At 47.4% G+C, this 72,089-nt stretch overlaps 2 pseudogenes; both read right to left on the bottom strand.

Annotated features, from left to right (window-relative positions):
• Positions 1–22,119: 22,119 nt before the first annotated feature.
• On the bottom strand, positions 22,120–25,854 carry LOC143767581 (interferon-induced protein with tetratricopeptide repeats 5 pseudogene; annotated as a pseudogene).
• Positions 25,855–29,133: 3,279 nt separating this feature from the next.
• Positions 29,134–31,525, bottom strand: LOC143767580 (interferon-induced protein with tetratricopeptide repeats 5 pseudogene; annotated as a pseudogene).
• Positions 31,526–72,089: the final 40,564 nt, after the last annotated feature.

The following is a 72,089-nucleotide window of genomic DNA, read 5'->3' as shown; positions in this document are numbered from 1 at the left end:
ACAGGTTCCCTTCAATTTCAGTTCTTGTGTCTGCGTGGCTTTTGCAGGACACGTTGCCGGCTGCACAGCAGGGGAACAGCTGGCGGTGCTGGACCCCACTGACACATTGGCTGGTGTTTTTCTCTGTGCAGCTAGCACATCTGGGCAAAAACTGGCGGTGTGTTAGAGCCCAGGGACAGCAGGAGGAGGAGCAGGAGGAGGAGGAGCAGGGGGAGGGGAGTGTAGGCCGAAGCCTGCACAGGCGGCAGCTTTGGGTGTGTTGTGTCTGCGTGGCTTTTGCAGGACACGTTGCCGGCTACACAGCAGGGGAACAGCTGGCGGTGCTGGACCCCACTGACACATTGGCGAGGTGTTTGGCTCTGTGCAGCCAGCACTTCCGGACAGCAACTAGCGTTGTTGGAGCCCGGGCTCTGCAGGTGGAGCAGAGTGTAGGCCGAAGCCTAATTGAACCGATTTCAAAAGTCACCTTTAACCCCCCCTCAGGGGTTACAAAGTAGAAGAGCCACAGCTTATGCAGCAGCAGTGCTGCGCAAGTCAAAGGTTGCTCTTGTAATTTTTCTCCTTGCACACGCTGAATGGAACACGTATAACATTTAGCCCTTTATACAGTCAAACTGTGTAATGGAGGCGAGAGTTCCCTTTGTAATGAGACGCAGCACAGGTGTCAAGAATCCCACCTTGGTGCTGGGTGCAGCCTCCCGAGCGTTGTTATTTGCTGTACAGGAGTCTGCGCTGTCGTGTTATCCCCTGGCCTAGCGCCGTTAGCGCTGCCCATCTTCTGGCATCATGTAATGTCGGCCGGTGCGGTTCGCGATGCCCATGAATCCCAGCCCCGCAGTGTCTTAACATTGTTAAAACACTGCGGGGCTGGGATTCAGGGCCTGGCGCAGCACATATGTTCGCCTCTCACACTCGGGTCCTTACACCCGCTTCAGACTGTGCGGCGTCATCTGATCCCTTATCGCATGCCACGGCCATGAAGCCGCACAGTCCGAAGAAGGCGGAAGGAGAGGAGGGACAGGCGAACTGATGCACTGATCCTGCCCATCAATCACACCCTCGCAGTCCCAATAAATAAGACACCGAGGGGCGTTGTGTGGGTCAGGGCGGCCGCAGAGGCGCAGGCAGCCAAACAATGATGCCAGAAGACGGGCAGCGCTACCAAGGGGGTTGCAGCGTGTCATTACAAAGGAAAGTCACACCACCGGGACGGTTAAATGGTCACACAGAGGACACATTGCAGACGTGTTTTCAGTTCCACATGTGCGAGGAGAATACGTTTCTGAGCCACCTTGCACACATGCAGCATTACCGCTGTACAAGGTGGCTGGATAACGTAAAAACGCCTGGGGGAGGGGGGACAGGTTCCCTTCAATTTCAGTTCTTGTGTCTGCGTGGCTTTTGCAGGACACGTTGCCGGCTGCACAGCAGGGGAACAGCTGGCGGTGCTGGACCCCACTGACACATTGGCTGGTGTTTTTCTCTGTGCAGCTAGCACATCTGGGCAAAAACTGGCGGTGTGTTAGAGCCCAGGGACAGCAGGAGGAGGAGCAGGAGGAGGAGGAGCAGGGGGAGGGGAGTGTAGGCCGAAGCCTGCACAGGCGGCAGCTTTGGGTGTGTTGTGTCTGCGTGGCTTTTGCAGGACACGTTGCCGGCTACACAGCAGGGGAACAGCTGGCGGTGCTGGACCCCACTGACACATTGGCGAGGTGTTTGGCTCTGTGCAGCCAGCACTTCCGGACAGCAACTAGCGTTGTTGGAGCCCGGGCTCTGCAGGTGGAGCAGAGTGTAGGCCGAAGCCTAATTGAACCGATTTCAAAAGTCACCTTTAACCCCCCCTCAGGGGTTACAAAGTAGAAGAGCCACAGCTTATGCAGCAGCAGTGCTGCGCAAGTCAAAGGTTGCTCTTGTAATTTTTCTCCTTGCACACGCTGAATGGAACACGTATAACATTTAGCCCTTTATACAGTCAAACTGTGTAATGGAGGCGAGAGTTCCCTTTGTAATGAGACGCAGCACAGGTGTCAAGAATCCCACCTTGGTGCTGGGTGCAGCCTCCCGAGCGTTGTTATTTGCTGTACAGGAGTCTGCGCTGTCGTGTTATCCCCTGGCCTAGCGCCGTTAGCGCTGCCCATCTTCTGGCATCATGTAATGTCGGCCGGTGCGGTTCGCGATGCCCATGAATCCCAGCCCCGCAGTGTCTTAACATTGTTAAAACACTGCGGGGCTGGGATTCAGGGCCTGGCGCAGCACATATGTTCGCCTCTCACACTCGGGTCCTTACACCCGCTTCAGACTGTGCGGCGTCATCTGATCCCTTATCGCATGCCACGGCCATGAAGCCGCACAGTCCGAAGAAGGCGGAAGGAGAGGAGGGACAGGCGAACTGATGCACTGATCCTGCCCATCAATCACACCCTCGCAGTCCCAATAAATAAGACACCGAGGGGCGTTGTGTGGGTCAGGGCGGCCGCAGAGGCGCAGGCAGCCAAACAATGATGCCAGAAGACGGGCAGCGCTACCAAGGGGGTTGCAGCGTGTCATTACAAAGGAAAGTCACACCACCGGGACGGTTAAATGGTCACACAGAGGACACATTGCAGACGTGTTTTCAGTTCCACATGTGCGAGGAGAATACGTTTCTGAGCCACCTTGCACACATGCAGCATTACCGCTGTACAAGGTGGCTGGATAACGTAAAAACGCCTGGGGGAGGGGGGACAGGTTCCCTTCAATTTCAGTTCTTGTGTCTGCGTGGCTTTTGCAGGACACGTTGCCGGCTGCACAGCAGGGGAACAGCTGGCGGTGCTGGACCCCACTGACACATTGGCTGGTGTTTTTCTCTGTGCAGCTAGCACATCTGGGCAAAAACTGGCGGTGTGTTAGAGCCCAGGGACAGCAGGAGGAGGAGCAGGAGGAGGAGGAGCAGGGGGAGGGGAGTGTAGGCCGAAGCCTGCACAGGCGGCAGCTTTGGGTGTGTTGTGTCTGCGTGGCTTTTGCAGGACACGTTGCCGGCTACACAGCAGGGGAACAGCTGGCGGTGCTGGACCCCACTGACACATTGGCGAGGTGTTTGGCTCTGTGCAGCCAGCACTTCCGGACAGCAACTAGCGTTGTTGGAGCCCGGGCTCTGCAGGTGGAGCAGAGTGTAGGCCGAAGCCTAATTGAACCGATTTCAAAAGTCACCTTTAACCCCCCCTCAGGGGTTACAAAGTAGAAGAGCCACAGCTTATGCAGCAGCAGTGCTGCGCAAGTCAAAGGTTGCTCTTGTAATTTTTCTCCTTGCACACGCTGAATGGAACACGTATAACATTTAGCCCTTTATACAGTCAAACTGTGTAATGGAGGCGAGAGTTCCCTTTGTAATGAGACGCAGCACAGGTGTCAAGAATCCCACCTTGGTGCTGGGTGCAGCCTCCCGAGCGTTGTTATTTGCTGTACAGGAGTCTGCGCTGTCGTGTTATCCCCTGGCCTAGCGCCGTTAGCGCTGCCCATCTTCTGGCATCATGTAATGTCGGCCGGTGCGGTTCGCGATGCCCATGAATCCCAGCCCCGCAGTGTCTTAACATTGTTAAAACACTGCGGGGCTGGGATTCAGGGCCTGGCGCAGCACATATGTTCGCCTCTCACACTCGGGTCCTTACACCCGCTTCAGACTGTGCGGCGTCATCTGATCCCTTATCGCATGCCACGGCCATGAAGCCGCACAGTCCGAAGAAGGCGGAAGGAGAGGAGGGACAGGCGAACTGATGCACTGATCCTGCCCATCAATCACACCCTCGCAGTCCCAATAAATAAGACACCGAGGGGCGTTGTGTGGGTCAGGGCGGCCGCAGAGGCGCAGGCAGCCAAACAATGATGCCAGAAGACGGGCAGCGCTACCAAGGGGGTTGCAGCGTGTCATTACAAAGGAAAGTCACACCACCGGGACGGTTAAATGGTCACACAGAGGACACATTGCAGACGTGTTTTCAGTTCCACATGTGCGAGGAGAATACGTTTCTGAGCCACCTTGCACACATGCAGCATTACCGCTGTACAAGGTGGCTGGATAACGTAAAAACCCCTGGGGGAGGGGGGACAGGTTCCCTTCAATTTCAGTTCTTGTGTCTGCGTGGCTTTTGCAGGACACGTTGCCGGCTGCACAGCAGGGGAACAGCTGGCGGTGCTGGACCCCACTGACACATTGGCTGGTGTTTTTCTCTGTGCAGCTAGCACATCTGGGCAAAAACTGGCGGTGTGTTAGAGCCCAGGGACAGCAGGAGGAGGAGCAGGAGGAGGAGGAGCAGGGGGAGGGGAGTGTAGGCCGAAGCCTGCACAGGCGGCAGCTTTGGGTGTGTTGTGTCTGCGTGGCTTTTGCAGGACACGTTGCCGGCTACACAGCAGGGGAACAGCTGGCGGTGCTGGACCCCACTGACACATTGGCGAGGTGTTTGGCTCTGTGCAGCCAGCACTTCCGGACAGCAACTAGCGTTGTTGGAGCCCGGGCTCTGCAGGTGGAGCAGAGTGTAGGCCGAAGCCTAATTGAACCGATTTCAAAAGTCACCTTTAACCCCCCCTCAGGGGTTACAAAGTAGAAGAGCCACAGCTTATGCAGCAGCAGTGCTGCGCAAGTCAAAGGTTGCTCTTGTAATTTTTCTCCTTGCACACGCTGAATGGAACACGTATAACATTTAGCCCTTTATACAGTCAAACTGTGTAATGGAGGCGAGAGTTCCCTTTGTAATGAGACGCAGCACAGGTGTCAAGAATCCCACCTTGGTGCTGGGTGCAGCCTCCCGAGCGTTGTTATTTGCTGTACAGGAGTCTGCGCTGTCGTGTTATCCCCTGGCCTAGCGCCGTTAGCGCTGCCCATCTTCTGGCATCATGTAATGTCGGCCGGTGCGGTTCGCGATGCCCATGAATCCCAGCCCCGCAGTGTCTTAACATTGTTAAAACACTGCGGGGCTGGGATTCAGGGCCTGGCGCAGCACATATGTTCGCCTCTCACACTCGGGTCCTTACACCCGCTTCAGACTGTGCGGCGTCATCTGATCCCTTATCGCATGCCACGGCCATGAAGCCGCACAGTCCGAAGAAGGCGGAAGGAGAGGAGGGACAGGCGAACTGATGCACTGATCCTGCCCATCAATCACACCCTCGCAGTCCCAATAAATAAGACACCGAGGGGCGTTGTGTGGGTCAGGGCGGCCGCAGAGGCGCAGGCAGCCAAACAATGATGCCAGAAGACGGGCAGCGCTACCAAGGGGGTTGCAGCGTGTCATTACAAAGGAAAGTCACACCACCGGGACGGTTAAATGGTCACACAGAGGACACATTGCAGACGTGTTTTCAGTTCCACATGTGCGAGGAGAATACGTTTCTGAGCCACCTTGCACACATGCAGCATTACCGCTGTACAAGGTGGCTGGATAACGTAAAAACGCCTGGGGGAGGGGGGACAGGTTCCCTTCAATTTCAGTTCTTGTGTCTGCGTGGCTTTTGCAGGACACGTTGCCGGCTGCACAGCAGGGGAACAGCTGGCGGTGCTGGACCCCACTGACACATTGGCTGGTGTTTTTCTCTGTGCAGCTAGCACATCTGGGCAAAAACTGGCGGTGTGTTAGAGCCCAGGGACAGCAGGAGGAGGAGCAGGAGGAGGAGGAGCAGGGGGAGGGGAGTGTAGGCCGAAGCCTGCACAGGCGGCAGCTTTGGGTGTGTTGTGTCTGCGTGGCTTTTGCAGGACACGTTGCCGGCTACACAGCAGGGGAACAGCTGGCGGTGCTGGACCCCACTGACACATTGGCGAGGTGTTTGGCTCTGTGCAGCCAGCACTTCCGGACAGCAACTAGCGTTGTTGGAGCCCGGGCTCTGCAGGTGGAGCAGAGTGTAGGCCGAAGCCTAATTGAACCGATTTCAAAAGTCACCTTTAACCCCCCCTCAGGGGTTACAAAGTAGAAGAGCCACAGCTTATGCAGCAGCAGTGCTGCGCAAGTCAAAGGTTGCTCTTGTAATTTTTCTCCTTGCACACGCTGAATGGAACACGTATAACATTTAGCCCTTTATACAGTCAAACTGTGTAATGGAGGCGAGAGTTCCCTTTGTAATGAGACGCAGCACAGGTGTCAAGAATCCCACCTTGGTGCTGGGTGCAGCCTCCCGAGCGTTGTTATTTGCTGTACAGGAGTCTGCGCTGTCGTGTTATCCCCTGGCCTAGCGCCGTTAGCGCTGCCCATCTTCTGGCATCATGTAATGTCGGCCGGTGCGGTTCGCGATGCCCATGAATCCCAGCCCCGCAGTGTCTTAACATTGTTAAAACACTGCGGGGCTGGGATTCAGGGCCTGGCGCAGCACATATGTTCGCCTCTCACACTCGGGTCCTTACACCCGCTTCAGACTGTGCGGCGTCATCTGATCCCTTATCGCATGCCACGGCCATGAAGCCGCACAGTCCGAAGAAGGCGGAAGGAGAGGAGGGACAGGCGAACTGATGCACTGATCCTGCCCATCAATCACACCCTCGCAGTCCCAATAAATAAGACACCGAGGGGCGTTGTGTGGGTCAGGGCGGCCGCAGAGGCGCAGGCAGCCAAACAATGATGCCAGAAGACGGGCAGCGCTACCAAGGGGGTTGCAGCGTGTCATTACAAAGGAAAGTCACACCACCGGGACGGTTAAATGGTCACACAGAGGACACATTGCAGACGTGTTTTCAGTTCCACATGTGCGAGGAGAATACGTTTCTGAGCCACCTTGCACACATGCAGCATTACCGCTGTACAAGGTGGCTGGATAACGTAAAAACGCCTGGGGGAGGGGGGACAGGTTCCCTTCAATTTCAGTTCTTGTGTCTGCGTGGCTTTTGCAGGACACGTTGCCGGCTGCACAGCAGGGGAACAGCTGGCGGTGCTGGACCCCACTGACACATTGGCTGGTGTTTTTCTCTGTGCAGCTAGCACATCTGGGCAAAAACTGGCGGTGTGTTAGAGCCCAGGGACAGCAGGAGGAGGAGCAGGAGGAGGAGGAGCAGGGGGAGGGGAGTGTAGGCCGAAGCCTGCACAGGCGGCAGCTTTGGGTGTGTTGTGTCTGCGTGGCTTTTGCAGGACACGTTGCCGGCTACACAGCAGGGGAACAGCTGGCGGTGCTGGACCCCACTGACACATTGGCGAGGTGTTTGGCTCTGTGCAGCCAGCACTTCCGGACAGCAACTAGCGTTGTTGGAGCCCGGGCTCTGCAGGTGGAGCAGAGTGTAGGCCGAAGCCTAATTGAACCGATTTCAAAAGTCACCTTTAACCCCCCCTCAGGGGTTACAAAGTAGAAGAGCCACAGCTTATGCAGCAGCAGTGCTGCGCAAGTCAAAGGTTGCTCTTGTAATTTTTCTCCTTGCACACGCTGAATGGAACACGTATAACATTTAGCCCTTTATACAGTCAAACTGTGTAATGGAGGCGAGAGTTCCCTTTGTAATGAGACGCAGCACAGGTGTCAAGAATCCCACCTTGGTGCTGGGTGCAGCCTCCCGAGCGTTGTTATTTGCTGTACAGGAGTCTGCGCTGTCGTGTTATCCCCTGGCCTAGCGCCGTTAGCGCTGCCCATCTTCTGGCATCATGTAATGTCGGCCGGTGCGGTTCGCGATGCCCATGAATCCCAGCCCCGCAGTGTCTTAACATTGTTAAAACACTGCGGGGCTGGGATTCAGGGCCTGGCGCAGCACATATGTTCGCCTCTCACACTCGGGTCCTTACACCCGCTTCAGACTGTGCGGCGTCATCTGATCCCTTATCGCATGCCACGGCCATGAAGCCGCACAGTCCGAAGAAGGCGGAAGGAGAGGAGGGACAGGCGAACTGATGCACTGATCCTGCCCATCAATCACACCCTCGCAGTCCCATTAAATAAGACAACGAGGGCTGTTGTGTGGGTCAGGGCGGCCGCAGAAGCGCAGCCAGCCAAACAATGATGCCAGAAGACGGGCAGCGTTACCAAGGAGCTTGTTGCGTGTGTCAATACAAAGTCAAATCACACCTGAGGGACGTTTTAATGGTCACAGAGGACACATTTTAGACGTGTTCACTTCAACATGGGCAAGGAGAATAAGTTTCTGAGCCACCTTGAACACATGCAGCATTACTGCTGTACAAGGTGGCTGTAAAACATAGAAACACCTGGGGGAGGGGGGACAGGTTCCCTTCAATTTCAGTTCTTGTGTCTGCGTGGCGGTCGCAGGACACGTTGCCGGCTACACAGCAGGGGAACAGCTGGCGGTGCTGGACCCCACTGACACATTGGCTGGTGTTTTTCTCTGTGCAGCTAGCACATCTGGGCAAAAACTGGCGGTGTTAGAGCCCAGGGTCAGCAGGAGGAGCAGGGGGAGCGGAGTGTAGGCCGAAGCCTGCACTCGAGCAAGTTGAAAGGAAACCTTTAACCCCCCCCCCCCAGGCGTTTGTAGCTGAAAGAGCCATTGTGTACAGCACTAATGCTGGAAAAGGTAAACTTAGCTCTTTTAATTATGGTCCTTGTACATGCGGAACCTAACATTTATGAAATGTGTCCCCACACAGCGTTAAACCGTCCGGTAGGTGGAACTTTCCTTTGTCGTGTGACGCAGCACAGCCATCATTTTTACCCCCTTGTCGCCGTTCGCCCCCTCCTCAGCGTTGCTTGAATCTGTCCCGGAGCCTGCGCTGTTAGGTTAGCCCATGGCCATGCACACATGTTGCGCTGCCCGTCTTCTGACCTCATTTGGTGTCAGGCTGGCTGCGCCTGTGCGGGTGCGCTGGCCGAGATCCCGCCTCGCAGTGTCGTCTAATGTAATCCCACCGCGGGCCTGTGATCCGTGCCCGTGCGCAGTGCATATCCTCTCCTCTCACTCCCCTCCCTACGGCTTTTTCAGACTGTGCGGTGTCACGGCCGTGGCATGCTATTAGGGACCAGCTGACATCGCACAGTCTGAAGAAGCCGTAGGGAGGGGAGTGAGAGGAGAGGATATGCACTGCGCACGGGCACGGATCACAGGCCCGCGGTGGGATTACATTAGACGACACTGCGAGGCGGGATCTCGGCCAGCGCACCCGCACAGGCGCAGCCAGCCTGACACCAAATGAGGTCAGAAGACGGGCAGCGCAACATGTGTGCATGGCCAAGGGCTAACCTAACAGCGCAGGCACCGGGACAGATTCAAACAACGCTGAGGAGGGGGCGCACGGCGCCAAGGGGGTAAAAATGATGGCTGTGCTGCGTCACACGACAAAGGAAAGTTCCACCTACCGGACGGTTTAACGCTGTGTGGGGACACATTTCATAAGTGTTTGGTTCAGCATGTGCAAGGAGCATCACGAAAAGAGGCACTTTTTCCCTTTGCATCATTACTGCTGCACAAGGTGGCTCCTTCAGTAACAAACGCCTGGGGGGGGGGGGGGTCAGGTTCCCTTACATTTAACTTGTTGTGCCTGCGTGGCGGTCGCAGTACACGTTGCCGTATACACAGCAGGGGAACAGCTGACGTTACTGAACCCCAATAACAGAGGAGGGACTGTTGACTGTGCGTACAGCACTTCTGGACGGCAACTGGCGGTGTTGGAGCCCAGGGACGGGTGGAGGAGGAGGAGGTTGGAGGAGGTTGGAGGAGGTAGGAGGGATTGCCACACACACAGCAGGGGAACAGCTGACGTTACTGAACCCCAATAACAGAGGAGGGACTGTTGACTGTGCGTACAGCACTTCTGGACGGCAACTGGCGGTGTTGGAGCCCAGGGACGGGTGGAGGAGGAGGAGGTTGGAGGAGGTAGGAGGAGGTAGGAGGGATTGCCACACACACAGCAGGGGAACAGCTGACGTTACTGAACCCCAATAACAGAGGAGGGACTGTTGACTGTGCGTACAGCACTTCTGGACGGCAACTGGCGGTGTTGGAGCCCAGGGACGGGTGGAGGAGGAGGAGGTTGGAGGAGGTTGGAGGAGGTAGGAGGGATTGCCACACACACAGCAGGGGAACAGCTGACGTTACTGAACCCCAATAACAGAGGAGGGACTGTTGACTGTGCGTACAGCACTTCTGGACGGCAACTGGCGGTGTTGGAGCCCAGGGACGGGTGGAGGAGGAGGAGGTTGGAGGAGGTAGGAGGGATTGCCACACACACAGCAGGGGAACAGCTGACGTTACTGAACCCCAATAACAGAGGAGGGACTGTTGACTGTGCGTACAGCACTTCTGGACGGCAACTGGCGGTGTTGGAGCCCAGGGACGGGTGGAGGAGGAGGAGGTTGGAGGAGGTTGGAGGAGGTAGGAGGGATTGCCACACACACAGCAGGGGAACAGCTGACGTTACTGAACCCCAATAACAGAGGAGGGACTGTTGACTGTGCGTACAGCACTTCTGGACGGCAACTGGCGGTGTTGGAGCCCAGGGACAGGTGGAGGAGGAGGAGGTTGGAGGAGGTAGGAGGGATTGCCACACACACAGCAGGGGAACAGCTGACGTTACTGAACCCCAATAACAGAGGAGGGACTGTTGACTGTGCGTACAGCACTTCTGGACGGCAACTGGCGGTGTTGGAGCCCAGGGACGGGTGGAGGAGGAGGAGGTTGGAGGAGGTAGGAGGAGGTAGGAGGGATTGCCACACACACAGCAGGGGAACAGCTGACGTTACTGAACCCCAATAACAGAGGAGGGACTGTTGACTGTGCGTACAGCACTTCTGGACGGCAACTGGCGGTGTTGGAGCCCAGGGACGGGTGGAGGAGGAGGAGGTTGGAGGAGGTAGGAGGAGGTAGGAGGGATTGCCACACACACAGCAGGGGAACAGCTGACGTTACTGAACCCCAATAACAGAGGAGGGACTGTTGACTGTGCGTACAGCACTTCTGGACGGCAACTGGCGGTGTTGGAGCCCAGGGACGGGTGGAGGAGGAGGAGGTTGGAGGAGGTTGGAGGAGGTAGGAGGGATTGCCACACACACAGCAGGGGAACAGCTGACGTTACTGAACCCCAATAACAGAGGAGGGACTGTTGACTGTGCGTACAGCACTTCTGGACGGCAACTGGCGGTGTTGGAGCCCAGGGACGGGTGGAGGAGGAGGAGGTTGGAGGAGGTAGGAGGGATTGCCACACACACAGCAGGGGAACAGCTGATGTTACTGAACCCCAATAACAGAGGAGCGACTGTTGACTGTGCGTACAGCACTTCTGGACGGCAACTGGCGGTGTTGGAGCCCAGGGACAGGTGGAGGAGGAGGAGGTTGGAGGAGGTAGGAGGGATTGCCACACACACAGCAGGGGAACAGCTGACGTTACTGAACCCCAATAACAGAGGAGGGACTGTTGACTGTGCGTACAGCACTTCTGGACGGCAACTGGCGGTGTTGGAGCCCAGGGACGGGTGGAGGAGGAGGAGGTTGGAGGAGGTAGGAGGAGGTAGGAGGGATTGCCACACACACAGCAGGGGAACAGCTGACGTTACTGAACCCCAATAACAGAGGAGGGACTGTTGACTGTGCGTACAGCACTTCTGGACGGCAACTGGCGGTGTTGGAGCCCAGGGACGGGTGGAGGAGGAGGAGGTTGGAGGAGGTAGGAGGGATTGCCACACACACAGCAGGGGAACAGCTGATGTTACTGAACCCCAATAACAGAGGAGCGACTGTTGACTGTGCGTACAGCACTTCTGGACGGCAACTGGCGGTGTTGGAGCCCAGGGACAGGTGGAGGAGGAGGAGGTTGGAGGAGGTAGGAGGGATTGCCACACACACAGCAGGGGAACAGCTGACGTTACTGAACCCCAATAACAGAGGAGGGACTGTTGACTGTGCGTACAGCACTTCTGGACGGCAACTGGCGGTGTTGGAGCCCAGGGACAGGTGGAGGAGGAGGAGGTTGGAGGAGGTAGGAGGAGGTAGGAGGGATTGCCACACACACAGCTGGGGAACAGCTGACGTTACTGAACCCCAATAACAGAGGAGGGACTGTTGACTGTGCGTACAGCACTTCTGGACGGCAACTGGCGGTGTTGGAGCCCAGGGACAGGTGGAAAAGCAGAGGAACACAATGTAGGCCGAAGCCTGAGAAAGTCGAAAGGGAACCTTTAACCCCCCCCCCAAGGCGTTTGTAGCTGAAAGAGCCAGCTTGTGCAGCACAAAAGATGCAAAAGGAAAAGGTGGCTCTTTTCATCATGCTCCTTGCAAACACAGAACTAAACACTTATAAAATGTGTCCCCTGCAACCGTAAAACCGTCCCGGAGGTGGGACTTTCCTTCGTAATGTGACGCAGCCCAGCCGTCATTCCTACCCCCCCGGCGCCGCGCACCGGCTCCTCAGCGTTGTTTTATTCCGTCAAGGAGCCTGCGCTGTTATGTTATCCCGTGGCCAGGCACACTTAGGGCTGCCCGTCTTCTGGCATCATTTGGTGTCTGGATGGCTGCGCCTGTGCGGCCGCGCTGGCAGAGAGCCCGCCTCGCAGTGTCTTCTGATTTAATCCCACTGGGGGCCTGGGATCCATGGACATGCGCAGTGCATATCTGAACCTCCACCTCTCACTCATCTCCCTATGGCTTCTTCAGACTGTGCGGTGTCACGGCCGTGGCATGCTGTTAGGGACCAGCTGACACCGAACAGTCTGAAGAAGCCATAGGGAAATGAGTGAGAGGTGGAGGTTCAGATATGCACTGCGCATGTCCATGGATCCCAGGCCCCCAGTGGGATTAAATCAGAAGACACTGCGAGGCGGGCTCTCTGCCAGCGCGGCCGCACAGGCGCAGCCATCCAGACACCAAATGATGCCAGAAGACGGGCAGCGCTAAGTGTGCCTGGCCACGGGATAACATAACAGCGCAGGCTCCTGGACGGAATAAAACAACGCTGAGGAGCCGGTGCGCGGCGCCGGGGGGGTAGGAATGACGGCTGGGCTGCGTCACATTACGAAGGAAAGTCCCACCTCTGGGACGGTTTTACGGTATCAGTGGACACATTTTATAAGTGTTAAGTTCTGCGTGTGCAAGGAGCTAAACAAAAATAGCTACCTTTTCCTTGGGCAGCATTACTGCTGCACAAGGTGGCTCTTTCAGTAACAAACGCCTTGGGGGGGGGGGGGACAGATTCCCTTACATTTCAGTTGTTGTGTCAGCGTGGCGGTCGCATGACACATTGCCGGCTACACAGCTGGGGATCAGCTGACGTTACTGAAACCCAATAACACTGGGTCGTATGTTTTGACTGTGCAGACGGCACGTCTGAGCCTCAACTGGCGGTGTTGGAGCCCAGGAATTTAAGTTCAGGTGGTAGAAAGATGAACACAACAGGAGACCTGGATAACGTATACAGTGACCTAATTATTCAATCAGGAGGAGGAGTGGCAAATTCCGGCGAGATCCAGGCCTTGTTCATTTTCAGGAAAGTAAGCCGGTCAACGTTATCGGAGGATAGTCGCATGCGACGGTCAGTTAGTACACCACCTGCAGCACTAAAGACACGTTCCGATAATACACTGGCCGCAGGGCAAGACAGCACCTCCAATGCATACTGGCTTAGCTCTGGCCATGTATCCAGCTTTGAGACCCAAAACTTGAAAGGGGAAGAGCCGTCTGGGAGTACAGCAAGAGGGCAAGACATGTAGTCTGTCACCATCTGACGGAACCGTTGCCTCCTGCTGACTGGAGCCGTCTGTGATGGTGTAGACTTTTGTGGCGGGCACAGAAAACTGTGCCACAGTTCGGCCATACTGGTCTTGCCTTGGGCAGAGGCACTGCTTCTGCTCCCTCTTTGTGCAGAGCCTCCACCACGGCCTGGACGCACTGAGCTGCTTTGGAATGCACTAGCAGCACTTCTCTCAGTTGGAATGGAGAAGATGATGGAATTGACCAGTGTGTCTTGGTACTCCCGCATTTTTCGCTCCCGGTTCAACGGTGTGATGAGGCTTTCTACGTTGTCCCGGTAGCGAGGATCGAGGAGGGTGAACACCCAATAATCAGACATGTTGAGAATGTGGGCGATGCGGCGGTCGTTTCTCAGGCACTGCAGCATGTAATCCACCATGTGCTGCAGACTGCCAACTGCCCAAGAAACGCTGTCCCCTGCTGGAGGCGTGATCTCTGCCCGCTCGTCATCACCCCACCCTCGCTGTACACACTGAGTACTGGACAATTGTGTAACTCCCTCCTCTGGACGGATGTCTTCCTCCTCCATTGACTCCTCCTCATCCTCCTCACAAACGGTCCCCTGCCTACGCGTTTGTGAGGAACCACGTGGCGCTGACTGTCCAGAAGATGATGGAAATGGTGAATCCTCATCCTCCACCTCTTCCACAACATCATCCCTTAGCGCTTGCAGTGATTTTTCAAGCAGGCAGATAAGGGGGACAGTCATGCTGACTAGTGCATCATCTGCACTCGCCATCCGCGTGGAATAATCAAAGGGACGCAAAACCTGGCAGACGTCATTCATAGTGGCCCACTCTGTGGTTGTGAAGTCTGTACGGCGCTGACTGCGACTTTTTTGCGCCTGAAGCAGCTGGTACTCCATTACAGCTTGCTGCTGCTCACACAACCGCTCCAACATATGTAACGTGGAATTCCACCTGGTAGGTAGGTCACATATGATGCGATGTTCCGGCAGGCGGTGTCGGCGCTGCAGAGCCGCAATGCGCGCTTTTGCCGTGCTGGAACGCCGCAAGTGAGCACACTCTAGGCGGACCTTGTGCAGCAGTGCATCAAGATCCGGATAGTCCCTCAAAAAGCTCTGCACGACCAAATTGAGCACATGTGCCAGACATGGGATGTGAGTGAGGTTGCCGAGGCCCAGAGCTGCCACCAGATTTCGGCCATTATCACACACTACCATGCCTGGCTGGAGATTCGCTGGCACAAACCACACATCGCTCTCCTGCTTGATGGCATTCCAGAGCTCCTGCGCTGTGTGGCTACGATTCCCCAAGAAAATTAATTTCAAGACGGCCTGTTGACGTTTGGCCACGGCTGTGCTCATGTCGGTCGTAACAGGTACACGTTCATCACGGGTCCATGTGGAGGTGGACTGTGACGGCTCCTGCAGCGATGATTCTGAGGAACTGGTGTAAGAGGAGGAGTCAATGCGTACAGAATGGATTCCTGCAATCCTTGGAGTGGGCAGGACACGTCCTGCGCCACTCGCACGGTCTGTACCCGGCTCAACGACATTAACCCAATGGGCAGTGAGGGAAAGGTATCGCCCCTGTCCATGTTGACTGGTCCACGCATCGGTGGTGAGGTGGACCTTGCTACTGACGGCGTTCAGTAGCGCGTGTTTTATGTGTCCCTCCACATGCTTCTGCAGGGCAGGGACGGCTTGCCTGCTGAAGTAAAAGCGGCTGGGCACATTGTACTGTGGGACTGCCAATGACATCAAGTCACGGAAGCTGTCAGTCTCCACCAGCCTGAATGACAGCATTTCCAGTGACAGAAGTTTGGCAATGCCTGCAGTCAGAGCCTGTGCTCGTGGGTGGTTTGACGAGAAAGGCCGCCTTTTCTCCCATGCCTGTACTACCGATGGCTGTAGACTGGGCTGGGAGTGTGTGGATGACTGGGAAAGTGGCGCTGCGGGTGGAATTACAGCGGGTCTCTGGACAACAGGGGCAGAGGTTCTTCCACGGCGATCCTGGGAGGACGCCGAACCAGCTGCGTGTGAGGTAGAGGAAGAGGCAACACGAGCTGAAGAGGTGGTAGCTGCCGCTGTTGGTTGGCCTACCTCTTCAGTGTGTTTTTCTAACTCCGCCGGGTGCCTGTTGCGCACATGTTTCCACATGTTGGAGGTATTGAGGTTGCTGACATTTTTCCCTCTTTTGACTTTTTGATGACACACGTTGCATCTGACATAGCAAATGTCATCTGCAACTGTGTCAAAAAAGGACCAGGCACTGCAAGTCTTGGGAGCGCCCTTTTTGGCTTTTGGAAGAGACATGCTCCTAACGGGTGCCAAAGCGGAGGCTGCAGGATCCGCAGTCTTCCCCCTCCCTCTCCCTCTTTGGGCCGTACGGGGAATCTCTTCCTCAGAGCTGCTCCCACCACCTTCCTGTCCCTCACGCCAAGATGGGTCGAGGACCTCATCATCTACACTACCCTCTGCCCCCAACTGCTCCTCCTGGGTAGTCTCAGCAGCAGAGCACGCACCAGTAAGTGGCACCTGAGTGTCATCATCAGCTGATGCGGCCTGCGATGTGGTGACCGGAGCCACTGGCCCACCCGCCTCTTCAGAGGAAGACAGAAAAAGCTGTTGGGCATCACTGCACCCTGCCTCTTCTTCCATTTCTCCAATGCTGCTTGGCTGGCCCCCTGTTTCCAAGCCAAGAGATTCAGAGAACAGAAGTAGAGACGGCTCCTGTCCTGGGCTCTCTGTCTGCCTGGGCAATTTGGCAGGTGGTGAAGAGACAGATGGCTGCTCTCCAGTGCTCTGTGTCTGAGAGGATGTGGCACTAATGGAAGTTGATGCATTAGCTGCCATCCATCCGACAACAGCTTCAATTTGTTCTTCACGCAGCAGCGGTGTACGGCGCTCGGACACAAAGCTTCGCATGAACGACTGTTGCCTGGTGAAAGTGGGTGCTGATGAGTCACCGGTGCCCGCAGCAGGCACAGAATCCCCACGTCCCCTCCCTGCTCCGCGACGGCTCCCACGCCCCCGTGCCTTACTCACTGCCTTCTTCATCTTGGTTGACTGATAAAGATAAGCAGAAAAGTACTAACGGATTTGTGTGCTTATTCCTGAGCAACTCCTCCTAACAGGTATAAGAAGCACTAATTATCTAAAGTGTGGACTAGACTTTAATATGAGCTAATGTGGCCTACAGAAATGTAAAGTGGTGTAACTGGTGTGTTTGGTGAACTTTATTATTTATTTATTTTTTGGGGGCTGAGCTGACAACAGATAGAGCTGCAGTCACACGGAGACCGTGCAGACAGACGTAAACGGCGCTACAAGGCCCAAAAACCCTCCTCTACTTTATCCTATGTAGTGTTTTTCCACAAATTAGCTGGAGACGGGTGGAAAGACACTAATAGGATTTTTTTGAATAAATTAGCAGCAGACTACACTATTTGGAAAAAAAAGAAAATTGATTTGGCGGTATGACGCAGTGAAAAACCCTGAGCTGGAGACAACCAGGCTATAGCTGCTCACAGATTACAGGGCGAGCTGCAGTCACACGGAGACCGTGCAGACAGCCGTAAACGGCGCTGCAAGGCCCAAAAACCCTCCTCTACTTTATCCTATGTAGTGTTTTTCCACAAATTAGCTGGAGACGGGTGGAAAGACACTAATAGGATTTTTTTAAATTAATTAGCAGCAGACTACACTACTTTGAAAAAAAAGAAAATTGATTTGGCGGTATGACGCAGTGAAAAACCCTGAGCTGGAGACAACCAGGCTACAGCTGCTCACAGATTACAGGGCGAGCTGCAGTCACACGGAGACCGTGCAGACAGCCGTAAACGGCGCTGCAAGGCCCAAAAACCCTCCTCTACTTTATCCTATGTAGTGTTTTTCCACAAATTAGCTGGAGACGGGTGGAAAGACACTAATAGGATTTTTTAAAATTAATTAGCAGCAGACTACACTACTTTGAAAAAAAAGAAAATTGATTTGGCGGTATGACGCAGTGAAAAACCCTGAGCTGGAGACAACCAGGCTACAGCTGCTCACAGATTACAGGGCGAGCTGCAGTCACACGGAGACCGTGCAGACAGCCGTAAACGGCGCTGCAAGGCCCAAAAACCCTCCTCTACTTTATCCTATGTAGTGTTTTTCCACAAATTAGCTGGAGACGGGTGGAAAGACACTAATAGGATTTTTTAAAATAAATTAGCAGCAGACTACACTACTTTGAAAAAAAAGAAAATTGATTTGGCGGTATGACGCAGTGAAAAACCCTGAGCTGGAGACAACCAGGCTATAGCTGCTCACAGATTACAGGGCGAGCTGCAGTCACACGGAGACCGTGCAGACAGCCGTAAACGGCGCTGCAAGGCCCAAAAACCCTCCTCTACTTTATCCTATGTAGTGTTTTTCCACAAATTAGCTGGAGACGGGTGGAAAGACACTAATAGGATTTTTTTGAATAAATTAGCAGCAGACTACACTACTTGGGAAAAAAAAAAAAAAAAGGAACAGTATGAGGCAATGAACCACCCTCCCTGAACTGAATACAACCAACTATGGATGGCCTATGTGGCTGCACTCAGACTGGAGACTGGGCTGCACTCACACACACACACACACAGACCCTGCAGATCGCTGTGAAAACAGCGCTACAAGGCAAAAGCAAGGTGAATAGTAGGTGAACACAGCGGTTGCTAAATTAGCCTTTGGAAAGCACAAAGAAGCAAATCGCTATCTCTAAACTGTCCCTCAGTCAGCAAACAGCGTCCTGTCACTAACTGAATTCACAGCAGAGTGATCGCAAAATGGCGCCAGCGACTTTTAAACTGCATCATGACATCATTACACCAGCCAATCACAGCCTTGCCAGTAGTTTCATGCCCTCCATGCTAAACAGGATGTGCCCACACTTGGAATCAATCTCATTGGCTGAATTTCTGCTTTTTGAATCTTAGAACTTCCGATTCCGGTATCCGATACGCGGCAAGTATCGGAATCCCGGTATCGGAATTCCGATACCGCAAGTATCGGCCGATACCCGATACTTGCGGTATCGGAATGCTCAACACTAATAACTGCATAAAATTTAGAAATAAACATTTCTGACATGCAAAAACAACCCCCCAAAAAATTAGTGACCAATATAGCCACCTTTCTTTATGATGACACTCAACAGCCTTCCATCCATAGATTCTGTCAGTTGCTTGATCTGTTTATGATCAACATTGCATGCAGCAGCCACCACAGCCTCCCAGACACTGTTCAAAGAGGTGTACTGTTGTCCCTCCCTGTAGATCTCACATTTTATGAGGGACCACAGGTTCTCTATGGGGTTCAGATCAGGTGAACAAGGGGGCCATGTCATTATTTTTTCTTCTTTGAGACCTTTACTGGCCAGCCACGCTGTGGAGTAGTTGGAGGCATCTGATAAAGCATTGTCCTGCATGAAAATCATGTTTTTCTTGAACGATACCGACTTCTTCCTGTACCACTGCTTGAAGAAGTTGTCTTCCAGAAACTGGCAGTAGGTCTAGGAGTTGAGCTTCACTCCATCCTCAACCCGAAAAGGTCCCACAAGTTCATCTTTGATGATACCAGCCTATACCAGTACCCCACCTCCACCTTGCTGGTGTCTGAGTCGGAGTGGAGCTCTCTGCCCTTAACTGATCCAGCCTCTGGCCCATCCATCTGGCCCATCAAGAGTCACTCTCATTTCATCAGTCCATAAAGCCTTTTAAAAGTAAGTCTTAAGATATTTCTTGGCCCAGTCTTCACGTTTTATCTTATGTTTCTTGTTCAAAGGTGGTCGTTTTTCAGCCTTCCTTACCTTGGCCATGTCCCTGAGTATCGCACACCTTGTGCTTTTTGTTACTCCAGTAACGTTGAAGCTCTGAAATATGGCAAAACTGGTGGCAAATGGCATCTTGGCAGCTTCATGCTTGATTTTCCTAAATTTATGGACAGTTATTTTTCATCTTTTTTTCCCAACACGCTTCTTGCGACCCTGTTGGCTATTTGCCATGAAACGCTTGATTGTTCGGTGATCACGCTTCAAAAGTTTGGCAATTTCAAGACTGCTGCATCTGTCTGCAAGACATCTCACAAGTTTGGACTTTTCAGAGCCCGTCAAATCTCTCTTCTGACCCATTTTGCCAAAGGAAAGGAAGTTGCCTAATAATTAAGCACACCTTATAAAGGGTTTTGATGTCATTAGACAACACCCCTCATCATCACAGAGATGCACATCACCTGATTTACTTAATTGGTAGTTGGCTCTCAAGCCTAAACAGCTTGGAGTAGGACAACATGTATAAAAAGTATCATGTGATCAAAATACAACTTGCCTAATAATTCTGCACACAGTGTATGTTAACATGTAACTTGGCCTATTAAGATGTTTTTGATTGAAAAAGGTTTTGATTTTTGTAAATGATTGAAAACTCTGTTGTGCATAAAAATTTTGAACAGAGTATTTTGAGTTTTTTTAGTTTTGCAAAAATACTCACATCATTGGAAGGTTTGTCCAATAAAATTTGATTTATACTGTAATCTAACGGTTGATGATTGAACATTATGTTAATTCTTTAGCATCGGTCATTTAGGAAAAGCAGAAAAAAATAGCATTTGCATGATATTTTGGAAAACGGAAAATAACAATGCCCAGTTCCAGGTGGAACAGGCTGTAACTTAATGTATTTCTGAATTAAAATTCAGTATATGTGGGAGCATTACCTTAACCCTTGGCGAAATGTAACATACATTTTTATTACAAGTGAGCAGATAGTGTATAGAGCTAGGGAATGAACTATGCCAGCTTCAATCACCTTTGATGCCAGCTGTTTTGTACAGCTGACTCCTGCCTGCTTGAGTTACAAGAGTAGGAGTCTAGCACTGTAGCCTTTCTTGCAAAACTATTTCTACCATTTATTTCATTGGTACAGAAACATGCATAGAAACTTGGCTGACATGGTCTTGTTTTGAGCTAACAGCCCTTAGTCATAGTCAAAGCTGCTGTGCTGGACTCCTTCTCTTTTACTTCTGGCTCTAGTCTCCGAGCACGTACCTCACTTTCTAGCCATCTCTAATTATCCTTACACTATGGATCTTGTGCATGGTGTTTTACATCTTTCATTGTGGCCAGTCTGCAGTCCATAGTGACCTGCTGATGGGATGTTTTACAAGCGGATGGGTTGTCATTCCAACTAGGGGCCTAATGAAGACTTCAGTTTTGCCTTATTTTACTGCTGTAAAGTTCTGCCACAGGCAGTACCATACAGAGTACTATAAGCTTAAAATTGTACCCAGAAGGAATACAAGGATTACAAAATCGGAATATAACACAACTTTATTTTCACAAAAGAATATTAATCAATTTAAGGACTTTAATGCTAAAATTTGAGGATTACATCTTTAGCATAAATAGATTATTCAGTCAGAATATATTAATGACTTATACTTGTGATGGGAAAGATTTGGAGCATTTTTACAGCACTTGGTAACAGCAACTACAAATTGAATGGCGCTGTGCAGTGCATCCCCTTTCATTGTATGCCAGGTGTCAGCCCTCTACCAATCTGCTAGTGCCCTATAATTATTTGTGTATGTTTTATTTCTTTATAAAAATTGCAGTCATTTGGAAATCTATAAAATTGTGTAAAATCTAATACATACGCTTTTCTATAGTTTAGAGGACCTGTCACTTGCTGAAAAAAGTTAAGTTAAGCACCTTGTAAAAATCCCAGAACTCCCCTTATTCCGCTGCTTTTTTCCATTTTGCATCACTCTGTTGCAGAGATATTCATATTTGTTACTTCCAGGGCACACTATGTGAAATCTCAGCTTTGCAGCCTGACTAGGTGTTCCATCACAGTCTTGCTGGGTGCTTGCGCTATCACGCCTCCCTCCCAGAAGCTGCCAATCACAGTTCAGCAGCTGATCTAGCGGGCTGGAAGTCTCCGACACTGCTGAGCTGTGATTGGCAGCATGTTGGAAAGAGGGGTGAAAGTGTACGCCCCCAAAGAATACTGTAAAGAAACTCCCAGTTGGTCTCAAGCAGAGATTTCACAAATTGCGCTTGAGAGAAACAAATGTAAATATCTTGCCAATGGAGTGATGCAGTGCAAAACAGAAAGGAGCAAAAGACAGGTCCTCTTTCATTATTATTGACAATTTGGTGGTTACTATATATAGAACAAAATTACTTCTTCAGATAGTACTTATAGCTAGAATACTAAACATAGTAGTTAAGTAGTTAATTGAAATATAATTCAGCCAAATTTTGCACATTTTCTTTGTCCTGAATAGCCTGAATAATTGTAAAAAATTCTACCCCTTCCTCCTCATACCATTTTACAGAAGCATTGAATGAGACATTGCAGCCGTATCCCCTCCTCTCCCCACTTCCCTCCTCATGTTTATTATTCATATGTTAATAATAATAGATACATTTGAAATTCTGTAAATTTATGAATGGAAACGAAAATGTAATCATGCAAAATCTCTTTTCTACTTCACTTGGTTTTCATATCTTCCTTAGTTCACAGAGCTCACTCTTATATTCCTCATTATAAGGGTCATATCTCAAAGCTTTTTCATAGCAATCAATTGCATCTTTTATTTTTCCATTAGTCTTATGGACAAAGCCGAGCAAAGCGTAACCCTCAGGATCCTCCATATCATTCTTAATCTTCTTTGAAGAAATTCTTATTAGAGCATCTTCACTCCATTTTCTCTGTTTTTTGGGTACAGTGATCTGCAAACTCTTTTTATAGTAGTCGATGGCTTCAGATTCAGACCTCTGACAGTTTTCTTTAAACCGTCCATAATGGTAATAGAGTGGCTGCTTATCCTCATCTATAAGATTGGTGAATGCCAAAACAGTTTTAAATGTCTCTTCTGCTTTTTGATACTTCTGTGCTTCTTCTGCTTTTGCTTTTTGATACTTCTGTGCTTCACTATACATATTGGCTAATTCTACATATGCATATACAGTATGTATGTTTTCTTGAGCTCTATTGTCTTCTCAAAATAAAAGATGGCCTTTTGAATGAGGTCAGGTGATTTTTCGGATATGAAATACTTTTTCCTGTAACATAGTCCAATCTGGCTATGTACAAATGCAGACATTGGGGTGAGATCTTCTGCAGTTTTCAGGACACTCAAGGCCTCATCTACCATCCCAGCTCTTCTGTAAAACTTTCCAACATAACGGAGCAGATATGGAGAGTTTGGAGCTTGCGCTAAGGCTTCTGCAATGTATCCTTTTCCCTCATCAGTTCTGTTTAGGTCTTGCAGCTTTAATGCAAGAAGCGCCTTCACCACAGGATCTTTTGGATTCTTCTCTACGGCCTTTTTCAATAACTCTAATGAGTTGCAATCTGAAGCAGCACATCTTCTGCCATTGAAAGCTTCCAGTCTATAGACCACTGTTGCATATCCCGTGATCCACTCAGGATCTTCTGGCTCTAGCTCTAAAGCCTTCTGAAAACATTGTTCTGCTTTTTCATAATACTTTCCCCCAAATTTTAGCAATGACCAACCTTTTTCCCCATAGATTTCTGCTATGTCTTGTCTATCTTGCAGTTCTTTATAAATCTGCTCTACTTTAGCTACATATCTCTGAGAATTTCCATACTGCTTCATGTAGTAGTACACCCAGGCATAATTTCCATACGTCACTAAATAGTTTTGATCAGCCCCATCCGGATTGTTCTCATTAATCATTTCTTCTGCTTTCTCCAAAATGGTAATAGCTTCTGTGTAATCCTCTTTCAGATGTATCACATAGGCCAGGAAATTGTACACCATGTGTATGTTATTGGTGACAACAAATTTCAGTTGGTCATTCAGTCTGTGTTTTAGTTCATCCAGGTCTTCGTCCTTTTCAAGAAAATCCCAAGTAAAGTGACATTCAAGTTGTTGTAAACGAGAATTCAATGCCTCCTTTGATGACAAACTGTAAATATAAATGAGGGAGTTGATCAGTATTAGTAATTGATTGAAAAATGGATAATTATATGTATGCAAAAATGTCCAGTGGTTTATACTATAAATATATATGTACTGTATATTAGATATACAGTATATATATATTGAGCTGAACTCAAAGATCTATGACTTTTTCTATGTACACAATAGGCCTATTTATCTCAAATATTGTTCACAAGCATGTCTAAATCTGTGTTAGTGAGCTTTTCTTCTGCTTTGCCGAGATACTCCATCCACCCCCCCAGATGTGGCATATCCAGATGCTGATTAGACACCATGATTACTGAACAGGTTTGCCTTAGGGTACCGTCACACAGTACCATTTTCATCGCTATGACGGCACGATCCGTGACGTCGCAGCGTCGTATGAATATCGCTCCAGCGTCGTAGACTGCGGTCACACTTTGCAATCACGGCGCTGGAGCGATGCCGAAGTCCCCGGGTAACCAGGGTAAACATCGGGTTACTAAGCGCAGGGCCGCCCTTAGTAACCCGATGTTTACCCTGGTTACCAGCGTAAACGTAAAAAAAACAAACAGTACATACTTACATTCCGGTATCTGTCCCCCGGCGTTCTGCTTCTCTGCACTGTGTAGGCACCATAGCCGGAAAGCAGAGCGGTGACGTCACCGCTGTGCTCACTTTCCGGCCGGCAGGCGCTCACAGTGCAGAGAAGCTGAGACGCCGGGGGACAGACACCGGAATGTGAGTATGTACTGTTTGTTTTTGTTTTTTTTACGTTTACGCTGGTAACCAGGGTAAACATCGGGTTACTAAGCGCGGCCCTGCGCTTAGTTACCCGATGTTTACCCTGGTTACAAGCGAACACATCGCTGGATTGGTGTCACACACAACGATCCAGCGATGTCAGCGGGTGATCAAGCGACGAAAGAAAGTTCCAAACGATCTGCTACGATGTACGATTCTCAGCGTGATGTCTGATCGCAGTAGCGTGTCAGACACAACGATATTGTAACGATATCGCTAGAACGTCACGAATCGTGCCGTCGTAGCGATGAAAATTTCACTGTGTGACGGTACCCTTAGGGTGGCCACTATAAAAGGCCACACTAATAACATCAGGGTTTGATGCCAGTTGTGATTTTTGCCAAGTTACAGCTGACATCAACTCCAACTACCATTATTCAGATTGTCACTGCGTCAGGGCAATAGCGAAGAGTCAGGCAAAGTACCAGAAGTGGTGAATCTAATATGAGGTGCCACTTCGTAGGCGACTGAAGGCTTGTATTTTTAGGCTGGGAAGGGTCCAATAACCATGGACCTGCCCAGCCTGATAATATCAGCTCACAATTTTCTGCTTTACCTTTGATAGTTATCAAAAATAGGTGGGACCCTACGTCATTTTTAAAAATTTATTTATTAGGTTAAACAAAGCTAAACACCATTTTAGCGAAAGTCACCAAGGGTGCAAGTTTATTATATGTAGCAAACTTCTGTAATTATATATCTACAGGATATCTATCTACTGTATTATATACAGTGAAGGAAATAATTATTTGATCCCTTGCTGATTTTGTAAGTTTGCCCACTGAAAAAGACATGAACAGATTATAATTTTGAGGGTAGGTTAATTTTAACATTGAGAGATGCCAAAGACCTAAATTTTTGTCTCATCTGACCACAGCACCTTCTCCCAATCACTCACAGGCTTCCATCTAAATCTCCGAATGATGCAACTCAGATGCAACCCTCAACGAATCCATTCACCACAATGAGACAGCAGTGTTACTGTGGACTCCGTCTGTCCTCTGTTCAGCGGTGTCCTTCTTTTCAGAAGTGCACAAAACTGTGGTTGACAACACTTTCATGCACACTTAAAAAGACGGATACCTCCTGATCATAGACCAGACAAAGACCAAAGTGCCTCCATCAGCCTCATTATATGGAATGTTCCACCAGAGGTTCCATCTGAATCATGTGTTTCAGAGATTTACATAGAAAGGCCTCGCTGCCACTTGCATATAACATCGGTGAGTGCAATGTGATAAAAAAATCGCATTGCACTCTCAGCAAAGTTATTAAATGAGGCAGTGTTCATCTGCGAGTTTTTTTTCAGCTGTAATCGGGCTGAGGAAATAATCACAGTATGCTGAGTGACCACGTATATCGGAGTAGACTCATCAATGTAAGTCAATGGGCACAAGAAAAAATTGGATGGCACATGGACCAAGCAGATGCCATCTGATTTTTAGGATGCTCTCAGTGGGAAAAATAAGATAATCTTGTAGTTATGATACCTTTTAGCCATTAGGGTAAGCTCACACAGGGCGTTTTTGCTGCATTTTTTTCTGCTAATTTTCAGCTGCCTTTTACAATACCAGCAAAGCCTATGAGATTTCAGAAGTCTCATGCACACACATTGGGTTTCTGTTTAATCAGTATTTTGTGCTTTGCTGTGTTTTCTGGCCATAGGGCATGTCACTTCTTTCAGCGTTTTTGCTGCGTTTTTTCACCCACTGACTTGAATGGGTGTTGAAAAAAATGCAGCAAAAACGCAGATATCATTATTTGCTGTGTTTTTGCTGCTGAAAATCCAAGGACATTAGCATGGACAAAGAGAAAAAAAAATGCAGCAAAAAAACGCACCAAAACCGCACCAAATATGTAGCAAAAATGCACCAAAAGCACACCTAAACCTGTGTTTTTGACGCAGCTTCGTTCCTGCCAAGAAGATCAGGCTTTGCTGCAGAAAAAAAAGCAGCAAAAACGCCCTGTGTGAACTTACCCTTAAAAGGCTGGCGCAGATTCCGGTAGCTGGAAGACCGAGGCCATGTCGGACTCTAAGAGGCACAGCAGAAACCGGCAGGACAGCTGGACTACATGTCACCTGTCCGCCCTAACACCTGGAGACACAGTGGCACATAGAGCCCAGGTCGTGATAGAGACCCTATAAAAAGGCTTGAGCCACCTGTCATACAGGTTTGTGTCCTAACCTATATGGATGACAGGGAGCAACTGTGAGGACATTATCGGAAGCCATAGGCAGTAAGGGACTACAACACCACCGCGCTTTGAGGAAGGCTTTCATCTCCACCTGGTAAAGGAGACTCTAGATTCGCTTCCAAGCCGGCCGGACTCTGCCTGCCCTGTGATCTGGTGCCCTGGACTGCAGTTGCCTGAAGCTTCAGTAAACCAGGTAAAAGATTGCAAACCTGTGTCCTCGTTCTTCACTGCATCATTCACCATCTCCATCTACACACATGGAAGCCCTGGGGACCTACTTCACCTGTGGGAATTTATACCATCAAGCTGCCATACCATCACCCCAGAGTATCCCTTTAAGCAGCGTCGGTCCCTACTGACCGAATACCACAGGTGGCGTCACGAACAAACTTTATTAAACCCGTCGCAGCCACCGTGACATCCCCTTTAAAGGGCCACTGTCACCCCCCCCAGCCGTTATAAACTAAAAGAGCCACCTTGTGCAGCAGTAATGCTGCAGTCTAACAAGGTGGCTCTTTTAGTTTTTGATTCATTTATTACCTCAATAAAGCGTTTTAAAAATTGGCCACAAATACCAGATATTGTACCTGGAGGCGGTCCGAATCGTCCTCTATCAATCTCCCAACTGCCGTCACTCTTCTTTTCAGGGGCGATGGTCGCCACCCCCTTCGCGCTGTTGCTTCTTAAATCCGGCGCCTGCGCTGTGCGTGCCTGCCTGGGGCAGGCGCAGTCTTCATTGTCAGTCAGCTCAGACGCAGGGTGCCTGACTGCGCCTGTGCGGGCAGTGCGGCCACCCTGTTCCTGAATCCCCGCCCCGCACTGTGTTATTCATTATGCACAGTGCGGGGCTGGGGTTCCTGGGCATGCGCACTGCGCTTGTCAGACGCTCCCCCGGTCCCCCGCCTTCCAGCGTTGTTCTTTGTGGCTGTTCAAAACGTCGGCAATGAAACCTGTATATTCCGGCAATGCTGGAAGGCGGGGGACCGGGGGAGCGTCTGACAAGCGCAGTGCGCATGCCCAGGAACCCCAGCCCCGCACTGTGCATGATGAATAACACAGTGCGGGCCCCAGGCAGGCACGCACAGCGCAGGCGCCGGATTTAAGAAGCAACAGCGCGAAGGGGGCGGCGACCATCGCCCCTGAAGAGAAGAGTGACGGCAGTTGGGAGATTGATAGAGGACGATTCAGACCGCCTCCAGGTACAATATCTGGTATTTGTGGCCAATTTTTAAAACGCTTTATTGAGGTAATAAATGAATCAAAAACTAAAAGAGCAACCTTGTTAGACTGCAGCATTACTGCTGCACAAGGTGGCTCTTTTAGTTTATAACGGCTGGGGGGGGTGACAGTGGCCCTTTAAGTACCGGACCCGGTACCGAGTACCCCAGCGGGCGACTCATATGATTTTTACATAACTAATTTGCATTTTATTGCATTTCATACAATAAAAACAAAACTTAATATTTGGTATTGAAAACTTTGTTTGCAATTACAGAGGTCAGACGTTTTCTTTAGTTCTTGACCAACTTTGCACACACTGCAGCGGGGATTTTGGCCCACTCCTGCATACTGATCTTCTCCAGATCTTTCAGGTTTAAGGGCTGTTGCTGGGCAATATTGAGTTTTATCTTCCTCCAAAGATTTTCTATTGGGTTCAGGTCTGGAGACTATCTAAGCCTCTCCAGGACTGTGAAATGCATCTCATGTAGCCACTCCTTAGTTGTCCTGGCTGTGTGATTCGGGTTATTGCCATGCTGGAAAACCCAGCTACAACCCAGCTAAGACCCATCTTCAATGCTTTTACTGAGGGAAGGAGGTTTTGGGCCAAAATCTCGCGATACATGACCACACCTATCCTCCCTTCAATAAGGTGCAATCGTCATGTCCTATTTGCGGAAAAGCACCCTCAAAGTATGTTTAAGTTAAAGTTTTTTCAAATATAGTTCAACCAGAACCTGCATGTTTTCTTTATTTGTCCTGTATGCCATGAATAATCAGATCACCTTTTTTTGTACCCCTTCCCCCTCATACCATTGTACTGAAACATCGAACTAGACATTGCAGCCGCATCTCCCTCCTCACCCAACCTCACGTTTACATATGTTTTCTTGCACTCCACTGTCTTTTCAAAATAAAACCGTGCATTTTGGATGAGATCGTTTAATTACGTTGCGTGCATTTGTCTGTTGTAATTGTTCCCATGTTTAAGTCACTTTTTGTAAATTAAATGTTCTTTTCTTGAAATTTAATCTAATTTGTTCATATAGAGATGCACAATTTGGGATGAGGTCTACTGCAGTTTTAAGGACATGCAAAGCCTCATCTGCCATCCCAGCTTTCCTGTAAAACTTTGCAACATAACGGAGCAAATTTGGATAGTTTGGGCATTGTTCTAAGACTTCTTCAATATATATATATTTTTTTACCTAGCCAGTTTGTTTTGTTTTAGTGCCTTCACCACTGCATCATTTGGATTCTTGTCTACTGCATTTTCCAACAGTTCTAATGATTTGCATTCTGAAGAGGGATATGTTGTGCCAACAAAAGTTTAGAGTCTGTAGACCACTGTTGCATACCCCGTGTTTCACTCAGGATCTTCTGGATCTAGCTCTAAAGCCTTCTCAAAACATTGTTTTGCTTTTTCATGATATTTTCTGCTAAATAAGGATAAAGCTTTTTTCCCCATAGATTTCAGCCTTGGCCTGTGGACACCTCAGTTCCTGATATACAGTATCTTCTCTACTTTTTCCATATATTTCAGAGCATCTTCATACTGTTGCATGTAGAAGTACACCCATGCATAATTTCCATATGTGACCAAATATTTTTGATCAGTCCCATCTGGATTGTTCTCTTTAATTATTTCTTCTGCTTTCTCCAAAGTGGCAATAGCTTTTGCATGGTCCCCTTTCAGATGTATCACATAGTCCAGTAGATTGTACACCATGTGTTTGTTCTTGGTGACAAGAAATGTCAGTTGGTCATACAATCTGTCTTCTAGTTCATCAGGGTCTGTGTCATTTTCAAGAAGACTCCAGGTAAAATGACATTTAAGTCCCGGTAAACGAGGCTTTAATGCATCCTTTAATAGCCAACTGTAAATTCAAGTGAGGCAGTTTATTGGTATTACTAACTGATTAAAAGTGAATATTACATGCAATGCTAAAAATGAACAGTACAATATGCATAATATATATGATTTGATATGCATTCAAACAGAGTAGGAAATATAAAGGAAGGAGTTAAAGGGAACATGTCAGGCCCCCCTGCCCCCAGAACCATCAGCAGTTGTGCACACTCTGCCTAACAGTCCCTATATTACATTACAAACAAACAGATCTTTAAAAAAAGTATTTCTAAAGTCAGTTTATGATATGTAAATGAGGGCTTAGACTAGTGGAAAGGGCGTTAGTGTCCCCAGTCTAGGTGGCTCGCTTAGCATGTTATCACACCCCTGTGGGCATGATAACATTACTTACAAGCGCCGGCAACATCGCAAGCGCTATACTTACTTTGCGCATGCACGCAGCTTCTTCCCCGATCATCATTGATCTTTTGAAGCCAGGTGCAGAGACTTCCGATGATGTGCAAGTGTTTGTCACAGCATTTGGTGTAATCTAGCTCAGCCAATCCTTTTGGGCTAGTAGCATTGTCTGGTATTCATCTGAGTAGCCCCCCTGTGAAGCTAGCTACACCGTCTGTGTATCTAAATTTTTACTGCATCTAACCCAGGAAATCGTTTTGGGCTTAGTAGCAGTGTCTGCACGTCAGCGGAGTAGCCCGCCTGTGAAGCTAGCTACACTGCCTGTATCTAAATTTTTACCTCATGTAACCCAGTAAATCCTTTTGGGCCTAGTAGAATTTTGTGCTACTCAGCAGAGTACCCCACCCATGAAGGAAACTACATCTCCTGTTTACCTAAGTACTATTTTTTAACGGCATCTAGCCCAGGAAATCCTTTTGGGCATAGTAGCATTTTGTGCTACTCAGCAGAGTACCCCACCCATGAAGCAAGCTACAGCGCCTGTTTATCTAAGTACTAATTTTTAACTGCATCTAGCCCAGGAAATCCTTTTGGACCTAGTAGCATTTTGTGCTACTCAGCAGAGTACCCCACCCATGAAGCAAGCTACACCGCCTGTTTACCTAAGTACTATTTTTTAACGGCATCTAGCCCAGGAAATCTTTTTGGGCCTAGTAGCATTTTATGCTACTCAGCAGAGTACCCCACCCATGAAGCAAGCTACACTGCCTGTTTATCTAATTACTAATTTTTAACTGCATCTGGCCCAGGAAATCCTTTTGGGACTAGTAGTATTTTGTGCTACTAAGCAGAGTACACCACCCATGAAGCAAGCTACACCACCTGTTTATCTAAGTACTAATTTTTAACTGCATCTAGCCCAGGAAATCCTTTTGGGCCTAGTAGAAATTTGTGCTACTCAGCAGAGTACCCCACCCATGAAGCAAGCTACACCGCCTGTTTATCTAATGACTAATTTTTAACTGCATCTAGCCCAGGCAATATTTTGGGCCTAGTAGCAATTTCTGCTACTCAGCAGAGTACCCCACCCATGAAGCAAGCTACACCGTCTTCTTCCTTTCTCAATCTAACCCCTCGGCTCTGGGGTGTCCAATCTCCCTCAAGCTCTCTCCTTTTCACAGGTGGACTACTGCGTGTATTCACACTGTGGCGAATCTTTTGGGCTCAGGCATAAGAAGTCGTCGAGGTAATGGATAATATGTGCCCCCTTAGAAACGTCCATGACTACCCATTCGAGGAAGCAACTAAACACCTCAAATAGTGAGCAGGATATGGAGCACCCCATGGGCAAACAGCGATCTATGTAGTATGCTCCTTCACAGAAGCAGCCCAATGGGAGGACACTATTCGGAGGCACAGGTAGTAACCGGAATGCCCCCTCAATGTCTGTTTTGGCCATTACGGTGCCCCTTCCCAACTTCTTGACCGGCATGATTGCCTCGTTAAAGGAGGTACAGTACATAGTACTGTACTTGGTTCCATGTCGATGTTGTCGTTTACTGACCTGCCCCTTGGATATGACAAATGGTGGATTAGTCTGAATGTATTGGGTTCCTTTTTTGGCACAACTGCCAATGGGGATACCACTACGTCTTCTAAGGAAAGTGTTCTGAATGGACCCACCGCCATTCTACCTAAAGATATTTCTTTTTTAAATTTTTTTGTCACGTCTGGGTGTTGGTAGGGTGATTTTAGATTTTTACTCCAGCCTTTCTTGATTTTAGAATGGCATGACATGCCTGTATCTGTGTCTCCTCCTTTTACTCCTCCACCTCTCATTTTTTCGCATGACTATATGTAGTTGTGACTTTTCCATGTGTTTGTTGTGTCTTCTGAGTAGTTTGTCAGCTTTTGGACACCTTTTAAGGTGTTTTCTATGTGTTTTCTATGTGATTGTATGTGTTTGTGTTTGCCTGCCATTGGTTTCAATGGGGTTCGACGGTGTTCGACGAACATTCGTCGAACACGCCCCAATTTGACGAACTGAACCGAACTCGAACACTAGGGGGGGGTGGCTCAACACTAGTTACCTTTAAGAGTCTTTCTCCTTGCTGGATACAGTTTCTGTCTTTGTTTCAAAACTGCTAAAAACACTGCATTGGCACCGTTTTATAAAAACCTTTTTATGGGAAACTACCCATATAACTGTTTCCTAAAATAAAATATTTGGTATTAAAGAGAAATACCAACACACAGCAAAACCATTATCTCCTTGATTTTGAGTGGTGGTCAGCAGTAGTGTTGAGCGATACCTTTTGATACTCAAAGGTATCGGTATCGGATGCGATCGGCCGATATCCAAAAAATATCGGATATCGCCGCTACCGATACCCGATACCAATGTAAGTCAATGGGACACAAGTATCGGAAGGTATCCTGGATGGTTCCCAGGGTCTGAAGGAGAGGAAACTCTCCTTCAGGCCCTGGGATCCATATTCATGTAAAAAATAAAGAAAAAAAGAAAAAATATGGATATACTCACCCCTCCGAAAACCCTGGCTGTCACCGCTGCAAGCGTCTGCCTCTGTTCCTAAGAATGCAGAGCGTGAAGGACCTTCGATGACGTCGCGGTCAGGTGACCGGTCACATGAGCGGTCATGGACCAATCACAAGACTGCGACGTCACCGAAGGTCCTTCACCCTCTGCATTCTTAGGAACGGAGGCAGACGCTTGCAGCGGTGACAGCCAGGGTTCTCGGAGGGGTGAGTATAGCCATATTTTTTATTTTTATTCTTTATTTTTACCATGAATATGGATCCCAGGGCCTGAAGGAGAGTTTCCTCTCCTTCAGACCCTGGGAACCATACGCACCACACATGCCGAAGATGACCTGGAACATTTCCGATTCCGATTTCCGATATCGCAAAAATATCGGAACTCGGTATTGGAATTCTGATACAGCAAATATCGGCCGATACCCGATATTTGCAGTATCGGAATGCTCAACACTGGTCAGCAGATATATAGACAGTCCAGCAATATAGGTAATGTAGAGAAGATAAACTGCAGCACTCACCCAAATAAAAATATCAATAGATTTTATTCCAAATTTTTAAAAGAATACACTGTGGTATCCAATGGAATGCTGAAAAGTATAGACAACAGCCTTTTCATGCCCAAAAGGTGCTTCTTCCTGATCCAGAGTACCACCCTAACCAGTGTGCCCATTATATACAATCTAAATAGTCTAAAAAGGTATGATATACCTCCACTAATAAAAACACAAAAGCAATACTTAAAAAAGGCGGCACAAAAATATCTACAGAGTAATAATCCTATTTTGGGTGCTAGAGAGCAAGATATAAGATACGCATATTTCATTACATGAAATTGCCCATGTAAAATACATTATAAAAATGCAGTCAGGTTGTTCTGCTCATTCATACTGTGATGCAGTGACCCACGTTACAGCCATGAGGCACTGTATGTGCTCCTCAGGATACGCATGGAGGCGTATCTGTAATGGTGATAATGAAACAGTGTCAGGCATGATTGTAAATGGCCGGTCTGTGTCGCTGAGGGAGTTTGCGCTGTAAGCCTGCGGTATTGTTGTTCTGGGACCTGTAGTTCCACAAGTATGTGTATAGTTAAAAGGGAGGCTTGCAGGGATGGTCGGAGAGCTGAACGGGACTGGCTAACCAAGCACACACCTCCCACCTATGGGGGTGGTACAGGTACATAATGTGACCAGGGTTTGGGTCACATGTTCAGAGTGTATGGACTGGAATGGTCAATGTGTAAAGTCCTGGATGTTCTGTGTTGGAATGTCCTGGAGTGGACTGGATTCCTGGAAGCACACGGTGAGGCCATGGACTGAGGGCATGTGTGTTGGAAGTGCCTGGGACTGGACTTCCTGAATAGCGCATGGAGAGGCCATATCTGCAGAACCGGTGATGGCTACTTTGTTGGGAAAGCTACAGTTCCGTCTGTGGGTCTGGACTATCTGAAGTACCCTGGTCACAAGGATGGTGATCCCAGTTCGGCAGCTTCCCTGGGAACCAGGACTGACAGGAGTCAGTGTGTGGAGCAGGAGCTCCTGTAAGGTAACTCCAGATAAAGGGGGTTACGGTTTATGTGTTCCTTTGATGTTAATGAACTGTTCACTAAGTTAAAGTGCTATGGACTGTGTGTAGGCCTGTGATGTGCAACATGGCCTACGGTGCAGTTTATGACATTTAAATAAACCAAATAGACTGTTTTTTTGTGAGAAACCATGCCTGAATACTTTAATCCAGTTGCCAAGCGAGTGTCCCTCAACCCACTCAGGTAGCGCTATCTCATAACACCTAGTGTATCCGTGTATGGGATCCAGTATCTCCCTTTGCAAGAGTAATGTGTGTATGTTCACTTCTGATTTTCCCTTAATTAATGCATCTAAATGTGAGTGTCTTTTTATTGCTATCGTGACATTCCTGGAAATGTTTAATTAACTGAGGGCTACCAAGGTCCGTATTAAGGGAGAGCAAATGTTCCTTTATTAAGGTTCATTTTATAAAGGAGGTAAATTAACCAGTCTAAACTTGAAACCCTAACACTTCTTTACTGAAGGAAATAACAGGATATAGTTTCTCTCTTAAAGGCACAATGGATAGAGTCAACAAATTAGGATACACTCTGTATTTTTCTTATGAAAGGAGGGTTCGGGCCTCTCAGGGTGGATAGAGCACAGTTCACTCCACTTACTATGTAGGGAATAGTTATACGAAAACACAGTGGGTACGGAAAGTATTCAGACCCCTTTAAATTTTTCACTCTTTGTTTCATTGCAGCCATTTGGTAAATTCAAAAAAGTTCATTTTTTCTCATTAATGTACACTCTGCACCCCATCTTGACTGAAAAAACAGAAATGTAGAAATTTTTGCAAATTTATTAAAAAAGAAAAACTGTAATATCACATGGTCATAAGTATTCAGCCCTTTGCTCAGTATTGAGTAGAAGCACCCTTTTGAGCTAGTACAACCATGAGTCTTCTTGGGAATGATGCAACAAGTTTTTCACATCTGGATTTGGGAATCCTCTGCCATTCTTCTTTGCAGATCCTCTCCAGTTTCATGAGGTTGGATGGTGAACATTGGTGGACAGCCATTTTCAGGTCTCTCCAGAGATGTTCAATTGGGTTTAGGTCAGGGCTCTGGTTGGGCTAGTCAAGAATGGTCACAGAGCTGTTCTGAAGCCACTCCTTTGTTATTTTAGCTGTGTGCTTAGGGTGAACCTTCAGCCAATTCTGAAGTCCAGAGCACTCAGGACTCTGGAAGAGGTTTTCATCAAGAATATCTCTGTACTTGGCCACATTTATGTTTCCTTTAACCCCTTAAGCCCCGAGGGTGGTTTGCACGTTAATGACCGGGCCAATTTTTACAATTCTGACCACTGTCCCTTTATGAGGTTATAACTCTGGAACGCTTCAACGGATCTTGGCGATTCTGACATTGTTTTCTCGAGACATATTGTACTTCATGTTAGTGGTAAAATTTCTTCGATATAACTTGCGTTTATTTGTGAAAAAAACGAATATTTGGCGAAAATTTTGAAAATTTCGCAATTTTCCAACTTTGAATTTTTATGCCCTTAAATCACAGACATATGTCACACAAAATACTTAATAAATAACATTTCCCACATATCTACTTTACATCAGCACAATTTTGGAACCAAAATTTTTTTTTGTGACGGAGTTATAAGGGTTAAAAGTTGACCAGCAATTTCTCATTTTTACAACACCATTTTTTTTTAGGGACCACATCTCATTTGAAGTCATTTTGACGGGTCTATATGATAGAAAATACCCAAGTGTGACACCATTCTAAAAACTGCACCCCTCAAGGTACTCAAAACCACTTTCAAGAAGTTTATTAACCCTTCAGGTGTTTCACAGGAATTTTTGGAATGTTTAAATAAAAATGAACATTTAACTTTTTTTCACACAAAATTTATTTCAGCTCCAATTTGTTTTATTTTACCAAGGGTAACAGGAGAAAATAGACCCCAAAAGTTGTTGTACAATTTGTCCTGAGTACGCTGATACCCCATATGTGGGGGTAAACCACAGTTTGGGCGCAGGGCAGAGCTTGGAAGCAAAGGAGCGCCATTTGACTTTTCAATGCAAGATTGACTGGAATTGAGATGGGACGCCATGTTGCATTTGGAGAGCCCCTGATGTGCCTAAACATTGAAACCCCCCACAAGTGACACCATTTTGGAAAGTAGACCCCCTAAGGAACTTATCTAGATGTGTGGTGAGCACTTTGACCCAACAAGTGCTTTACAGAAGTTTATAATGCAGAGCCGTAAAAATAAAAAATCATATTTTTTCACAAAAATTATCTTTTCACCCCCAATTTTTTTTTTCCCAAGGGTGAGAGAAGAAATTGGACCCCAAAAATTGTTGTGCAATTTGTCCTGAGTACGCTGATACCCCATATGTGGGTGTAAACCATTGTTTGGGCGCAGGGCAGAGCTCGGAAGGGAAGGAGCGCCATTTGACTTTTCAATGCAAAATTGACTGGAATTGAGATGGGACGCCATGTTGCATTTAGAGAGCCCTTGATGTGCCTAAACATTGAAACCCCTAACAAGTGACACCATTTTGGAAAGTAGACCCCCTAAGGAACTTATCTAGATGTGTGGTGAGCACTTTGACCCAACAAGTGCTTTACAGAAGTTTATAATGCAGAGCCGTAAAAATAAAAAATCATATTTTTTCACAAAAATGATCTTTTCACCCCCAATTTTTTATTTTCCCAAGGGTAAGAGAAGAAATTGGACCCCAAAAATTGTTGTGCAATTTGTCCTGAGTACACTGATACCCCATATGTGGGTGTAAACCATTGTTTGGGCGCAGGGCAGAGCTCAGAAGGGAAGGAGCGCCATTTGACTTTTCAATGCAAAATTGACTGGAATTGAGATGGGACGCCATGTTGCGTTTGGAGAGCCCCTAATGTGCCTAAACATTGAAACCCCCCACGAGTGACACCATTTTGGAAAGTAGACCCCTTAAGGAACTTATCTAGATGTGTGTTGAGCACTTTGACCCAACAAGTGCTTCACAGAAGTTTATAATGCAGAGCCGTAAAAATAAAAAATCATATTTTTTCACAAAAATGATCTTTTCACCCCCATTTTTTTATTTCCCCAAGGGTAAGAGAAGAAATTAGACCACAAAAGTTGTTGTGCAATTTGTCCTGAGTACGACGATACCCCATATGTGGGTGTAAACCATTGTTTGGGCGCATAGCAGAGCTCAGAAGGGAAGAAGCGCTATTTTACTTTTCAATGCAAAATTGACTGGAATTAAGATGGGATGCCATGTTGCGTTTGGAGAGCCCCTGATGTGCCTAAACATTAAACCCCCCCATAAGTGACACCATTTTGGAAAGTAGACCCCCTAAGGAACTTATCTAGATGTGTTTTGAGAGCTTTGAACCCCCAAGTGTTTCACTACAGTTTATAACGCAGAGCCGTGAAAATAAAAATTATTTTTTTTTTTTCACAAAAATGAAATTTAGCCCCCAGTTTTGTATTTTCACAAGGGTATCAGGATAAATTGGACCCTAAAAGTTGTTGTCCAATTTGTCCTGAGTACGCAGATACCCCCTATGTGGGGGGGAACCACTGTTTGGGCGCATGACAGAGCTCGGAAGGGAAGGAGTGCCATTTGGAATGCAGACTTAAATGGATTGGTCTGCAGGCGTCACGTTGCATTTGCAGAGCCCCTGATGTACCCAAACAGTACAAACCCCCCACAAGTGACCCCATATTGGAAACTAGACCCCCCAAGGAACTTATCTAGATGTGTTGTGAGAACTTTGAACCCCCAAGTGTTTCACTACAGTTTATAACGCAGAGCCGTGAAAATAAAAATTATTTTTCTTTTTCACAAAAATGACTTTTTAGCCCCCAGTTTTGTATTTTCACAAGGGTATCAGGATAAATTGGACCCTAAAAGTTGTTGTCCAATTTGTCCTGAGTACGCTGATACCCCCTATGTGGGGGGGAACCACTGTTTGGGCGCATGACAGAGCTCGGAAGGGAAGGAGCGCCATTTGGAATGCAGACTTAAATGGATTGGTCTGCAGGCGTCACGTTGCATTTGCAGAGCCCCTGATGTACCCAAATAGTACAAACCCCCCACAAGTGACCCCATATTGGAAACTAGACCTCCCAAGGAACTTATCTAGATGTGTTGTGAGAACTTTGAACCCCCAAGTGTTTCACTACAGTTTACAACGCAGAGCCGTGAAAATAAAACATATTTTTTTCCCACAAAAATGATTTTTAGCTCCCCAAATTTTTATTTTCCCAAGGATAACAAGAGAACTTGGACCCCAGAAGTTGTTGTTCAATTTGTCCCTAGTACGCTGATACCCCATATGTTGGGGTAAACCCCTTTTTGGACGCACGGGAGAGCTCGGAAGGGAAGGAGCACTGTTTTACTTTTTCAACGCAGAATTGGCTGGAATTGAGATTGGACGCCATGTCGCGTTTGGAGAGCCCCTGATGTGCCTGAACAGTGGAAACTCCCCAATTCTACCTGAAACCCTACCCCTAACCGTTTACTGAACATTTTCTGACAGTCATAAGTGCCACGTATATAAGTGCCACGTATATAAGTGCCACGTATATAAGTGCCACGTATATAAGTGCCACGTATATAAGTGCCACGTATTTCAGTGCCACGTATTTCAGTGCCACGTATTTCAGTGCCACGTATTTCAGTGCCACGTATTTCAGGCACTGAAAAATACGTGGCACGTAAATACTTCAGTGCCACGATATTTCAGTGCCACGATATTTCAGTGCCACGTATTTCAGTGCCACGTATTTCAGGCACTGAAAAATATGTGGCACGTAAATACGTGGCACGTAAATACGTGGCACTTAAATACGTGGCACTTAAATACGTGGCACTTAAATACGTGGCACTTATATACGTGGCCACTGAAATATCGTGGCACTTATATACGTATATACGTATATAAACGTATATTTCAGTGCCACGTATTTCAGTGCCACGTATTTCAGGTTAGGGGTAGGGTTAGGGTTTTTTGTTTTTTTTCTTGTTTTCTTGTGTTTTTCTATAAAAACGCATGCGTTTTACCGCGTTTACATGCATTTTTTCACACATGCGGTTTTTTAAAAAAACGCATGCAGATAAAAACGCAAGTGTGAAACCAGACTAAAAGACGCTTTTTATAGCAAAAAAGTTTTTGCGTCTCCACATTTTGAGACCTATAATTTTTCCACATTTTGGTCCACAGAGTCATGTGAGGTCTTGTTTTTTGCGGGACGAGTTGACGTTTTTATTGGTAACATTTTCGGACACGTGACCATTTTTTATCACTTTTTATTCCGATTTTTGTGAGGCAGAATAACCAAAAACCAGCTATTCATGAATTTCTTTTGGGAGAGGCGTTTATACCGTTCTGCGCTTGGTAAAATTGATAAAGCAGTTTTATTCGTCGGGTCAGTACGATTACAGCGATACCTCATTTATATCATTTTTTTATGTTTTGACGCTTTTATACGATAAAAACTATTTTATAGAAAAAATAATTATTTTGGCATCGCTTTATTCTGAGGACTATAACTTTTTTATTTTTTTGCTGATGATGCTGTATGGCGGCTCGTTTTTTGCGGGACAAGATGACGTTTTCAGCGGTAACATGGTTATTTATTTATTATTTATATCCGTCTTTTTGATCGCGTGTTATTCCACTTTTTGTTCGGCGGTATGGTAATAAAGCGTTGTTTTTTGCCTCGTTTTTTTTTTTTTTTCTTACAGTGTTTACTGAAGGGGTTAACTAGTGGGCCAGTTTTATAGGTTGGGTCGTTACGGACGCGGCGATACTAAATATGTGTACTTTTATTGTTTTTGTTTGTTTTTTTTAGATAAAGAAATGTATTTATGGGAATAATATTTTTTTTTTTATTATTATTTATTTAGGAATTTTTTTATTTTTTTTTTACACATGTGGAAATTTTTTTTTTTACTTTTTTACTTTGTCCCAGGGGGGGACATCACAGATCGCAGATCTGATAGTGTGCACAGCACTCTATCAGATCTGCGATCATACTTTCATCGGAGCAGGCTGCAGCTTTCATCTGCAGCCTGCTCCGACCCGGAAGTGCTCCCTGCAGGACCCGGATACAGCCCCTCGGCCATTTTGGATCCGGGGCCTGCAGGGAGAAGACGTTCGGTACGAGGTGAGTACATCACCTTGTACCGATCGTCTCAGGGAAGCCCGCAGGGAGCCCCCTCCCTGCGCGATGCTTCCCTGTACCGCCGGTACACCGCGATCATGTTTGATCGCGGTGTGCCGGGGGTTAATGTGCCGGGGGCGGTCCGTGACCGCTCCTGGCACATAGTGCCGGATGTCAGCTGCGATATGCAGCCGACACCCGGCCGCGATCGGCCGCGCTCCCCCCGTGAGCGCGGCCGATCGCGTATGACGTACTATACCGTCACCGGGAATTAAGGCCCACCCCACCTTGACGGTATAGTACGTCATATGGGATTAAGGGGTTAATGACAACCAGCCGTCCTGTCCCTTCAGGTGAAAAATACCCCCATAGCATGATGCTGCCACCACCATGTTTCCCTGTTGGGATTGTATTTGGCAGGTGATGAGCAGTGCCTGTTTTTTTCCACACATAACGCTTAGAATTTTCACTAAAAAGGTGTATCTTCGTCTCATCAGACCAGAGAATCTTATTTCTCATAGTCTGGGCATCTTTCATGAGTTTTTTAGCAAACTCTATGCGGGCTTTCATATGTCTTGCACTGAGGATCAGCTTCCGTCGGGGCACTCTGACTGGTGGATGGCTGCAGTGAGAGTTGACTTTGTGGAACTCTCTCCCATCTCCCTACTGCTTCTCTGGAGCTCAGCCACAGTGATCTTGGGGTTCTTCTTTACCTCTCTCACCAAGGCTCTTCTACCACGATTGCTCAGTTTGGCTGGATGGCCAGGTCTACAAAGACTTCTGGTGGTCCTAAACTTCTTCCATTTAAGGATTATGAAGCCCACTGTGCTCTTAGGAACCTTGAGTACTGCAGAAATTCTTTTGTAACCTTGGCCAGCTCTGTGCCTTGCCACAATTCTGTCTCTGAGATCCTTGACCAGTTCCTTTTACCTCATTATTCTCATTTGGTCTGATATGCACTGTGAGCTCTGAGGTCTTATATAGACAGGTGTGTGTGGAGCGCCCCCTGGGGCCATGGGATACTCAGTACCGGGCAAGACACAGTTCTTAAAGGGGAAGGTCATGGCAGCAGTGACCCGGTCGGTGGCCCTGGGTGTCCAATTAAAGGGATGAGAAAATGGGAATAAGGGTTATGGGGAAAAAGGGAAAAATGTTTGTGACGCCACCTGTGGTGCTCGGCAATAAAGGTGTTAGCTGACACTGCTGTACAGTCCTCTCTGGGCAGATGAAAATGCAGCTGAGTTGTTATAGCTCTCCACAGGTAGAACTTGGTCCCCAGGGCAGTTATTGGTGTGGGTGGCAATGTTACTAGTGACAGGTAAAGGTGCAGAGTAGATGGTGCCGGAAAGAAAAGGAAGGACACAGTGAGTTGCAGTTCTCACGGTTTTACTCACAGTTCAGGCTCCCCAGCCGGGGTGCTGTGTCCTCCAGGTGTGAAGTCCAGGTAACTCTCCAGCAAGTTGGGCACTTGTCCAAAACTCCACTTTTATATGCCTCTCCTGGCTGTCTTTCTGCGCTGGCTATCTCCTCTCGTGCCCTGCGCTTGCCACCCAGTGTCCCAAGCCGGTGAATGCAGGTCTTGTCGTGTGACGTACTCTCTGTCCCCTGGACCCTCTGTGTCCACCTTTTCGGTGAGTAGGTGCAAATGTGTCTGCTTCACCTACAGTCACAGCAGCCTCCGGATTTCTAGCCTGAACCTGAAGTTTCCCACTAGTTCAGGGGCCGGTTCCCCTACTGTGGCCTGGTTCCTCCACTGATGCAGGTCAGCCTAGATACGGGTCCCACAGGTGACTTCCGCACTTCCCATGCCCCTGGAACCCCTTCTTCCTGGGATCTTCTTTCCTTCCTTTCACCTTCTTGCTGGGATGAGCTCTTATAAGCTCCAGTCCCCAGCTCCACGTCAGCTCTGTTCTCCTGCTCCCCGCAGACTCTCTGCCTGCCTACTCACTAACTGTCTCCCTCTGTGTATCTAGCTCCCACCTCTTTTCTACCTTCTCCACCCACTCCCCAACACCTTTCCTATCCTGACTGGGATGAGGCCATCGTCCCTAAGGGTACATCCAGATGCCCCATCTAAACTGGTGTCTTTTGGGTGCGAGTGTTAGAGTTCTGTACAATGTTCCCTCCTTACCTGAGAGTTGGGATACCACACCTCTGGCTGAGATGCAGTACCTCTGTGGCAACTGGACCTTCAGGGGCACCACATGTGCCTTTCCAAATCAAGTACTATCAGTTTAATTAAACACAGCTGGACTCCAATGAAGGAGTAGAACCATCTCAAGGAGGATCACAAGGAAATGAACAACATGTGACTTAAATATGAGTGTCTGAGCAAAGGGTCTGAATACTTATGACCATGTGATATTTCAGTTTTTCTTTTTTATTAAATTTGCAAAAATTTCTACATTTCTTTTTTTTCTCAGTCAAGATGGGGTGCAGAGTTTACATTAATGTGAAAAAAAATGAACTTTTTTTGAATTTACCAAATGGCTGCAATGAAACAAAGAGTGAAAAATGTAAAGGGGTCTAAATACTTTCCACACCCACTGTAGTTCAGGTAATACTTTCCTAAAAAGGGGACCTTTACTGGTTGGATCCCATTGGTAACAAACTAGAAATGTAGAATTACTCATGGCTACGGCACTAGTGTTACCTATAGCAGGTGTAGGGTAGACAAATGCCCAGATTCATAATTTTTTTTTTTTTAAGTCATACCTCTCAACTTTTGAAGAAGAGAAAGAGGGATAGAATAAACAGCGCTTTCTGACCTCATGCCATCTCCTCGGCACTCCTCTCTGCACCTAGGCCATCTCCTCAGAGCTCCTCTCTGTCCTAAGGCCATATATTCGGTATTCCTGTTTGCCGGCTATTCGGAGTTCTTCTCTGTCTTCAGACTGCCTCTTCAACATTCCTATCTGCTCTCAGGTTGTCTCCTCAGCATTCATCTCTGGTCCAGGGCTGTGTCCTCTTCCCCTCAGTGTTCTTCTCTGCCCTCGGGCCGTCTCCTCTGTCTCCTTAGCATTCCTCTCTGCCTTCGGGCTGTCTCCTCAACACTCATTATTACCATCAGAACAAGGCACATCGGAACTTTGTCCCAATATGCCCTGGACTAAGGACAGAGAGGAGAGTCTTAATAGGGATCCATTTGGGTTATTATGGATATGTGGTTACATATTAATATATATGTTTTTGTTATTTAAAGGCAATCTATTACATTGGATAACACTATTAACCTGCAGATATAGGGTTCATCTGAAGAATGTTAGGTCTCATTAACACATCAGTTTTTTACGTATACTGTAAGCGCTATCCGTTTTTTTCACAGATAGCACTCGTACCCCTTTGACAGTGTATGAGGATGCTCACAAGTCAGATTTTTTTATCAAATAGTGGCCCATACAAACTCAAGGAAACATGACTAATATTGATGCAAGTGTCAAATCAAAATTAGCAATGCAAGTCTATTAATCAATGTACAAAGCACAAAACACAGCATTTGAATGCCTTCCCTGTGCAGGCTATTTTTCACAGACTAATGGACAGCAGAAGGTGGCTTTTTTTTCTCATCAATTAAAAAAATTTAAGAAAATCTGTCCAAACACTGATAAAAATCTGATGATACTGTGATGAAACTTAATCTGCTTTTCTCTTTGTGAAAAAAAGTGACGCCTGAATGAGGTCTTATGAAGGTGCTTAACCGCTGTTCTGAGCTACACCCTGGAGAAAATGAACTTTTCTTCTCTCAGAAGCTGCTCAGAGAGTGTTTCTCCACTTACAAATGGCAAAAAAAGCAGAATTTAGCAGTAGTGTGGGTGATAGTTACAGAGGTGCACAAGATGCTGCAGCCTTGGTTGTTACAACAGATTGCAAGAGACAACCGTCTTCATGGTTACAGTAGTTTGCAAATGGCAACAAGCTTGTTTATTGTGGCTAAGACTCGACTGACAAGTAGCTGACACTTGCATTCTTTACTGATACTTGCAACATTTGCTATTAAGTTCCAATTAAACTTCTTTGTGGCACTGAAGCAGATTCTGCGGCACTTTATTTTATTCTTAAGTCTTAGCTCTAGCATCAGCCTTTCTACGTTCTATCTGCCACAGCTGGCTTCCCCTTTATGTTAGATTACATATGGTAAACATAAGCAGACTTCTGAGTTTACTTTTTCAGGCAATATAAACTGGTTCAGGCAGTGGCACCGTGCCTGAGTATTCAGGTACTTGGTGTTCTAGCTACCACTTTGGAATATTATACTACCCTTCACCGATGTTCCTTACATTGAGTCACATAATCAACTCTACTATAGTTTGAACCACGTGCCATTCCCAATTCTTCTACATGTTTGGGTTCTGCTGCATCTCTTAACTTCATATAAAGTTCAGTTTACTACTAGACATTTGTTACTCTTCCCATCAGCTGGTGCTGGGTGGCTGCCTCGCAATGAACAAAACTTTTTAGGAAAGGATAATCTGCACACTGCATTTGTTTTGGCAACTGTGCCAAACACCCAGCAACTGTGCCCACCCTGCCTTATCCATACTTTTCTCTTTTTTTCCTCATAGTATTGGCTGAGACAAAAGTTTTATGTTTCTTTAAAGTAAGACTCATCCAGCAACCAAAAGTAGATGTCCCAGCAAAGTGCCACTTATGTCAAGAAGTGAACAGATAGCAAAGGGAAGAACTTTACTGAAGGTCTGATTTTGAAACCATTGACATAAATTTCCAATAAGCAAATAAAAAAGTATTTTTCAGCTCAACTGTCCACTTTGTGCATGGCTGCCATCCCAGGAAAATCTGATACATAGTGAAAAAAGTCCAGCACCAAAAGGTTGCACTCCAACAAACTTTATTCCAAAATCATCATATAAAAACATAAACAACCGACAATAGGAAAAATGCGGGACTTTTCCAATGTTTAGAGAATAGTAGTTCTCTACTTAAAAGTAATCGTTTTCATGAGTTTAATGGGAACCTGTCACCTCCAGGAATTCTATTTTTCTGCAGATATAGCATAAATATTTACAGGTAAATAGAATTTAGATTCTGTTTAGCTGATTTACCAGAGCAGCGGCTACAGGGAGAAAGCAAAATAATCTTCTTTCTGTAGCTTCTCGCTTCCAGTCATCAGGGAGGAGGCTATAACAGTCACTGCTCATTACACTGTGAGTGCAAAGCAGGCTGTCAATTAATTTGCAAGGGAGTGATTACAGCCACATTCACTATACATAATGATCAGTTACTATAAGGGCTCATGCAGACGTCCATGCAAATTGACAGTTTCATGTATTCGGGAGAACCGCTGACAGTTTGTGCATTGTGAGACGATTTTTACAGGTGTCTACATGAGCCTTTGAAGCTTAAAGATGTTGTCCACTACGTTTTCATTGATGTCCTAGCCATAGGATAGGTCACCAATATCTGATCGGTCAGGGTCCAACACCCCCCACACCCTTTGTTCAGCTGCTATCTGTGGCTGCAGCAGCAGCCAGCGGCAGGAAGTACTCACTTGCATAGCTGCTCCGTCTACTGATAGTGGCCGCCACATTCAATCCTCCTATTCAAATCAAAAGGACTCGCATGTGTAGTACCCTGCAGAGGCAACTATCAGTAGACAGAGCATCTCCGCAAGTGAGCACTTTCGCCTGGTTGCTGCCGCCACTGACATCAATAACAGCTGATCAGTGGGGGTGCCGGGGGTTGGACCCAGTCCAATCAGACATTGATGACCTATCCTGAGGATAGGTCATCAATGAAAAAGTAGTGGACAACCTCCTTAATGAACCGCCCCACAGAGAGCAGCTGTAGGGAGAATATAACTTCATTGCCTCCTTTTATCCACTGTTCCAGTGAGGCAGCCTGGCCTTTTACCTACAGATTACCTCAATATTTGCAGGCTAATAGCATTTATGGAGATGACAGGTTCTGTAAATATACAAAAAAGGTTGCACTCTATCGTGCCAAAGCATGTCTAATATGGAATACATGAAATTTGAATAGCAAAATGGCTTTTGAACATTAGAAAAATATTTAAGAGACGCTTTGCACAGAATTTGATATAAATCAAATAGTGTGAGCCCATCAACTTCGTCAAAGTGGTCTCAGACTGATGGGTCCCTGACCTCCCTGTCCAAATGTGAACACTTACCAAAGGCCAATATCTGTATGCCTGGGTGAATTTGGACACCTCTATTCAGCAAAGCCTACATATGAGTTAGCCGGGACCAAGTGTGATGAGATGCAATTAAATACCACATGGTGATGGGAGGAGTGCTCAGCCAGTAAGCTAACATGGAATTAACAGAAAAACGGCTCGCACATCCTAACCAGTGTGAATAGGTGCATACCAGGAGCAGCTACCTCCATACATAAATATACAAAAAAGGTTGCACTCTATCGTGCCAAAGCATGTCTAATATGGAATACATGAAATTTGAATAGCAAAATGGCTTTTGAACATTAGAAAAATATTTAAGAGACGCTTTGCACAGAATTTGATATAAATCAAATAGTGTGAGCCCATCAACTTCGTCAAAGTGGTCTCAGACTGATGGGCCAGGGACCCACTTTGACGAAGTTGATGGGCTCACACTATTTGATTTATATCAAATTCTGTGCAAAGCGTCTCTTAAATATTTTTCTAATGTTCAAAAGCCATTTTGCTATTCAAATTTCATGTATTCCATATTAGACATGCTTTGGCACGATAGAGTGCAACCTTTTTTGTATATTTATGTATGGAGGTAGCTGCTCCTGGTATGCACCTATTCACACTGGTTAGGATGTGCGAGCCGTTTTTCTGTTAATGACAGGTTCTGTAGTTATGTATTCAGAAATGTAAGGCTTTTCATATTTCTATTAACATGCATTAATCTAGCTTTACATCATTTTAGTGAACCGGTTCAGCTACCTCCTGGGAAAACTCTCAGGTAATATTGTACTGGCACGGATTTGCCACTCATGATCACTACTGCTACATGCAGCAGTAGTCACTCTTGCTTTCTGATGAAGATTGTGAGGTGGCTACCAGAACCATTAGCTGCTGCTGGATTGGTGGCGTATACACTAGAAAAAATTCAATTTGAAGATTATAGATTTCTACAAACCATGTTGATTTTTTGAGTTGCACAAGCTCTGGGAGAAGATTCAGTATCTCTACCTGACTTACTTTTTATGTGGTCAAAAGCTCAGGGTATGGACCGGTGCATCCTCCATCTTCATGCAGTCAGCTCAGCTTTTCTCCCCACATTTTTTTCTTTCCTGTACATCAGCTGATAGCAATGGCTTGCTGATGCTGCCCACCTACTCTTAAGGCTTCTCCTACACCAAAGACAACACAGAGGACTGCGCTAATCAAGATGCTACATCTGAAATCAAATTAGAGCCACTCAGGTGATATGCACTTTTGTAAAAATCAGCAGGCTTTTGTGACTTAGTTGCTGTGGCCCTAGCACTATCAAGACTCGGACCCACATGTTACAGTGCCACTGCCAGAGGGACCCATAAACAGAGCAGGCAAACCTAAGACAACAGGGAGGTGGATTGTGCAGGAGCTCATTGAAAGATCATGTATGTGAGCTTTTAAACTGGACACTTGTTAGCTTAGTGGCCCACCAAATTATTCACCTAATCTCTAGTGGGCCAATTTGGGCCAGAATACAATGTTCATGTCTCCAAGCTTTTATAGTTAACAGCCCTTGGAGAGGAACACACCACCAGACATATGAGGAGATGAAAAGGGAGAAACAATACTGCTTACAGTCAGAAGAAACAGAACCAGTGATGTTATGCAGCAAGGAATGGAAACTGAAATAACAATGTCAGTAAGCTAACAATGGTGATGGTATGCATTCTTACTGTGAACTTATTGCTTGCTGCTACTCCCTTTATGATCTAAGTCTTGTGAAAAGGTCATAGTACAATATTTCTTTGGTTTCAGACTTGACATTTCATCACTAGCGATCGGCAAACCCGAACAGTAAAGTTTGGGGTCCGTACTGAACACCTAGTGTTCGTGCAACAAACACGGACTTCTCTAGAAAGTTAATGTTACTGTTTGGTTTCGGCAGCCCAAACATGAGCTGTTTCCCACGCTGTCATCTGTGTGACAGCGCGAGAAACTTCGGTGGCTCTAATCGCCAGTAAGTTAGTTTCCACCGGTCAGAGAGCTGTGGTTCCCATGCAGTCATATGACAGCATGTGAGCCATCAGCTGTGACCAGCGGTAAAAAGGCTACTGCTGGTCACAGGCATTGGCTGCATTGAATTCAATTGGAGGCTAAACCAAACGCATAGACAACACCTTAATGGGGGCCAAAAAGCTTCCCAAAAAAGCTCAAATTAGGGGCAGACACCAGGAAAGTGGCATCAATTGACCAAGAGTACAAATATTATAATTGTGCAGTACAGATGCATGGGGCAGGGCTTGCACCAGCATTTCTAGCTGAAACATTGATCAGTAACAGGTGGATGAGTGACAGGTGTAGGCCTGCTGCTCTGAAAGGTCTGCCAAATTCAGACAACACACATGAAGGAGACCCAACTTGGCGTCCAAACATTTTCAAAAATTAGGAGCAGACACAGGAAAATTGTCAACATTTGACCCACAGTAGAAATGTGATAATGGTGCAGCAGCAGTCAGCCATGGGCCTTGCACAAGCTATCAGGTTCTGGGCCAGCAGTAGAAACAGTATATTGGACCTCTGACATCCCTTCCACTGCAGGCAATCCAACAGATAGAGATCCAACTTGGAGTCTCCACATTTCAAAAAATTATTGTCACACACCACTAAAGTGGCATCAATTTCCTCAGAGTAGAAACAGTATAATGAGCCTCTGACACCACTTCCATTACAGGCAACTCAACTGATAGAGACCTATCTTGGAGTCTCCACATTTCAACAAATTATTGTCACACACCACTAAAGTGGCTTCAATGTCCCCAGAGTAGAAACAGTATAATGGGACTTAAACACCCCTTCCACTACCGGCAACCTAACTTGCAGTGTCCACATTTCAAAAAATTATTCTCACACCACTAAAGTGGCATCAATTTCCACAGTATAATAGGCCTCTGACACCCCTTCCACTACAGACAACCTAACAGATGGAAACCCAACTTGGATTATCTATGCAGCGCCCCAGAGTCCTGGTCGTTGCAGTACTGACGCTCCGCCGCTAAGGGGAGTGATGGTACGTCTGATGGCACCTAAGGAGTTCACCTGACCAGGTATCACAAGCACCAATACACTTCACCGTCTGGCCTCCAGGGGGAGCTAAGGGTACTATGCATTAGGCCACTCCTCACAATCTGGTAAAGCTGGGGGTTGGATAGAAAGTGAGAGAGAAGCTGACTGGGTTGGAACCAGGCAACATCCTGTGGCAGAGGGTGTTGCGGGGAAAGATTCAGAGGGGTCCCTGTCAGGGGTGGGATCCTGACAGAGGCCTAGCGAACAGACAGAACGTTACGGAACCGCGCCTGCACTGATTTGTGGCAGTGTCTTAAGAGAGGACAAGAAGCGAGGTTTATTGTGAAGCAATGAGAAACGAGATCGCAGCAAAAAGGAGATAATACCAGTAGGAGTCGTGCTGTAAGACCGAGGCAACATCCTACTGAGGCGCGTCGCCGGTGGCCGGAACGCCGAGGAAGTATTGAGCTCCAAGCATTACTTCAAACAGTGGCAGGACAGTTAATTATAGGTTGGCTGTCTCACCTAAATCACCTAAGCAGACATAGGGGGCAACTGTGGGAGAGGGGCGTCACTAGGGTCCCGGAAGAACTCCAGGCCTACCTGTTGTGAATTCCGTTCTCGGGCTCCCTCCTGTGGTCATGAGCGGTACTGTGTGAGTTTGTTCTAGGGCTCCCTCTGGTGGCCTTTAGCGATATGGCTGGTCTTGGCTGGGCTCTGCTGATTCATTTCCTGCTATTCTGGGCCTATTTAATTCACCTGGCCCTTCATTTGTTGCCTGCTGTCGGTGTATTCAGTCCTGTTTCTGAGTTCTCCTGAATATTCCTTGTGACCAGTCTCCTGCTGGAGAAGCTAAGTTTGTTTGCTCATTATTTCCTTGAAAACGTTTCTCAGTATATAATGAGTTCAGTCCAGCTTGCTTTTATGTGATTTTTTGCTGGCTGGTTAGTTCTGGGGTGCAGAGTGCGCCCCTCACATCGTGAGTCGGTGTGGGGGTTCTTGCATTCTCTGCGTGTTTTTTTTTTGATAGTTTTTGTACTGACCGCACAGACTCCTATCTATTTTCTGTCTATCTAGTATTACCGGGCCTCATTTGCTTAACCTGTTTCATTTCTACGTTTGTCTTTTCCCCTTAACTCACCGTTATTATTTGTGGGGGCTATCTATAACTTTGGGGTTATTTCTCTGAGGCAAGTGAGGTCTTTGCTTTCTCTCTAGGGGTAGTCAGTTTCTCAGGCTGTGAACGTGGCGTCTAGGATTTTAGGAACGCTCCACGGCTGCCTTTAGTGTGTGGATAGGATCAGGATTGCGGTCAGTATAGCTGCCACATCCCCAGAACTTGTCCTATATTCTGGTCATATGTGTCAGGTCAGTTTTGAGGTCCTACCACCGGACCATAACAGTACAGCAGGCCACAAAGTGTTAATGCAGCAGAAGAGGGAGAAGAGAAATCCTGAAGTCATTTTTTTTTTCTGCACTGTGTTTAGCCTCTCCCCTCCCCTTAATCTTTGGGTGGTTCTGAATTTAGTTGCAGATATGGACATTCAGAGTCTGTCTTCTAGTGTGGATCATCTCACTGCAAGGGTGCAGGGCATTCAGGATTATGTAGTCCGCAGTCCTATGTCAGAGCCTAAAATACCAATTCCTGAACTGTTCTCCGGAGACAGATCTAGGTTTTTAAACTTTAAGAATAATTGTAAGTTATTCCTTTCTCTGAGACCTCGCTCCTCTGGTGATTCTGTTCAGCAAGTTAAAATTATTATCTCTTTGTTACGTGGCGACCCTCAAGATTGGGCATTCTCTCTGGCGCCAGGAGATCCTGCATTGCTAAATGTGGATGCGTTTTTTCTGGCGCTTGGAGTGCTTTATGAGGAACCAAATCTGGTAGACCAAGCAGAGAAGGTTTTGCTGGCTCTCTCTCAGGGTCAAGATGAAGCAGAGGTTTACTGTTATGACCCCAATGGCGAGGGTCTCAGAGGAACGTGGAAGTCTGCAGAATACAAAAATCCAGCTCATAGGGCAGTGGTAACTGGGTTGACCATATATCTACTCCTAACGCCAACACTAGCAGTAGCCGGGGATCATTCCTACGTTGATTCTAGATGACACGCGCCAGCCGGAGAATCTAGCTACCCCTAGTAGAGGAAAACAAAGACCTTTCTTGCCTCCAGAGAAGGGGACCCCAAAGCTGGATAGAAGCCCCCCACAAATAATAACGGTGAGGTAAGAGGAAATGACAAACACAGAAATGAACCAGGTTTAGCACAGAGAGGCCCGCTTACTGATAGCAGAATAAAGAAAGGTAACTTATATGGTCAACAAAAACCCTATCAAAATCCACACTGGAAATTCAAGAACCCCCGAACCGTCTAACGGTCCGGGGGGAGAACACCAGTCCCCTAGAGCTTCCAGCAAAGGTCAGGATATAGATTTGGAACAAGCTGGACAAAAATACAAAACCAAAACAAATAGCAAAAAGAAAAAGGCAGACTTAGCTGATATAACTGGAACCAGGATCAGTAGACAAGAGCACAGCAGACTAGCTCTGATAACTACGTTGCCAGGCATAGAACTGAAGGTCCAGGGAGCTTATATAGCAACACCCCTAACTAACGACCCAGGTGCGGATAAAAGGAATGACAGAAAAACCAGAGTCAAAAAACTAGTAACCACTAGAGGGAGCAAATAGCAAATTCACAACAGTACCCCCCCCTTAGTGAGGGGTCACCGAACCCTCACCACGACCACCAGGGCGATCAGGATGAGCGGCATGAAAGGCACGAACTAAATCGGCCGCATGAACATCAGAGGCGACCACCCAGGAATTATCCTCCTGACCATAGCCCTTCCACTTGACCAGGTACTGAAGCCTCCGCCTGGAGAGGCGAGAATCCAAGATCTTCTCCACCACGTACTCCAACTCGCCCTCAACCAACACCGGAGCAGGAGGCTCAGCAGAAGGAACTACAGGCACAATGTACCGCCGCAACAAGGACCTATGAAATACATTGTGAATAGCAAACGACACAGGAAGATCCAGACGAAAAGACACAGGATTAAGGATTTCCAATATCTTGTAAGGCCCAATAAAACGAGGTTTAAATTTGGGAGAGGAGACCTTCATAGGAACAAAGCGGGAAGAAAGCCATACCAAATCCCCAACGCGTAGTCGGGGACCCACACCGCGGCGGCGGTTGGCAAAGCGCTGAGCCCTCTCCTGTGACAACTTCAAGTTGTCCACCACATGATTCCAGATCCGCTGCAACCTATCCACCACAGAATCCACCCCAGGACAGTCAGAAGGCTCCACATGACCCGAAGAAAAGCGAGGATGGAAACCAGAGTTGCAGAAAAAAGGCGAAACCAAGGTGGCGGAACTAGCCCGATTATTAAGGGCAAACTCAGCCAACGGCAAGAATGTCACCCAATCGTCCTGATCAGCAGAGACAAAACACCTCAAATAAGCCTCCAAAGTCTGATTGGTTCGCTCCGTCTGTCCATTAGTCTGAGGATGGAAAGCAGACGAAAACGACAAATCAATGCCCATCCTACTACAAAAGGATCGCCAGAACCTGGAAACGAACTGGGATCCTCTGTCTGACACAATATTCTCAGGGATGCCGTGCAAACGAACCACGTTCTGGAAAAACACAGGAACCAGATCAGAAGAGGAAGGCAGCTTAGGCAAAGGAACCAAATGGACCATCTTGGAGAAGCGATCACATATCACCCAGATAACGGACATGCCCTGAGATAGCGGAAGATCAGAAATGAAATCCATGGAGATATGTGTCCAAGGTCTCTTCGGGACAGGCAAGGGCAAGAGCAAACCGCTGGCACGAGAACAGCAAGGCTTGGCTCGAGCACAAGTCCCACAGGACTGCACAAATGACCGCACATCCCTTGACAAGGAAGGCCACCAAAAGGACCTGGCCACCAGATCTCTGGTGCCAAAAATTCCCGGGTGACCTGCCAACACCGAGGAATGAACCTCGGAAATGACTCTGCTAGTCCACTTATCCGGGACAAACAGTCTGTCAGGTGGACAAGACTCAGGCCTATCAGCCTGAAATCTCTGCAACACACGTCGCAGATCCGGAGAAATAGCTGACAAGATAACTCCATCTTTAAGAATACCAACAGGATCAGCGACTTCAGGAGCATCAGGCACAAAGCTCCTAGAAAGAGCATCGGCCTTCACATTCTTTGAACCTGGTAAATACGAGACAACAAAATCAAAGCGGGAGAAAAACAATGACCAGCGGGCCTGTCTCGGATTAAGGCGTTTAGCAGACTCGAGATACATCAGATTTTTGTGATCAGTCAAGACCACCACACGATGCTTAGCACCCTTGAGCCAATGACGCCACTCCTCAAATGCCCATTTCATGGCCAACAACTCCCGATTGCCCACATCATAATTTCGCTCGGCAGGCGAAAACTTCCTAGAGAAAAAGGCACAAGGCTTCATAACAGAGCAACCAGGGCCTCTCTGCGACAAAACGGCCCCTGCTCCAATCTCTGAAGCATCCACCTCAACCTGAAAGGGAAGTGAGACATCGGGCTGGCACAAAACAGGCGCCGAAGTAAACCGGCGTTTCAACTCCTGGAAAGCCTCCACGGCAGCAGGAGCCCAGTTAGCTACATCGGAGCCCTTCTTGGTCATATCCGTCAAAGGTTTCACAATGCTAGAAAAATTAGCGATAAAACGACGGTAGAAGTTAGCGAAACCCAAGAACTTCTGAAGACTCTTAACTGACGAGGGCTGAGTCCAATCAAGAATAGCTCGGACCTTGACTGGGTCCATCTCCACAGCAGAAGGGGAAAAAATGAACCCCAAAAAGGGAACCTTCTGTACACCAAAGAGACATTTTGAGCCCTTGACAAATAACGAATTTTCACGCAAAATTTTAAAGACCAACCTGACCTGCTCCACATGCGAATCCCAATTCTCAGAAAAAACCAAAATATCATCCAGATAAACAATCAAAAATTTATCCAGATACTTCCGGAAAATGTCATGCATAAAGGACTGAAAAACTGAAGGCGCATTGGAGAGCCCAAAAGGCATCACCAAGTACTCAAAATGACCTTCGGGCGTATTGAATGCGGTTTTCCATTCATCACCTTGCTTAATGCGCACAAGGTTGTACGCACCACGAAGGTCTATCTTGGTGAACCACTTGGCACCTTTAATCCGGGCAAACAAGTCAGACAACAGCGGTAAAGGATACTGAAATTTGACAGTGATCTTATTTAAAAGCCGATAATCAATACAAGGCCTCAAAGATCCGTCCTTTTTTGCCACAAAAAAGAATCCCGCACCAAGAGGGGAAGAAGACGGACGAATATGTCCTTTCTCCAGAGACTCCTTGATATATGAACGCATAGCGGTATGTTCAGGTACCGACAGATTAAACAGTCTTCCCTTAGGAAATTTACTGCCTGGGATCAAATCTATAGCACAGTCACAGTCCCTATGAGGAGGCAGTGCACTGGACTCAGACTCACTGAAGACATCCTGATAATCAGACAAATACTCAGGAACTTCCAAAGGCGTAGAAGAAGCAATAGACACAGGCAGGGAATCCCCATGAATACCACGACAGCCCCAACTTGAGACTGACATAGCCTTCCAGTCCAGGACTGGATTATGGGTCTGTAACCATGGCAGCCCTAAAACAACCAAATCATGCATTTTATGCAAAACCAGGAAACGTATCACCTCGCGGTGTTCAGGAGTCATGCACATGGTAACCTGTGTCCAATACTGCGGTTTATTTGCTGCCAATGGCGTAGCATCAATACCCCTAAGAGGAATAGGATTTACTAATGGTTCAAGAGTAAAACCACAGCGCTTAGCAAATGACAGATCCATAAGACTCAGGGCAGCACCTGAATCTACAAACGCCATGACAGGATAAGACGACAGTGAGCAAATCAAAGTTACAGACAGAATAAATTTAGGTTGCAAATTACCAACGGTGACAGGACTAAAGGCCCCGTCTCACATAGCGAGATCGCTAGCGAGATCGCTGCTGAGTCACAAGTTTTGTGACGCAACAGCGACCTCAGTAGCGATCTCGCTATGTGTGACACGTACCAGCGATCAGGCCCCTGCTGCGAGATCGCTGGTCGTGTCAGAATGGCCTGGACCTTTTTTTGGTCGTTGAGGCCCCGCTGACATCGCTGAATCGGTGTATGTGACACCGATCCAGTGATGTCTTCACTGGTAACCAGGGTAAACATCGGGTTACTAAGCGCAGGGCCGCGCTTAGTAACCCGATGTTTACCCTGGTTACCAGCGTAAATGTAAAAAAAAACAAACACTACATACTCACCATCTGTTGCCCGTCAGGTCCCTTGGCGTCTGCTTCCTGCTCTGACTGAGCCGCCGTAAAGTGAGAGCGCAGCAGTGACGTCACCGCTGCGCTCTGCTCTCAGCTCTCACTGTACGGCGGCTCAGTCAGAGCAGGAAGCAGACGCCAAGGGACCTGACGGGCAACAGAATGTGAGTATGTAGTGTTTGTTTTTTTTTACATTTACGCTGGTAACCAGGGTAAACATCGGGTTACTAAGCGCGGCCCTGCGCTTAGTAACCCGATGTTTACCCTGGTTACCCGGGTGCTGCAGGGGGACTTCGGCATCGTTGAAGACAGTTTCAACGATGCCGAAGTCGTTCCCCTGATCGTTGGTCGCTGGAGAGAGCTGTCTGTGTGACAGCTCCCCAGCGACCACACAGCGACCACACAGCGACGCTGCAGCGATCAGCATCGTTGTCTGTATCGCTGCAGCGTCGCTGTGTGAGACGGGGCCTTAACAACCTTAGCTATACGTTTAGAGCATGCTGAGATAACATGTGTAGAATCACCACAGTAGTAGCACAAGCCATTCCGGCGTCTATGAATTTTCCGCTCATTTCTAGTCAGGATTCTATCACATTGCATTAAATCAGGTGTCTGTTCAGACAACACCATGAGGGAATTTGCGGTTTTTCTATCACATTGCACCGAATTAGGTGTCTGTTCAGACAACACCATGAGGGAATTTGCAGTTTTGCGTTCCCGCAACCGCCGGTCAATTTGAATAGCCAGTGCCATAGTATCATTCAGACCTGTGGGAATGGGAAAACCCACCATAACATTCTTAATGGCTTCAGAAAGGCCATTTCTAAAATTAGCGGCCAGTGCACACTCGTTCCAATGTGTCAGCACGGACCATTTCCGAAATTTTTGGCAATACACTTCAGCCTCGTCCTGCCCCTGAGACATAGCCAGCAAGGCCTTTTCTGCCTGAATCTCAAGATTGGGTTCCTCATAAAGTAAACCGAGCGCCAGAAAAAACGCATCAATATCAGCCAATGCCGGATCTCCTGGCGCCAGCGAAAAAGCCCAATCCTGAGGGTCGCCCCGTAAGAACGAAATAACAATTTTTACTTGCTGAGCAGAGTCTCCAGATGAACAGGGTCTCAGGGACAAAAACAATTCACAATTATTCATGAAATTCCTAAACTTAAACCTGTCTCCGGAAAACAGTTCAGGAATCGGTATTTTAGGTTCTGACCTAGGATTTCTGATAACATAGTCTTGTATGCCCTGCACACGAGTAGCCAGCTGGTCCACACTTGTAATCAAGGTCTGGACATTCATGTCTGCAGCAAGCATAGCCACTCTGAGGTAAAGGGGAAGAAGAAAAAAAAAACTCAGAATCTTCTTTCTTATAATCCCTCTTCTGCAATGCATTAAACATTTAATACTGGCCTGGCAAACTGTTATGACCCCAATGGCGAGGGTCTCAGAGGAACGTGGAAGTCTGCAGAATACAAAAATCCAGCTCATAGGGCAGTGGTAACTGGGTTGACCATATATCTACTCCTAACGCCAACACTAGCAGTAGCCGGGGATCATTCCTACGTTGATTCTAGATGACACGCGCCAGCCGGAGAATCTAGCTACCCCTAGTAGAGGAAAACAAAGACCTTTCTTGCCTCCAGAGAAGGGGACCCCAAAGCTGGATAGAAGCCCCCCACAAATAATAACGGTGAGGTAAGAGGAAATGACAAACACAGAAATGAACCAGGTTTAGCACAGAGAGGCCCGCTTACTGATAGCAGAATAAAGAAAGGTAACCTATATGGTCAACAAAAACCCTATCAAAATCCACACTGGAAATTCAAGAACCCCCGAACCGTCTAACGGTCCGGGGGGAGAACACCAGCCCCCTAGAGCTTCCAGCAAAGGTCAGGATATAGATTTGGAACAAGCTGGACAAAAATACAAAACCAAAACAAATAGCAAAAAGCAAAAGGCAGACTTAGCTGATATAACTGGAACCAGGATCAGTAGACAAGAGCACAGCAGACTAGCTCTGATAACTACGTTGCCAGGCATAGAACTGAAGGTCCAGGGAGCTTATATAGCAACACCCCTAACTAACGACCCAGGTGCGGATAAAAGGAATGACAGAAAAACCAGAGTCAAAAAACTAGTAACCACTAGAGGGAGCAAATAGCAAATTCACAACAGTTTACTGTCAGAAGTTTAGGTCTGTGCTCACTCAATGGAATGAGTGCGCCCTGGCGGCGATTTTCAGAAAGGGTCTGTCTGAAGCCCTTAAAGATGTTATGGTGGGGTTCCCCACGCCTGCGGGTCTGAATGAGTCAATGTCTTTGGCCATTCAGATTGATCGGCGTTTGCGGGAACGCAAACCTGTGCACCATCTGGCGGAATTTTCTGAGCAGAAACCTGAACCTATGCAATGCGACAGGATTGTGACCAGAGTTGAACGGCAAAACCACAGACATCAGAATGGGTTGTGCTTTTACTGTGGTGATTCTGCTCATGTTATCTCAGAGTGTTCTAAGCGCACAAAAAGGTTCACCAAGTCTGTCACCATTGGTACTGTACAACCTAAATTCATTTTGTCTGTTACTTTGATTTGCTCTCTGTCATCCTACTCAGTTATGGCTTTTGTGGATTCAGGTGCCGCCCTGAATTTGATGGATTTGTCATTTGCCAGGCGCTGTGGTTTTATCTTGGAGCCTTTACAATTTCCTATTCCACTTAAGGGAATTGATGCTACGCCATTGGCCAAGAATAAACCTCAGTACTGGACTCAAGTGACCATGTGCATGGCTCCTGCACATCAGGAGGTGATTCGCTTTCTTGTGCTACATAATTTGCATGATGTTGTCGTGTTGGGTCTGCCATGGTTGCAGGCTCATAATCCAGTCCTGGATTGGAAAGCAATGTCTGTGTCAAGTTGGGGTTGCCAGGGAATTCATGGCGATGCCCCTTTGGTGTCAATTGCTTCTTCTACTCCTTCTGAAGTCCCTGAATTTTTGTCGGACTACCAGGTTGTATTTGATGAGCCCAAATCCAGTGCCCTACCTCCTCATAGGGATTGTGATTGTGCCATAAATCTGATTCCTGGTAGTAAGTTCCCTAAGGGACGACTTTTTAATTTATCTGTACCTGAACATGCCGCTATGCGGAGTTATATAAAGGAGTCCTTGGAGAAGAGACACATTCGCCCGTCCTCGTCCCCTTTGGGTGCGGGGTTCTTTTTTGTGGCCAAGAAGGATGGTTCTCTGAGACCCTGTATAGATTATCGCCTTCTAAATAACATCACGGTCAAGTTTCAGTACCCCTTGCCACTGTTGTCCGATCTGTTTGCCCGGATTAGGGGGGCCAGTTGGTTCACCAAGATAGATCTTCGTGGAGCGTATAATCTTGTGCGCATAAAGCAGGGCGATGAATGGAAAACCGCATTTAATACGCCCGAAGGCCATTTTGAGTACCTGGTGATGCCTTTTGGGCTTTCTAATGCCCCCTCTGTGTTTCAGTCCTTCATGCACGACATCTTCCGAAAGTGTCTGGATAGATTTATGATTGTGTACCTGGATGATATTTTGGTCTTTTCTGATGATTGGGAGTCTCATGTGAAGCAGGTCAGGATGGTATTTCAGGTCCTGCGTGCCAATGCCTTGTTTGTGAAGGGCTCTAAATGTCTCTTCGGAGTCCAGAAGATTTCCTTTTTGGGCTTTATTTTTTCTCCTTCTACTATTGAGATGGATCCAGTCAAGGTCCAGGCTATTCATGACTGGACTCAACCTACATCTGTGAAGAGTCTTCAGAAGTTCTTGGGTTTTGCTAATTTTTACCGTCGCTTCATCACTAATTTTTTTAGCGTGGTTAAGCCTTTGACGGATTTGACCAAGAAGGGTTCTGATGTGACGAATTGGTCTCCTGCGGCCGTGGAGGCCTTTCAGGAGCTGAAACATCGGTTTTCTTCGGCTCCTGTCTTGCGCCAGCCCGATGTCTTTCTTCCCTTTCAGGTCGAGGTTGATGCTTCTGAGATTGGAGCAGGGGCTGTCTTGTCGCAGAGAAGTTCTGATGGCTCTGTGATGAGACCATGTGCTTTCTTTTCAAGAAAGTTTTCGCCTGCCGAGCGGAATTATGATGTTGGTAATCGTGAGTTGTTGGCAATGAAGTGGGCATTTGAGGAGTGGCGACATTGGCTTGAAGGAGCCAAGCATCGTGTGGTGGTCTTGACGGATCACAAGAATTTGACTTATCTCGAGTCTGCCAAACGGTTGAATCCGAGACAGGCTCGATGGTCGCTGTTTTTCTCTCGTTTCGATTTCGTGGTTTTTTATCTTCCGGGTTCGAAAAACTTGAAGGCTGATGCCCTTTTTAGGAGTTTTGTGCCTGACTCCCCGGAAGTTTCTGAACCTACTGGTGTCCTCAAAGAGGGGGTGATTTTGTCTGCCATCTCTCCTGATCTGCGACGGGTGCTGCAGGAGTTTCAGGCCAATAGACCTGACCGTTGTCCACCGGAGAGATTGTTTGTCCCGGACAGATGGACCAGTAGGGTTATTTCCGAGGTTCATTCTTCGGTGTTGGCAGGTCATCCTGGGATTTTTGGTACCAGGGATTTGGTGGCGAGGTCCTTTTGGTGGCCTTCCTTGTCGCGGGATGTGCGTTCCTTTGTGCAATCCTGTGGGATTTGTGCTCGGGCCAAGCCTTGCTGTTCTCGTGCCAGTGGATTGCTTTTGCCCTTGTCTGTCCCGAAGAGGCCTTGGACGCATATTTCCATGGATTTTATTTCGGATCTCCCTGTCTCTCAGAGGATGTCTGTTATCTGGGTGGTTTGTGATCGTTTTTCTAAAATGGTCCATTTGGTACCTTTGCCTAAGCTGCCTTCCTCTTCCGATTTGGTGCCACTGTTTTTTCAGAATGTGGTTCGTTTACATGGTATTCCGGAGAACATTGTGTCTGACAGAGGATCCCAGTTTGTGTCCAGATTTTGGCGGTCCTTTTGTGCTAAGATGGGCATTGAATTGTCTTTTTCGTCGGCCTTCCATCCTCAGACGAATGGCCAAACCGAACGAACTAATCAGACCTTGGAAACTTATTTGAGATGTTTTGTTTCTGCTGATCAGGATGATTGGTTGACTTTTTTGCCACTGGCTGAGTTCGCCCTCAATAATCGGGCTAGTTCTGCTACTTTGGTTTCTCCGTTCTTTTGCAATTCTGGTTTTCATCCTCGTTTTTCCTCGGGTCAGGTTGAGCCCTCTGACTGTCCTGGGGTGGATTCTGTGGTGGATAGGTTGCAGCAGATTTGGAACCACGTAGTGGACAATTTGACGTTATCACAGGAGAAGGCTCAGCGCTTTGCTAACCGCCGTTGCTGTGTGGGTCCCCGACTTCGCGTGGGGGATTTGGTATGGTTGTCTTCTCGTTTTGTTCCGATGAAGGTTTCCTCTCCTAAGTTCAAGCCTCGTTTCATCGGTCCTTATAAGATTTTGGAAATCCTCAACCCTGTGTCATTTCGTTTGGACCTCCCAACATCGTTTGCCATTCATAATGTGTTCCATAGGTCATTGTTGCGGAGATACGTGATGCCTGTGGTCCCTTCTGTCGATCCTCCTGCTCCGGTCTTGGTTGAGGGGGAGTTGGAGTACGTGGTGGAGAAGATCTTGGATTCTCATGTTTCGAGACTGAAGCTTCAGTACTTGGTTAAATGGAAGGGCTATGGTCAGGAGGATAATTCCTGGGTCGTCGCCTCCGATGTCCATGCGGCCGATTTGGTTCGTGCCTTTCATTCGGCTCGTCCTGATCGGCCTGGGAGCTCTGGTGAGGGTTCGGTGACCCCTTCTCAAGGGGGGGGTACTGTTGTGAATTCCGTTCTCGGGCTCCCTCCTGTAGTCATGAGCGGTACTGTGTGAGTTTGTTCTAGGGCTCCCTCTGGTGGCCTTTAGCGATATGGCTGGTCTTGGCTGGGCTCTGCTGATTCATTTCCTGCTATTCTGGGCCTATTTAATTCACCTGGCCCTTCATTTGTTGCCTGCTGTCGGTGTATTCAGTCCTGTTTCTGAGTTCTCCTGAATATTCCTTGTGACCAGTCTCCTGCTGGAGAAGCTAAGTTTGTTTGCTCATTATTTCCTTGAAAACGTTTCTCAGTATATAATGAGTTCAGTCCAGCTTGCTTTTATGTGATTTTTTGCTGGCTGGTTAGTTCTAGGGTGCAGAGTGCGCCCCTCACATCATGAGTCGGTGTGGGGGTTCTTGCATTCTCTGCGTGTATTTTTTTTTGATAGTTTTTGTACTGACCGCACAGACTCCTATCTATTTTCTGTCTATCTAGTATTTGCGGGCCTCATTTGCTTAACCTGTTTCATTTCTACGTTTGTCTTTTCCCCTTAACTCACCGTTATTATTTGTGGGGGCTATCTATAACTTTGGGGTTATTTCTCTGAGGCAAGTGAGGTCTTTGCTTTCTCTCTAGGGGTAGTCCGTTTCTCAGGCTGTGAACGTGGTGTCTAGGATTTTAGGAACGCTCTACGGCTGCCTTTAGTGTGTGTGGATAGGATCAGGATTGCGGTCAGTATAGCTGCCACATCCCCAGAACTTGTCCTATATTCTGGTCATATGTGTCAGGTCAGTTTTGAGGTCCTACCACCGGACCATAACACCTACCCGTCATACGGGTGCGTCCTAGCCATACTATCTGGGGGACGGAGAAGAACATCAGAAAGATACGAGTTGTGGGAAAGAACATCAGAATAAGACACAACAGTTGTGAGGACTATCCCGTGGTGCTCAGCAGGGAAGTACTACAACACACAGGCGCTAGTAGGGAGGCACTGATTTCCACCCGTGAAGGGAACTCTGGAGGTGCCTTCGGACCGGCCGCTCTCAGCCAGCCCTGTTAGCAGTGCTCCGGATTGCAGATCCTGAAGCCTACAGTAAAGAGGTAAAGAGACTGCAACCCTGTCCTCGTTATTTCATCGCACCACACACCACGACCTTTAATTGGACACCCCTTAGCAGGGTCACGGACCGGGTCAGGCCACCGTGACAACCCCAAGACCAAGACTGAGAGGCCCGGTACCGAGTGCCCCGCGGCCCTGAGTCTGGGGGCGCTCCATCTACATTTCCAGAAATTATTTTCACACATCATTAAAGCGGCATCAATTTCCACAGAGTAGAAACAATATAATGGGCCTCTGACACCCATTCCAATGTATCCCAACAGATGGAGACCCAACTTGGAGCCTCCACATTTAAAAACATTGATTTTAACATCAGCAGCTGTAGCAACAACAGGCTCAGAGAAGCCAAGACAAAGATGTCACAGACTGCAATAAATCAATGCATGACACTGCAAACTACACCATCGCCTAGTTCCACTGGAGTGCAAAAGTCATTGGAGATCCATGACTTGTTAGTTTTAATGAAAGTTAGGCAGTGTATGCTTTCAGAGGACAGTTGAATGCGCTTAGGCTACGTTCACATTTGCGGCCAGCGCCGCAGCATCGGGCGCCGCAGCGGCGCCGCATGCGTCATGCGCCCCTATATTTAACATGGGGGCGCATGGACATGCGGCGCACTTGCGTTTTGCGCCGCATGCGTCGCTGCGGCGCCCGCGTCGGGGCGCAGAGGACGCAGCAAGTTGCATTTTTGCTGCGTCCAAATTCAATGAAAAAAACGACGCATGCGGCGCAAAACGCAGCGTTGTGCATGCGTTTTGCTGCGTTTTTGTTTGCGTTGTGCGCTGCGGCGCCGACGCTGCGGTGCACAACGCAAATGTGAACGTAGCCTTATCCGTCAGGACACCAGCAGCAGTGCTCAAGACAAGTTCTGAGAGAACGCTGGCTGCCGGGCATGACAACATTTCCAAGGCGTGACAGGCGAGCTTCCATTTTTGAAGAACAAAATGTAAAAAGGTCCAAATAGGCATTGATAATGAGCTCAAGATACTCATGCACCATCCTATCCAGTAGTTCACAATGTGTAAGACTTGTACTGTGTTCTGCTGGTGCATGGGCTGGTCTAAAAAATGTGTGAAACGGCTCAGAAATTTCTTCTGCCACTTACACTGCTACTGCTAATGTTTTGTTTTTGCATTGATGATTCGACGTTGCCGGGGTTGTAAGTCTATAACTGCGATGCACACTGTGTGCCTCACTTCTGTCTTGGGGAAAACTACTCTTAAGATTGTCTACAAGCATGTTTCAATACTCCAGCATGCAGAAGTGGAAGCATCTGGCAAAATTTACTCTTGTACCGTGGATCTAACAGAGTGACAACCCAGTAGTCAGCACTATTTCTAATCCTAACAATACAGGCATCAAGTTGCAGATAGTGCAGCAAGAAGTTGCGCTTCCATGAGGTCAAAGTCCTTGGTGTGTTGTGGTGGGGTAACACTCAAGCTTGCTTCCTTCATCCCCTCCCACCAACCACAGACAACAGAGAGGGGATCATTATCCTCTTCATCTCCTGACTGTTGCACGCCCATCACCTCTTCCTCCTCGTCCTCCTCCATTTGTTCCTCAGGTCCTGCACCTTCACTAACTGTTTGTATGGTACCATGAGCCCCCTCAATCGCTGTAATTGACCCTCACATGACACCCACCCATGACAACAGTCCAGAACTTAGAGATATTGTTATTCCTTCTGCATCCTCCTCGCTTCCACCTCTTCCTCTGGGACCAAAACCTTCTCTTGCAGACTATTCAAAGTGTGCTCTAATATGTAGATGACTGGAATAGTGATGCTGATGATGTCATTGTTAGTGCTAAACATCTTAATAGCGATTTTACAGCTGTGCAGAAGGGTGCAGAGGTCCTTCATCTGTGCCCACTCTGCAAGCGTGAATTGCCCCAAGTCCGTACTGCATTGGCACAGGCTATGCAAAAAGACATACTGCACCAGGGCTCATCGCTACTGCCAAAGTCACTGCAACATGTGCAGAGTGGAATTCCACCGTGTTGACACATCGCAAATCAAACTGTTAACTAGTAGGCCGAAAGATCTCTGTAGTAATGCAAGTTTATGACCTGCGTTGTGTGATTGGCGGAAGTGAGCACACAGCGACCATGCTTTCTGCAGCATCACATCCAGGCCAGGATAGTGGCGGAGAAATTGCTGTACCACTGTTATCGCACATGGCCTTCCCTGGCTCCAGGTTCAGTGGAGACAGCCATTGTCAAACTCGGCCTGGATAGCTGTCCATAACTCTTGAGCTGTATGGCTGCGATTTCCAAGGCAGTCAAACAGTCACTCTCCCTGATTGTGGAGAGCCCTTACTGTGCAGTGTGAGGGTGGGGGGATTTGCTCTGCACTGTTAGAACGCATGTCTCATTAAAGGAGAGTTTGAGAGTGAAGGTGGAGGCCCTAGAGGAGGTGGAAGAGCCAGAAGCAGTGGAGGAAGTGTTAGATACATAGGCTTGTCCCGCAAGCCTTGAGGATTCCAAGACTTCTGGAGCAGCCCCTTGATCGCCAACCCCCACAGCCATCAGAGTCACCCAGAGTCAGTGAGATGTAACTCCCCTGACAATGTTGGCTCATCCAGGTGTCAGTGGTGAAATGCACCCTGGCAGACATACATTTTTTCAAGGAACAGGTGATGTTGTTTGTGACATGCTGGTGTAGCGCAGGCACAGCTTTCTTAGAAAGTAATGGTGACTGGGCAACTGGTACTGGGGGACTGCAAAGGCCATTAGCTTTTGGAAACCGTCTGTATCCACCAGGCGAACAGACAGCACTTCCATAGCTAACATATTGGATATTGTGGAGTTCAAGCTGTTAGCTTTGGCATGTGTAGGAGAAAACATTCTTTTATGTAACCAGGACTGAGGGCTGGCCGCTGTTCTAAGAGAGGGTGGAGTAGGGTGAGCACAACAAACTGCTGAACTGTGAGTGAGGTGCAGGCGAAGATGTTATGGTGGATTAAGAAAGATGTGGTGTGCTTGTGAAACAAAAACAGCAGTTATCGCCACTTCTATAATTGCTGATGGGCTCTCACTCACCCGACTGCCACTGCGAACTGCGGACTCATGACAGGTGCTCGTCACAGTTGTGGCTGAGGATGCATTGTTTGCCTTAATAGCATCACTCCGGGTCTGTGTGACAAGCCACAACGTAACCTCCTCATCTTCCTCCTCTTCCACCTTCTCTGCTGAGCTACTCGGCTGCTTGCTTCTGGGTTCACTCCAAGTGGGATCAAAAGCTGCTTTATTATCCTCTCTGTTCTCCCACTCCTCGTCCTGAGAGTCACCCTCTTCCTGCCCTGACAGCACAATACAGTTTGCGTGCATCTCAAGTATTTGAGTCTCATCAGTATCACCTCCACTCCTGGGGGTTAATGTCTTGATACTGTGAATCTTTGGAGCAGACCTCTAATGCCCATGGAATAGAATATGTGAACAGCCCTGCAGACTGGCCCATCTGTGGTTCCCCACAGTTAGTTGGGCGGTTGGAAAGTTGTGACATGGTGGAAAACAAAGGTAATTGGGATGCCACCTCTGATGATTGTAATGTGTGTGATGTTAATGTGGAGCAAGAGGAGGAGAGACCACATGATGCAGCGCTTGCCATCCATTGGAGCACATGCTCTTTCTGATCCTCATCTACAAGGTGTACCACTATGCAGCTGCCAAAGAAAGGGAATTGATTAGCCCATCCAGTAGATGTTGTCAGTGGTTTTTTAATAGGACAATACGGTGTTTGTTCAGTTGAGCTTTCATTAACATTAACCCTTGTACACGCTGATCACCAAGCCTATTCCCCTTCCACTCTGAGCTCGCTTTTTCCCACTCATGATTTATGTACCCTTCCTGTCTTTTAACCAGATTTTTCCCAACCCTAAACCCAGACCTGTCAGTCACCTGTCACTAAATAAACAATTAGTATTCATTTTCTGAGAGAGTGTGCCTGAATGACAATATTAGCCTTAACAATTTTGATTAGCAAATGGGGCCTCCTGACTGCACCCTAATATTAGCCCTAATGATTTTGATTAGCAAATGGGGCTTCCTGAGTCCTGACTGTAACACAGTATTAGCCCAAACTATTTTGAGCAGGAAATGTGAACTCCTGCCTGCACAGCACAATTAGGCCTAGCAATTTTGCTTAGCAAATGGGGCCTCCTGATCCCACCCCAATATTAGCCCTAATGATTTTGATTAGCAAATGGGGCTTCCTGAGTCCTGACTGCAACACAGTATTAGCCCAAACCATTTTGAGCAGGAAATGTGAACTCCTGCCTGCACAACACAATTAGCCCTAACGATTTTGCCTAGCAAATGGGGCCTCCTGGCTGTACCCCAATATTAGACCTAATGATTTTGGTTAGCCAATGGGGCCTCCTGGCTTCAACACTATATTAGCCCTAATGACTTTGATTAGCAAATGGGGCCTCCTGAGTCCTGACTGCAACACAATATTAGCCCAAATGATTTTGAGTAGGAAATTTGGACTCCTGCCTGAACAACACTGCTAGCACAAACTAGTTACATGCTGGAAGGTCGATTTAACACAAAACATGATCCTATCTAGCTATATGACAACTTGCAGCAGCAATAAAAGCGGCCTCTCTGCGCTGTTACACTGAGAAAATGGTGCCAGCAAAACAACATATCCATTTTTTATATGGAGAGGGACATGTGACTTCATCAGCCAATTATAGAAGACCTAAGTCCTAACAAAAGCATTAGTGGAGCGCAATCATTTACCGAACTGTGACCGGATTTTGCCGACTTTGAGGAAAAATGCTTGAGAAAACAAACACGAATCTGAATGTGCTACGTTTGAGATTGGCGAACGTTTTACTGAACAAGTTTGCTCATCTCTATTGTTGAGCGCCTGTATGCACTATTTTGGCATCTGAAATGTGTTGGAGGGCATTGCTAGATATGTGTACACAGTGCCATTTTAGACAAAATGGGGTCCTGTGCAAAAGTTTAACCCCTTCACCCCGGAGCATGTTTTCACCTTTATGACCTGGGCAAATTTTACAATTCTGACCAGTGTCACTTTATGGTCTCAAACCCATGACCATGAAAAAAAACATTCAGATTTCGATCCAGAATAGTCTGATGAGAGTGATGCAAGTGTCTTGCGATTTTCATGCGAGTACAATCCAATTTTTTAAACAGAGCATGCGTAAGACATCAGTATTCCATGCGTATGCAATCTGTATGTAGTGCGTTTTTCTCATAAGTTTTAAATTCTGAATCAATCTGTTATTGTTAGTGTTGAGAGCTACCTTCCGATATTTGAAAGTATCGGTATCGGATTGGATCGGCCGATATCCCAAAAATATCGGGTATCGCCGATACCGATACCCGATACCAATACATGTCAATGGGAAACAAATATCGGAACGTAATAGGGAGCGATCCTGGATGGCTCCCAGGGTCTGAAGGAGGGGAAACTCTCCTTGAGGCCCTGGGATCCATATTCATGTAAAAAATAAAGAATAAAAAAAAAATATGGATATACTCACCCCTCCGACGAGCCCTGGCTGTCACCGCTGCAAGCGTCTGCCTCCGTTCCTAAGAGTGCAGAGAGTGAAGGACCTTCGATGAAATCGCGGTCACGTGAGCGGTCACGTGAGCGGTCACGCGACCAATCACAAGACCGCGACGTCATCGCAGGTCCTACACTCACTGCATTCTTAGGAACGGAGGCAGACGCTTGCAGCGGTGACAGCCAGGGCTCGTCGGAGGGGTGAGTGTTGTGAATTCCGCTCTTGGGCTCCCTCCGGTGGTTATAAGTAGCATTTTTGTGAGTTCTGCTCTTGGGCTCCCTCCTGTGATTTTGAGTGGTATGGCTGCTTCTTGGATTTAGCATCAGCAGCTGTTTTCACTGATCGTCTTTCTGGCTCTGCTATATTAGTCTGGCCTTTTCCCTAATTCAATGCCAGTTGTCAATTGTTGAGCTTGGAGTCATGGCTCTCTGAGGATTTCCCTGTCACTCTGACCATTTCAGCAAAGCTAAGTCCTTGCTTGTCTTTTTGCAGTTCACTTGTTGTGGACTTTGTTGTTTAGCACTTTCTATGTTTTGCTCATTTGTCCAGCTTATCAGTATGTATCTAGTCAGCTAAGCTGGAAGCTCTGGGCAGCAGAGTTTGCCCTCCACACCTTTAGTCAGGTGTGGAGATTTTTGCATTTCTCTGCGGTGGACTTTTTCTAGTTTTTATTACTGACCGCACAGTGTTCTGTCCTGTACTAATTCTTTCTAGCTAGTAGTGGCCTCCTTTGCTAAATCTTGTTTCATACTACGTATGTCATTTCCTTCTCCTCTCACAGTCATTATTTGTGGGGGGCTGTCCTATCCTTTGGGGATTTTCTCTGAGACAAGATAGCTTTCCTGCTTCTACCTTTAGGGGTAGCTAGTTCTCCGGCTGTGACGAGATGTCCAGGGAGTGACAGGAACATCCCAAGGCTACTGCTAGTGTCTGTGTTAAGATCAAGAACTGCGGTCGGTATAGTTACCCCCTGCTCAGAGCTAGTCGCATGTCGCTCCTTAATCACCAGACCATAACAGTACAACTGGCCAAAAATGAGCTGAATGCATCTCAAAAGAAGGAAAAGAAAAAGAGTTCTGAGCCATTTTTTTTTCTTTAGTCTGTTTTGTCTTTTTCCTTCCTCTTAATCTCTGGGTGGATTTGGGTGCGGACATTGTTGTGAACTCTGTTTTTGGGCTCCCTCTTGTGGTCACAACTGGTACTGTGTGAGTGCTGTCTTTGGGCTCCCTCTGGTGGTTCTTTGTGTCATTCTGCAGGTCTGAGGCAGGATCAGCTGTCTCATTATCTCTTAGCTGGTTTCCTATTTAGTTCACCTGGACTCTCAGTTGTTGCCTGCTGTCAATGTCTTCAGTGCTATTTTGGAGCTCTCCTGCAGTCCTTCATTATCAGTCTCTTCAAGAGAAGCTAAGTTTTGCTTGGTTCATTTTTTGACCATCAGTGGTCATATGTTTCTTGGTTTATTTTTGTCCAGCTTGCTAATATGTGATTTCCTTGCTTGCTGGTAGCTCTAGGGGGCTGAGTTTCTCCCCTCACATCACAGTTGGTGTGGGGGTTCTTGTATTCTCAGCGTGGATATTTTGCATAGGGTTTTTTACTGACCGCACAGTTCCCTATCTGTCTTCTGCTATCTAGTATTAGCGGGCCTCATTTGCTTAATCTGTTTTCATTTCTACATTTGTGTTTTCCCCTTACCTCACCGTTATTATTTGTTGGGGGCTTCCTATATCTTTGGGGTGATTTCTCTTGAGGCAAGTGAGGTCTTACTTTCCCTCCAGGAGTAGATAGTTTCTCAGGCTGCGTCGAGACGTCCAGGATTTTAGGCACGTTCACCGGCTTCCTTTAGTGTGTTGGTTAGGATCAGGTTTGCGGTCAGTCCAGTTACCACCTCCCTAGAGCTCGTGTCTATGTTCATAAACTTAGCTAGTCCGTTTTGTGATCCTCAGCCACTAGGATCATAACAGGACATGGATGTTCAGGGGTTGTTTTCTCGTGTGGATCAGCTTGCTGCAAGAGTACAGAGTATTCAAGATTATGTTGTTCAGACTCCGGCCTTAGAGCCTAGAATTCCTACTCCAGATTTGTTTTACGGGGATAGATCTAAGTTTTTGAACTTTAAAGATAACTGCAAATTGTTTTTTGCTCTGAAACCCCGTTCCTCTGGTGACCCCATTCAGCAAGTAAAAATAGTTATTTCTCTGCTGCGTGGTGATCCTCAGGACTGGGCATTCTCCCTTGAGTCAGGGGATCCGGCATTGCTTAATGTAGATGCATTTTTTCAATCGCTTGGATTATTGTATGACGAACCTAACTCTGTAGAGCATGCTGAGAAAACACTGTTGACCCTGTGTCAGGGTCAGGAAGCGGCAGAATTATACTGCCAGAAATTTAGAAAATGGTCTGTGCTCACTAAATGGAATGAGGACGCTCTGGCAGCAATTTTCAGAAAGGGTCTTTCTGAAGCCCTTAAAGATGTTATGGTGGGGTTTCCCACGCCTGTTGGTTTGAGCGAATCTATGTCTCTGGCCATTCAGATAGATCGGCGCCTGCGCGAACGCAAAGTGGGGCACCATATGGCAGCGTCCTCGGAGCAGAGTCCTGAGCCCATGCAATGTGATAGGATTCTGACTAGAGCGGAACAGAGGGGATACAGACATCAGAATGGGCTGTGTTTTTACTGTGGGGATTCTGCTCATGCTATTTCTGATTGCCCTAAGGGTACCGTCACACAGTGAAATTTTCATCGCTACGACGGCACGATTCGTGACGTTCTAGCGATATCGTTACGATATCGCTGTGTCTGACACGCTACTGCGATCAGACACCACGCTGAGAATCGTACGTCGTAGCAGATCGTTTGGAACTTTCTTTCGTCGCTTGATCACCCGCTGATATCGCTGGATCGTTGTGTGTGACAGCGATCCAGCGATGCGTTCGCTTGTAACCAGGGTAAACATCGGGTAACTAAGCGAAGGACCGCGCTTAGTAACCCGATGTTTACCCTGGTTACCAGCGTAAACGTAAAAAAAACAAACAGTACATACTTACATTCCGGTGTCTGTCCCCTGGCGTCTCAGCTTCTCTGCACTGTGAGCACCTGCCAGCCGGAAAGCGAGCACAGCGGTGACGTCACCGCTCTGCTTTCCGGCTCTGGTGCTTACACAGTGCAGAGAAGCTGAGACGCCGGACGACAGACACCGGAATGTAAGTATGTACTGTTTGGTTTTTTTACGTTTACGCTGGTAACCACGGTAAACATCGGGTTACTAAGCGCGGCCCTGCGCTTAGTAACCCGATGTTTACCCTGGTTACCCGGGGACTTCGGCATCGCTCCAGCGCCGTGATTGCAAAGTGTGACCGCAGTCTACGACGCTGGAGCGATAATCATACGACGCTGCGACGTCACGGATCGTGCCGTCGTAGCATTGAAAATGGCACTGTGTGACGGTACCCTAAGCGTATTAAGATTGTCGCTAGATCCTTTACCATTAGTACTGTGCAGCCTAAGTTTCTCCTGTCTGTGACCCTGATCTGCTCATTATCGTCATTTTCTGTCATGGCATTTGTGGATTCGGGCGCTGCTCTGAACTTAATGGACTTAGACTTCGCCAGGCGCTGTGGTTTTTCTTTGCAGCCTTTGCAGAGTCCCATACCCTTAAGGGGTATTGATGCTACACCGTTGGCCAAGAATAAACCTCAGTATTGGACTCAGCTGACTATGTGCATGGCTCCAGCACATCAGGAAGATTGCCGTTTTCTGGTGTTGCATAATTTACATGATGTTGTTGTACTGGGTT

Source organism: Ranitomeya variabilis, chromosome 4 (assembly GCF_051348905.1).
Source record: "Ranitomeya variabilis isolate aRanVar5 chromosome 4, aRanVar5.hap1, whole genome shotgun sequence".
Taxonomy (NCBI): Eukaryota; Metazoa; Chordata; class Amphibia; order Anura; family Dendrobatidae; genus Ranitomeya; species Ranitomeya variabilis.
Note: the sequence above shows the minus strand (reverse complement) of the source record. Positions and strands in the feature narration are given on the sequence as shown.